Source organism: Pelobates fuscus, chromosome 9 (assembly GCF_036172605.1).
Source record: "Pelobates fuscus isolate aPelFus1 chromosome 9, aPelFus1.pri, whole genome shotgun sequence".
Lineage (NCBI taxonomy): Eukaryota > Metazoa > Chordata > Amphibia > Anura > Pelobatidae > Pelobates > Pelobates fuscus.
In genome coordinates this window covers 17,952,107-18,024,195 of record NC_086325.1, presented here as the reverse complement: position 1 = coordinate 18,024,195, position 72,089 = coordinate 17,952,107, and the positions used below count along the sequence as shown (strand labels likewise).

General features: G+C 42.6%; 2 protein-coding genes across 3 annotated transcripts in view; both read right to left on the bottom strand.

Annotated features, from left to right (window-relative positions):
* Positions 1–15,127: 15,127 nt before the first annotated feature.
* Positions 15,128–49,363, bottom strand: FLOT1 (flotillin 1). 2 transcript variants are annotated; one of them, XM_063431350.1, is made up of 13 exons: positions 49,346–49,363; positions 24,134–24,179; positions 22,250–22,325; positions 22,083–22,173; positions 21,781–21,924; positions 21,502–21,621; positions 21,316–21,411; positions 20,840–20,992; positions 20,551–20,732; positions 19,560–19,605; positions 19,063–19,200; positions 17,338–17,502; positions 15,128–15,971 (listed from the first exon to the last, which is right to left on the bottom strand). In XM_063431350.1, the coding sequence occupies exons 2-13, from the start codon at positions 24,177–24,179 to the stop codon at positions 15,939–15,941; spliced, it is 1,290 nt and encodes a 429-aa protein (XP_063287420.1). In that variant the 5' UTR covers positions 49,346–49,363; the 3' UTR covers positions 15,128–15,938. The 2 variants fall into 2 exon arrangements, with proteins under 2 accessions (XP_063287420.1, XP_063287419.1); XM_063431349.1 differs by lacking the exon at positions 49,346–49,363 and adding an exon at positions 31,382–31,559.
* A 2,315-nt stretch (positions 49,364–51,678) lies between these two features.
* The window catches only part of LOC134573474 (RING finger protein 39-like), a 24,357-nt gene continuing 3,946 nt past the window's right edge, over positions 51,679–72,089 (bottom strand). The window contains exon 2 of the mRNA XM_063433240.1: positions 51,679–51,854. Within this exon, the coding sequence (XP_063289310.1) occupies positions 51,843–51,854 (12 nt within the window). The 3' untranslated portion in view covers positions 51,679–51,842. The remainder of the gene's footprint in view (positions 51,855–72,089) is intronic.

Genomic DNA, 72,089 nt, shown 5'->3' with positions numbered 1-72,089 from the left:
AGATGGTGGTTCTATTATATAGAATGGAACGCAGAGATGGTGGTTCTCTTATATAGACCGGAGAGCAGAGATGGTGGTTCTATTATATAGAATGGAGAACAGAGATGGTGGTTCTATTATATGCAATGGAACGCAGAGATGGTGGTTCTATTATATAGAATGGAACGCAGAGATGGTGGTTCTATTATATAGAATGGAACGCAGAGATGGTGGTTCTATTATATAGAATGGAACGCAGTGATGGTGGTTCTATTATATAGAATGGAACGCAGAGATGGTGGTTCTATTATATAGAATGGAACGCAGAGATGGTGGTTCTCTTATATAGACTGGAGAGCAGAGATGGTGGTTCTATTATATAGAATGGAACGCAGAGATGGTGGTTCTATTATATAGAATGGAACGCAGTGATGGTGTTTTATTATATAGAATGGAGAGCAGAGATGGTGTTTTATTATATGGAATGGAACGCAGAGATGGTGGTTCTCTTATAGACTGGAACGCAGAGATGGTGGTTCTATTATATAGAATGGAACGCAGAGATGGTGGTTCTATTATATAGAATGGAACGCAGAGATGGTGGTTCTATTATATAGAATGGAACGCAGAGATGGTGGTTCTATTATATGGAATGGAATGCAGAGATGGTGGTTCTATTATATAGAATGGAACGCAGTGATGGTGGTTCTATTATATAGAATGGAACGCAGAGATGGTGGTTCTATTATATAGAATGGAACGCAGAGATGGTGGTTCTATTATATGGAATGGAATGCAGAGATGGTGGTTCTATTATATAGAATGGAACGCAGAGATGGTGGTTCTATTATATAGAATGGAGAACAGAGATGGTGGTTCTATTATATAGAATGGAGAGCAGAGATGGTGGTTCTATTATATAGAATGGAACGCAGAGATGGTGGTTCTCTTATATAGACCGGAGAGCAGAGATGGTGGTTCTATTATATAGAATGGAGAACAGAGATGGTGGTTCTATTATATGCAATGGAACGCAGAGATGGTGGTTCTATTATATAGAATGGAACGCAGAGATGGTGGTTCTATTATATAGAATGGAACGCAGAGATGGTGGTTCTATTATATAGAATGGAACGCAGTGATGGTGGTTCTATTATATAGAATGGAACGCAGTGATGGTGGTTCTATTATATAGAATGGAACGCAGAGATGGTGGTTCTCTTATATAGACTGGAGAGCAGAGATGGTGGTTCTATTATATAGAATGGAACGCAGTGATGGTGGTTCTATTATATAGAATGGAACGCAGTGATGGTGGTTCTATTATATAGAATGGAACGCAGTGATGGTGGTTCTATTATATAGAATGGAACGCAGAGATGGTGGTTCTATTATATAGAATGGAGAACAGAGATGGTGGTTCTCTTATATAGACTGGAGAGCAGAGATGGTGGTTCTATTATATAGAATGGAGAGCAGAGATGGTGGTTCTATTAAATAGAATGGAGAGCAGAGATGGTGGTTCTATTATATAGAATGGAGAACAGAGATGGTGGTTCTATTATATAGAATGGAACGCAGAGATGGTGGTTCTATTATATAGAATGGAACGCAGAGATGGTGGATCTATTATATAGAATGGAACGCAAGGATGGTGGTTCTATTATATAGAATGGAACGCAAGGATGGTGGTTCTATTATATAGAATGGAGAACAGAGATGGTGGTTCTATTATATAGAATGGAACGCAGAGATGGTGGTTCTATTATATAGAATGGAGAACAGAGATGGTGGTTCTATTATATAGAATGGAACGCAGAGATGGTGGTTCTATTATATAGAATGGAGAACAGAGATGGTGGTTCTATTATATAGAATGGAACGCAGAGATGGTGGTTCTATTATATAGAATGGAACGCAGAGATGGTGGATCTATTATATAGAATGGAACGCAAGGATGGTGGTTCTATTATATAGAATGGAACGCAAGGATGGTGGTTCTATTATATAGAATGGAGAACAGAGATGGTGGTTCTATTATATAGAATGGAACGCAGAGATGGTGGTTCTATTATATAGAATGGAACGCAGAGATGGTGGTTCTATTATATAGAATGGAACGCAGAGATGGTGGTTCTCTTATATAGAATGGAACGCAAGGATGGTGGTTCTATTATATAGAATGGAGAACAGAGATGGTGGTTCTATTATATAGAATGGAACGCAGAGATGGTGGTTCTATTATATAGAATGGAACGCAAGGATGGTGGTTCTATTATATAGAATGGAACGCAAGGATGGTGGTTCTATTATATAGAATGGAACGCAAGGATGGTGGTTCTATTATATAGAATGGAACGCAAGGATGGTGGTTCTATTATATAGAATGGAACGCAGAGATGGTGGTTCTATTATATAGAATGGAGAACAGAATGGAATGCAGAGAGTGGTTCTGTGCTGCAGAATTAAACACAGTTGTGGTTGTGGTTCTATCCTGCCTTTTTGCTGTATCTTTTCATATGTTATATTATATTTCTTGCTTCACTGTATGTCCTCACAGAGACAGTCCCCTTTTTATTCATAAAATTAGATGAGAGGACTGGCTCTCAGAAGCTTTTAGACTCAGAGCTGCCCTGATATCGTGCTGTAAATTGTGAAATGGAAAAAAACCTGTGGTTGCTACACATCATCTTTTACAAACACCAGTATTGGAGATTCCCAGAATATAATTAGAGTACCGATATTATCTGCAATAACTGGTCCAGGAAAAAGGCCTGTGTAGGGCTGCCAAGCCATCAGTGCCACACCTTGCTGGGGCTTTAGATCTTACTAGCGGAAGAGGGTTGCAGTAATTTTCTCCCTCCCTATTGCATTGTACAATCTACTGTACTGCATTCCATCGAACCTGTGACGTTACATAGAGACTTCAGATCTGGTCCATCACTGCTGAGAGCCCTAGAAGGATGGGGGATGGGGCATCAGAAAATCCCAAGAGGGAATGAGATGCACATTCTGCTCTGAATGTGCACAGAGCTCAATATCATTATACAGAGCTGTGTGTTCATCAGCCATCCCTGCATAGATGATTCCAGCTGTACTGCTGCCATTCCAGGGTGGGGCTCGGCAGATCAGCCACCCTCAATTGCATGGCCCATTTAATCTGCTTCTCCAGCACATGCCCCACCTGCTGCATTCGCAATGCAGGGGCCAGGCTGTCAGTTTAACCAGGAGATTGAGATTGAATGGGCACCATGCATAGTGAGCTACCGAGTGCATTCAATAGACATCCCTGATATTTTCCTTTATCTGTATCCATTCCAGACATTCTTCTAAATCTGTATCCATCCCTCACATTCTGGTAAAATCTGTATCCATCCCTCACATTCTGGTAAAATATGTATCCATCCCTCACATTCTGGTAAAATCTGTATCCATCCCTCACATTCTGGTAAAATCTGTATCCATTCCTCACATTTTAGAGTGGCCTTTTATTGTGGCCAGCCTAAGGCACACCTGTGCAATAATCATGCTGTCTAATCAGCATCTTGCTATGCCACACCTGTGAGGTGGATGGATTATCTCGGCAAAGGAGAAGTGCTCACTAACACAGATTTAGACAAATTTGTGGACAATATTTGAGAGAAATAAGCCTTTTGTGTACATAGGAAAAGTCTTAGATCTTTGAGTTCTGCTCATGAAAAATGGGAGCAAAAACAAAAGTGTTGCGTTTATAATTTTGTTCAGTGTAAATCCGTATCAATTCCAGACATTCTCCTAAATCTGTATCCGTGCCTCACATTTTGGTAAAATCTGTATCTATTCCAGACATTCTCCTAAATCTGTATCCATCCCAGATATTCTTCTAAATCTGTATCCATCCCAGATATTCTTCTAAATCTGTATCCATCCCAGATATTCTTCTAAATCTGTATCCATCCCAGACTTTCTCCTAAATCTGTATCCATCCCAGACTTTCTCCTAAATCTGTATCCATCCCAGACTTTCTCCTAAATCTGTATCCATCCCAGACTTTCTCTTAAATCTGTATCCGTTCCAGACATTCTCCTAAATCTGTATCCATCCCAGACATTCTCCTAAATCTGTATCCGTGCCTCACATTTTGGTAAAATCTGTATCTATTCCAGACATTCTCCTAAATCTGTATCCATCCCAGATATTCTCCTAAATCTGTATCCATCCCAGACATTCTCCTAAATCTGTATCCATCCCAGACTTTCTCCTAAATCTGTATCCATCCCAGACATTCTCCTAAATCTGTATCCATCCTAGACATTCTCCTAAATCTGTATCCATCCCAGACATTCTCCTAAATCTGTATCCATTCCAGACTTTTCCCTAAATCTGTATCCATCCTAGACATTCTCCTAAATCTGTATCCATTCCAGGCATTCTCCTACATCTGTATCCATCCTAGAGAATCCCAGACTTTCTCCTAAATCTGTATCCATCCTAGACATTCTCCTAAATCTGTATCCATCCCAGACATTATCCTACATCTGTATCCATCCCAGACATTCTCCTAAATCTGTATCCATCCTAGACATTCTCCTAAATCTGTATCCATCCCAGACATTATCCTAAATCTGTATCCATCTCAGACATGCTCCTAAATCTGTATCCATCCCAGACTTTCTCCTAAATCTGTATCCATCCCAGACATTATCCTAAATCTGTATCCATCCCAGACTTTCTCCTAAATCTGTATCCATCCCAGACATTCTCCTAAATCTGTATCCATCCCAGACTTTCTCCTAAATCTGTATCCATCCCAGACATTCTCCTAAATCTGTATCCATCCCAGACATTCTCCTAAATCTGTATCCATCCCAGACATTCTCCTAAATCTGTATCCATCCTAGACATTCTCCTAAATCTGTATCCATCCCAGACATTCTCCTAAATCTGTATCCATTCCAGACTTTTCCCTAAATCAGTATCCATCCTAGACATTCTCCTAAATCTGTATCCATCCCAGACATTCTCCTAAATCTGTATCCATCCCAGACATTCTCCTAAATCTGTATCCATCCTAGACATTCTCCTAAATCTGTATCCATCCCAGACTTTCTCCTAAATCTGTATCCATCCTAGACATTCTCCTAAATCTGTATCCATCCCAGACATTCTCCTAAATCTGTATCCATCCCAGACATTCTCCTAAATCTGTATCCATCCCAGACATTCTCCTACATCTGTATCCATCCTAGACATTCTCCTAAATCTGTATCCATCCCAGACATACTCCTAAATCTGTATCCATTCCAGACTTTTCCCTAAATCAGTATCCATCCTAGACATTCTCCTAAATCTGTATCCATCCCAGACATTCTCCTAAATCTGTATCCATCCCAGACATTCTCCTACATCTGTATCCATCCTAGAGAATCCCAGACTTTCTCCTAAATCTGTGACTATATATAAATATTTTGTGATCTGTCCGTTATGTCAATAGGCAGATGATGTTTTCAAACTCGTGACATCATCCATACAATTATTTTCTGTAATGAATGGGGAGAGAATAATGCACAGATAACCTCTCTGAAGATTGGGGCCCCTAATCTCAGACAGAACGGGGACAGCAAAATCAGAGGGAGTTACGCTCACAAGTGCCAGCTGCTGCCATTTTACCCAGGACTGTAACTACCACTAATCTCAGGCAACAGAGGGACATTTGCCTCATTGCTAACTTTACAGTAAAGCCACGTTCTTACCCCTACACTACACACTATTTATCTATTTATCTCTGATGCTGATTGTCACAATGAAAATCTGTTCCTTTTCAGCACAATGTTAGTACCATACAAAAACAAAATCAAATAGTAAATTTTAAATAAAATGGAAAATACTGGACAAGATTTTAAAGACAGCTGATGTTTACAGGGAATACCAAATTCCGCACCATTAAAAAGTGTTGATGAATGGGTGGCCATCCATATATATTATATTAGGTTATATTTTATTATATAAAATACAAGTTTTACTTTTTGCTCCCTACCAAACAGCCCTAAATGGGCCCTACTACCCATTTAAAGGCCTGCCCCTAAATTCTGCGTGTCTGATTTGTCAGTTGATGGTCACATGATGGGCCCTGAGCCTGCCTTGAGAGAGACATGCTACATTCTCATTGATTAAAAAGTGATGGGTGACAGGTGTGAGCCAATCAGAAAGGGTGAGAGTGTCAGACTGTGAAGAATGGGCTGTAGGGAAATGTAGTATCTGCAAGACAACGCCCTGCCTAATGCAGACTCGTGGTGACAGAGCACTACATAGTGACTCAATCGCATTTTCATGTGTACTGGGATTAAAACGTGGCTGTCTGGAGGATAGCCAGAGGATGTAGCGTAATATCCCAAAATCTCTACTGAATGACCACGCTGCTCTGTATAATAATACTGAGTATCTATACACTGATAATGAACACACCGCTCTGTATAATAATACTGAGTATCTATACACTGATAATGAACACACCGCTCTGTATAAATGATACTGAGTATCTATACACTGATAATGAACACACCGCTCTGTATAATGATACTGAGTATCTATACACTGATAATGAACACACCGCTCTGTATAATGATACTGAGTATCTATACACTGATAATGAACACACCGCTCTGTATAATGATACAGAGTATCTATACACTGATAATGAACACACCGCTCTGTATAATGATACTGAGTATCTATACACTGATAATGAACACACCGCTCTGTATAATGATTCAGAGTATCTATACACTGATAATGAACACACCGCTCTGTATAATGATCTGAGTATCTATACACTGATAATGAACACACCGCTCTGTATAATAATACTGAGTATCTATACACTGATAATAAACACACCGCTCTGTATAATAATACTGAGTATCTATACACTGATAATGAACACACCGCTCTGTATAATAATACTGAGTATCTATACACTGATAATGAACACGCCGCTCTGTATAATGATCCTGAGTATCTATACACTGATAATGAACACACCACTCTGTATAATAATACTGAGTATCTATACACTGATAATGAACACACCGCTCTGTATAATAATACTGAGTATCTATACGCTGATAATGAACACACCGCTCTGTATAATGATCCTGAGTATCTATACACTGATAATGAACACACCGCTCTGTATAATAATACTGAGTATCTATACACTGATAATGAACACGCCGCTCTGTATAATGATACTGAGTATCTATACACTGATAATGAACACACCACTCTGTATAATAATACTGAGTATCTATACACTGATAATGAACACAGCGCTCTGTATAATGATACTGAGTATCTATACACTGATAATGAACATACCGCTCTGTATATTAACACTGAGTATCTATACACTGATAATGAACACAGCGCTCTGTATAATAATACTGAGTATCTATACACTGATAATGAACATACCGCTCTGTATAATAATACTGAGTATCTATACACGCCACGTCTCGGCGTCTCTCCATCTCCCTCGGGCATTCCATGGCCCATCCTCATTTCAGTCACCACCTGTATACAAGGGTTGGAACTGCAATGGCCATCATGAAGATAGGGTACAAACGGTGGTGCTATATTAATTGTCAATGTAATAGTTCTCTTCTGAGACCTCCTGCACTCTGTGACAGTAAAGATAATCTAACAGAAGGGGAGAGAAGTGATAGACAGAAACTGCTTTCTGAGACTGTGTGACATAACTGAGGCATTTGTTACGAATTAGAGCAACGAAGCAGCCAAGATTACTGCACAAGGATAGGACCTCCAACTTCTGTGTATTCATGGGGCTGGGATTTGATTGCATACATTTGGCAACTGTCAATAGACGAGGCTGCTAGTCAAAGGTCTAAAAAAATACAGATGTTTCAAAAAATATGCTTCCCCCCATTTTTTTTATTAAATGAATCATTACCAATGCTTATTGTTTAATAAACAGAAATCTTGCTATTCCACGCTTCATATTACTATTGGATTTGGGTAGCTCTATAATAGTCAGTAGGAGACAGAGCCTGGACATTGGGAGCTTTCGTTTGATATGAATGCTAATTCTCCCAGATCCTGGATGACAGAGCTTTAGGAAAGTGTCATTAGGGAGTTTTACTGACTGCATGTTTGGTGGAAGCAAAGCTTCATAAGATTAGAAAGCTTTACATAGATAAACACAGGTCAAATCCCATTAACGTAAACCAATGTAACAATGTTGTGAAGATTTTCGGTGGGAGTCGTTATCACTGCCCCTCCTATGAACAGTGGAACTGGATGTCACCAGGGTGCTGCTTGTTATCCAAACAGTCAGACAGACCAACTGCAATTCATTATACCCCCCAAATGTCTTGAATTCAATGGGCAGTCTGAGCTTGAGGGCTTTGTCAAGACAGCAAAACACCTTGGAAAGGCCTCAGGGTTGTATCAGGTTGGTAGTCGCATGTCCCATTTCTGGGTCTGTCTGAGGCAAATCTGCAGAAAGGACAGTATACCTCCCAAGTCTCCCTATTTAGGATGGACAGTCCATATTTTGAGCCCACATGCCCCTGTCCCGCTTTTCTCTCCTAATGTCCCTTTGTTCTAGCAGCTCCATATTGTTGGTGTGTCTGAGTGTATCACCGAGCTTCTCAGCAATAATATTCCCAGTAATGTGTCTGAGTGTATAGCAGAGCTCCACAGCAATAATACTCCCAGTAATGTGTCTGAGTGTATAACAGAGCTCCACAGCAATAATACTCCCAGTAATGTGTCTGAGTGTATAACAGAGCTCCACAGCAATAATACTCCCAGTAATGTGTCTGAGTGTATAACAGAGCTCCACAGCAATAATACTCCCAGTAATGTGTCTGAGTGTATAACAGAGCCCCACAGCAATAATACTCCCAGTAATGTGTCTGAGTGTATAACAGAGCTCCACAGCAATAATACTCCCAGTAATGTGTCTGAGTGTATAACAGAGCTCCACAGCAATAATACTCCCAGTAATGTGTCTGAGTGTATAACAGAGCTCCACAGCTATAATACTCCCAGTAACGTGTCTGAGTGTATAACAGAACTCCACAGCAATAATACTCCCAGTAATGGGTCTTTAAACTACAATAAATGTGTTTAGTAGAAATCAGTCTGTAAATAAGATACATTGTTATTGTTTTAAATTTCATTTTAGTTGCATAAATTATTAGTAATACATATAGAATCTCAGAGATCTAGGACCCTTATAATTAAATCTCAGATATCTCAGACCCGCTTTGTCATTTTGGAAAGTTGAGATATGATGCCAATATCAAAAAGACAGAGACCTCAGCATGCGGCAATGTGTTCTAATGGTGATTTTATTCAGCCATCAAACAGAATGTGACAACGGTTTGACACTAGGTGTCTTTATCAAGCCAGGTAGGGAAGTAATCACACTCCACTTCTCTGGGTGAACGGCCCCCTTTCCACACAGGACAATCCATTTTATGTGTAATTAGTGATGTTATGGGGTGATTACTGAAGACATTTAAAGTGACAGATAAACAACCCTCCCCCCAAAAAATATTATCCGTTACCATGCCAAGATATATTTTGTTATATTTTTATATTGGTTTTATTATTTAATTGGTGGGGCCCTGCCCCTTATGGATGAGCCTCCACTAGTTGTTGCACGTGTTCCTTTCCGAATATAAAACATTAGTGAATATATAATGTAAATTGGTTCTGATCTGATGTGAAGGGATATGTTCAACAATGTTTAGCCATAATTAAAGGGACTCTATCGGCACCCAGCTTAGAACCTTGTTTTCGTGTTTACATTGCAGGATTAACCTGTGTCTATTGTCTGTCATACTGACAGCCACTAGAGGTGCTTCCACTTAAATAGGGCAATAAAGCTCCACTATTTCTATCAGAGAGACCATCTGATTGGCACAGTGTTTTAAAGCGCATGTGCATTAGCCTCCCAATGCATTACTATGTGAAAGTATTTCATTGGCTGAGATCATTGATCTCAAGGATCTCAGACAAAGAGGCGGAGTTTGTCAGACACGCCAGAGACCAGCGCTGGGAGGGAGTAAAATCACCATGGTAACCCAGGTAGCAGGGGAGGCGGACCATTTACCTAAGCGATGACTATGGCACTATAGCGTTAGATTAGAAATACGCATTTCTATTCCTTATGCTAATCTTTTAAGATTAGATGCTGTCTCAGTGATTGGCCTATCATTATTAGTAAATATGTCTAAATTTGCAAATTACCTGTTTGCCAGGAAAGGGTTAACCTTGCTGCTTGCGGCCCATACTATTCACACCAGAGAAACCTGGTCTAATGAATTCCAGGCATTCAGAAACCTGCTGGTCCTTAATTACATGTCATAATTAGCACATGCCTGAGGAAATGTCTGTCCTTGGCGTAACTCTACTGCTTGCTGGCATCATTATTCTCCCTTTGGCAAACTTAGAGTCCAGACGCAGCTGCATTACCTGGCTCAGTACGATTCCTTCCATGGTGCATTCCTATCAAAGCACCCATTACATATATGTTTGTAATTGAATGTCTTGTGCAGCTGGTCTGAATGGTCTTGGCAGTATTCTCAGAACTTAAAGGAACACTCCACACCCCTAATGCACTTTAGCTTTATGTATGAAGAATGTGTCCTCTTTTTTTAATTTCACAAAGAGTGCAGGTTTCAATTGAAATTGACACTTTTATAAATGAACCTTGTTATGCCCCCTGGCTGTCAATCAGACAACCGGTCCTGTTACTTCCTGGTTGGTTAGGTCACTGGGGATAAGCTCAAGAGGCAGCAATTGCGCAGAGCACATGCCTTGCAAAGTCTTCATATTGAGTTGCATTGGGAAGTCTGTGATTGGACAGTCACAGAAATCTGGGCGGGGTTAGGAGGGGAGGATTCAGACAAGAGATCTGAAGCTTTTTCAAGCGTTTTTTAGAATACCCCAATAAAAAAAATGTGTAATTAAATGCACGCATGCTTTCATTGGGGGTATATCTTCTAAACAATGATTTTTATGTTTTCATATTTGGGCAGGTGAGTGTCCCTTTAATGAGTAATGCTTGTTATTGGTTACTGGAGTGTCTAGTGTCACTTGCTTTTGGTCATAGAACTGTATTTGTACCTTCACCTACAAGGATGTGGGGCATGTTGCTATGGTATATTTTTGTTGGCTCAGTATATAATCTTTTTTCCCAACAAAATGGTTCTCTCTAGGAAAAATGGACGATCCCTAGCTATTGTACTCAAACTCCCATGATGGCTTGCCTGACTTAAAGTAACATTAAAGCGTTAGGAATACAAACCTGTACTGCTAGTGGTACAGTACTTCTGTCCATAATTATGTTCTGAAGGTATTAAACCTTCCTGCAAAACAGCAATATATTATCTTTTTTTTCTATTCCTTTTTTGGATTGTGCAGAGGGGTACAGGAATGCCTGCAATGCCATGACAGCAGAGGCAGGGGCATATATGCCAAAAAGAAGACATAGAAAATGTTAGCACAAATTGTTAGTATAAGAATAATCAGGAAAACAGGACATGTCTCAGCAATACTATGAAAGGTTGGAGAATATGTGATGAAAGATTGATGCTAAGAAACATGTTAAACTGTAACATGACTGTTGAAAAATAATTTAAGTAAGTTGGATCAATGGGAGAACGACAAAGCAGATTATGAGACCGGAGAGTACATGTGTTGGAAGCATCGGAGTGCCTGTGTGTTTCCCCGCGGTGAGTAGACTTAGCCGCCTTGTGGTAGTTCATACTATGTGTGGAGTTGTGGGCACCCTTAGGGGACCTCGATGCGAGTGGGAATTTGACTGTGGTGCGGCAGACTGATGCACCCTGCACTCGAGCTGCAGCCAGAAGTCAAGAAAAGCTTGTCCAGCCGGGTGAGTATATCCCTGGTATCAGCGCTGGGAGTTGGGAGCTATGCGGCCTCTGCCATATTAGGAGAGAGTTACTGTACAGTTTAGCAGGCCTCGAGTGTGCTTCGTGTCTGGGTGCTAGTAACAGGTTTCGCAACGGTAGGGGATACCCCCACCGGTCCAGCGGGAAACGGGACTTGAAGCCTATCCAGCCAGTGCATTTACACTGATGAGGACAGCCACAACTCCCGGTCAGAATCACATCAGACTGCAATATCTGTGGCGTGGAGCCTTACAGCCACCGACAGCTAGAGAGCTCCAGAAAGGTTTCCTTCCATTCCCAGCCACCAGAAGAATCAAGTCCACCGAGCATCACGATTAAAGGCTAAAAAGTAAGATGTGTGAGGAGCTCCCATTCATGCGTCTTATCAGTATGGCGGTCAAGCCCTGCCTTCCCTATCTTGAAGGGTTAAACAATGCAGGACACCTGCCACTAGATTACTGCATTGATATAAAGTGGTCTAGGTTACTTTAGTTATCCTTTAATGATGACAAATCACCCCAAGAATTCTCGAACAGCTGTGGATCATTTTGTTGTACACCATAATATAGCAGTGCCTGTGGTAATCACACTTGTAGAATTTGATGCTAAACTACTCATATGATAAATTTGCCGAAGCCTACATTAATTCACGGTTTATGATTTCATACTGTGTACCAGGTTTTTTTAGATTGATAATATATCCTTTTGAGCAGCCTAAAATATTCAGTTTAAGCTGATAAGTGGATTGACCCTATGCCTTGACAGAAAGCAATTAATACATTTTTAAAGAGACTAAGTAAAGCAGGTAAACAGTGTGGAGAAAAAGTTTAGAAAGAATACCATAAAAAAAAATAAAAAATCAAAAGTAACCAGAACAATAGGGTATTAGGTTTAGATGTGTTGGAAAATGTCGGAAGAGGAGAGCAAAGTAAGCCAGTTTGATGATCACTGATGATTAATATTTGCCAACAGCTGGGGGAAAAAATCTTCTCAATAATTCTTCCAGGGATTCAAGCTTTTAGCAGGCATAGAAAAAAAGAAATAAATCTTATTTAAAGACAATGAGGGTGATCGCAGAGCTGCCAGCACTGTTATGCCTAGTTTTCAAAGAATTCTTGCAATTTACTAAAAGGACCACTTAAGTCACCCAGTGAAGTGGCCTGGGTCCAGTGGCCTTGTAGGTTTAACCCGATTTACATTCCTGACCACAACTAATCATGTGACCAAATGCAGCTCATCGAATTCAATGTTCTTCTAATGAGAAGCATTTTGATGCTCTTGCCGCGTTCATTGTTCATGCGCATCATCTCCGATGCTTCACTACGGGGAGCATTTAAATGGATTATCGGCGAGAGAGCAAGATGACGTAGTGGGCTGCAGGGCTGAGGAAGTCTGGACGCTGAAGAAAATAGAAAAAAGGTAAGTAAAAAGATGCTTTTGTTTTTTCATTTGTTGCTGCTTTAGAGCCCTAACCATAATTTTTCCAGCAACTGAACAGATTTATCAAATTTTCTATCACTCCCACCAACAGAAATGTGTTCTGTTTCTTTTTTCCAATATTCTGAAATTTTCCTTGTCAGAAGACTGACAAATTTAGAGAAAGTGAATGGTATTTACCTTCAAGAAAACTGTCACTTTTAGGACTATGGCAGGATTTAACCATCACTTTTCAGAACTCCCCAATGTATTTTAATGGCACATGGCTGCAATCAGGAAAAGGTGTCAGGCATTGAAAAGTTTAAAAATGATTCCGTGTACATTTTTCCAGTGTCCATTATTTAGAACTATATTCTGCAGAAACCTCCAAAACACATTGTTTTAGTAAAAGTGCGGACCGCATTTTGTTTTGTTACTTGGTTTTTGTAGGACCAGTGTGCTGGGGGATGGCTCTAATAAGACCGTCAGAAGGGTTGTGTGCTTTAACATCGTGTGTGCATGTTGTTACTCCCATAGGTTTGTATGGGAAAACACGGATTGGCTGAATTTGTTCGGCCACTTTGTGTCTGCTCTGTCATGCAGCATTATGGGAGATTTCCAATGTTTTATACCAGACTACCTCCACCCTCCCCTTGGTATATCTCCCTCACAATGAGTTGCTCTCATTTCAATTCCACCAACATTTAATTTGATTTCCCCTTGTCAATCGGTTTACCCTCTAAACAATATTAAAATTCCCATTTAAACTCAGTTCATCTTTAAGCACTGGAATAGAAGAGGCTTTCTTAAAGGGAAACAATACCCAGATTCCCATCCCCCATAAAGCACTTGTCATATTGAGCTCTCCTAAGATCTTGTGTAAAGGACAATGGTACATCCACTCCCTGGGAGATTCTAGGCAGTATCCATAGTTACCGACCTGGATATCTTAGCTGCAACAAGAAAATATCTATTTATAAATTCTGGAGCACAGGTGTAGCCAATCAGCAGCCCTCCTGCTGCTAGACTACACTGCCCATCATCCTGAAATGAGCAAGGCTCTTTTATGGCTTTAGTTACCTTAATATCCGGCTCAAGCGAACCGTGATACTGATTGTAATGGGTAATATCAACAGATAGAACATAGATGGCGCATTAGTCATTGATCAACTGTTTCACTATGGTGCCTATTCACTAAGCTGCAACTTGGGGACAATGGCAAGGGAACTGTACATTTTCCTAAATTAGCTAACATTTCCTGAAATAACTAAGCTGAAAAATGTCAAAGTTGCTAAAATGTTTCTAGAGCTCAGTCTGAAGGGTCTCTTTAAAATCTTGTATGTTTGCTGGGTATCTGCATGTTGCAATGATGAAACAACCAACCATTCTCATCCTCTCAAGCTCCCAGTCACTACCCAAATCATGCCTATTATTTACTATATATATTTAAATATAGCAAAAACACATTCCATAGGGCTGTACGCACTTTATATCATATTACATCGTATTTTTATGTCCTCCAAAAAATATATCTTAGAACACTATATTAATGTGTGTACCCATGCCATACCCTCTCTACCTACTCTGCATATCTTCCATAGCAATGATTTAATGCCCTGCGGCTTGCAGATAGATATATTAATTTTTTGATATTGACTATAGCAACTTTCTGGAAACCCCTGGACTCGCCTTCAAAATGGACACACACAGAGACAGTGACAGTTGCATATACAAAAAACCCAACATAAAATACAAAACAGGGCACATGCCTATTTTCAAACTCCCACCTTTGAAATAAAGAACTATAATTAATTGTGGAACACATTTATTAACCATAACAATATCTCCAAGTATAAGGCATTCACTGGATTGAGCTACAGGCACAAGTTCACAGTTAATATTTTCTGATGAAAGGATATGTGGGAGAGACAGTGCATGATTCAACACGTAATCACAAACACAGAGAGATACATATGAAAACATTAAGCGGCCATCTTGGGACTGGCACACTTGCTCCTTCACTGCAAGCAGGGTCAAGAATAGCCATGTTGGGACTGAAACACACAGGGACCAAGCAGTTGAGCACTCCACTACCTTTTTTCTTGAGTTAATAAGAGGCTAAATCAAGGGTTTATATCATAGGAGATAGATAAACAACATTCATTTTGAAGGCCTGAGTGCTACAGAATAATATGGGACAGGAAGGCCTAGGGCCTGTGTAAATAATAAAAACAAAACATGTAGATAAAAGGCTGAAATTGGATAATGGTAGAAAAAGTCCATTATGGAATAACAGGCAATGTAACTGTCTCTAAAACATTAACTAAAAAGAAGAGTGAAAACGTGGCATTGGACCTTTGGTTGGCGGTGCAGTCACTTAAGAACACATATTGTAGTGCGTAGGTAGGACATTTTAAATTGCCCCACGTTCACTTGCAAAATAAAAAAAAAAGCCAATGGCCAAAGCATATATAAAATGGCTGACATACGTTCTTTCTTTCAGTGTAGGCCGAGTACAAAAGGCCAAAAATCTCATACAAGCAGCTGCCACCAACATGAATCCAAACAGTTCTGGAGAATACAGGTAGAAGAGGCAGCTGGGTAATTTTCCATCAGAAGTTACGACATGCGTCCTGGCTTCTTATATCCGGTCTAGAAAAGAAATCATTGGATTATAAACGGTCTTTCTTAGTGTTGTGCCATTAAATACCTTCTTCAGGCATTCAAGGTGCTAAAGACGCAGGCAGTTTTAATGGAACAAAAAAGAGCAGCAACGTTTCGACCTGGTAAGAGGTCTTTTCCAGGTCAAAAAAAGACCTCTTACCAGGTTGAAACGTTGCTGCTCTTTTTTGTTCCATTAAAACTGCCTGCGGCTTTCACTCTTTGAGTGCATGGAGAATTTCTGGTACTGCCTTAGCGTTGTGGGATTGCTGGTCCTGCTCCAGAGCACCGGGTGGCTGCTGGGATGGAGTACGGCTCCTACCATCACTTTTGCAATTCAATACCTTATCATTCATGGTGTGGATTCTGAGCTTCCTTGTTTGTACAAAATATAAATCCTTGTATATAATAAAAAGTTCAGCTTTCTTTCGGTGAGATCTCACACATTTTTTTTTTTTTTAATTCTTTATTTTTGCAGTGCATATGGTGTTAACATTCAGGCACGTGGTACCCCAAAGGCAATCCGCATGCATATTTCAAAACAAAGAGTGATAACATGGAAAGCATTAGGGTATGGTAGTACAATGCACTATTTTTATATTTATGAACAGGCTTAAATCACGCTATTTAGGCATATTATAGATTATTTTTGTTGAACATGCTAAACTAGGCAATTTTATGTATACGTTAGTAATCTATTAAACAGACGATTATATCTGCGTTAAACCCGAGATCTCACACATTTAAAGCAGCAAAACAGAATTTTTTTCCACAGAAAATGAACATTTTTGTTATATTTAGTCTATTTTAAAACTTTTTTTTATAGAGTTTATTTTAATTTAGATGATTGGTCAGACACACCATGCATACTAGTGAACTCCTGCAGTGCTGTAAATATTTACAGGCATGAGGGAACCAAGGACAGTCACTCCTCCTCCTCTTTAAACTACTATTTAATAGTCTCTAGAAAAAAACAACAGTTAGGGTTTACAAGGTTTTATAAGCTTGCAGACTGGAGTTTACAAGTTTGTACTTCCCGAGGCTTTAGTAAAATGCTGCTGGAAATCTGCTGGGAAAGCACAGCCGTCCCATGATGGCCTTATTTATGTAAATGGGGCAAACAGTTAAAATAATTAGTAAAAACCAGACAGCCGTTTTATGAACAGCAACAGAACATACTGCGTTCCACTGCTACCAAAGCTGCAGGAACAAAGCTGGGTCACTTCTTCACCACCATCAGAAAACTAGACACTGATGACAAACTTTGTGGTAATATTGTCATTATTATATGAACTGGGTGTAACTTTGTACAAACAAACCAAAATGAAAAATAACAACACAGTGATGATCAACTGACCTGGTTAATGCTGACACCGGTCAACCTCTCCACGGTGTCTGGAAGGCGATTGAGAATATCCAGAACTTCACCGGTAATCTTGGAGGCACCAACCTCGCTCCCACCACTTGAGATCAGCTTGATCTTCTTCACCTGTGTCATGGGCTTACTAATCTCATCAACAATCTGCAACATCGAGCAAAAAGTCACCAACAAACTAACAGAAATGAAAACTAACAGACTTCCAGTGGTAAAAGAGACCCTGAAGTTTCAGGAGAGGATGTGTGGCATCATGTGTAAAGAAATAAGAGAACCAGAAACCACAACAGAAATAGTAAAGGCACCTGTGATGTACAATGCGAATTAAAAAGGCAGTCTAACCACGAAAATCATTTAATCTTAATGATTCTCTGGCACAGATGCTGCCCCTGCAGCTTTTCAGACAAAAACAAAACTGTTTATGAGAAATGGCACTTGTAATATTTTTACATTTTCCAATAACTGAATCTGTCGTCAGCCGGCAAAGTACACGGACACTTACACCACATGCTGGGTGTACGTCCATTGCCGGTCTATGAAAAGCAGTGGAATCAATGCTCCTCATATAGAAAGAGTGAACAGGTAGATTGTAGCATCTCACCTGTCTGCACCATATGTTTGCAATACTTCCCTATGGAAAACATCTGACTGGACAAAAGTTGTGAATCTAGATGACTTCATGCCTGGCCTGCATGTTTTTGTTTTTGTTTTTTAAAGTGGAGGCCCCCGGTAATCTGAAGTCATATAGGAACAAATCTAATCCAAGAATAAAAATGATAAATATGTCACAGATTTACATGTGATAAAAAGAGCAGAATTCAGGCAAATGCAAATGATGAGTGTGTTAAATGTCGGGGGATGATGAGAAACCAGATGGTAAAATGGAAAAAAACCAGCAAGAATCATTGGGACAGAATTGTGGAGAACAGCAAAACAAAAACAAACAAACAAAGACAGGCAAGGGCAGTGTTAAATGTGGACAGACATGAGCAACGCGAATGAGAATTGCAGGGTTTTTATGTACGAGGTTAGTGTGGAGAACAGAAGTGGACTGGGAAACGTGGATACTCAATAGTATACCAAGAGACACAGAGTTATAGAGCAAGATGTTAAAGGGACACTATAGTCACTAAAACAACAATAGCTCAATGAAGCCGTTCTAGTGTATAGAACATGCCCCTGCAGCCTCACTGCTCAATTATTTGCCATTTAGGAGTTAAATCACTTTGTTTATGCAGCCTTAGCCACACCTCCCTGCGTGTGACTTACCTAAACACTTTCTGTAAAGTTATTGAATGTTTACACTTCCTTTATTGCAAATTCTGTTTAATTTAGAATTTAATATCTCCTGCTCTTCTAATAGCCTTCTAGACACTACATGAGCTTCCTGCATGCATTTATAGAGCAAGAGAAAAAAAACTTTTAAGGTAAGTTACATGTAATTAAAATGAAACCATGTTTCTCCCATGCAGGCTGTGTCAGTCACATCTAGGGTAGGTGTGGCTAGGGCTGCATTAACAGAAACAAAAGGATTTAACTCCTAAATAGCAGAGAATGGAACAGTGAGACTGACCAATACCATACCCGCTTCATTAAGCTAAACTTGTTTTGGTGATTCTTGTGTCCCTTTAAGAGACAGACGTGGATTGTCAAAAATATTTCCAAGGTCAAATTACACGGAATTAACAACCTCAGTCACCAGGTTACCTCAGGTAGTTTCTCCAGTAACATATCCACAATGGCTGCGTCCTGGTATTCCTGGAAAGCTTCGGCCTTTTTGGCCATCTGTTCAGCATCGGCACGAGCCTTGATCTCAACTGCATAGGCACGGGCTTCGCCCTTAACCTATAAGCACGAGAGATTGAAAACAGGTCAGGGAGCAAAAAACATTACAGTCAGAATGCCCATGCGATCCTGCACGCTTTGTTGCTGCTATTATCAAGTAAACTAAGATTATTTACATGGGCTTTCCAATAGAAGGATTCTCCATAGTAACAGATTAAAATGTTAGCAGCTCCACTGGATATATGGATAATAAGATACAGAGTGATGCTATTTCCCCCACAAGCAAAGCTTTAACATGGGGTTGACACAGCATTCACAGTTTGTGCATTGAATACTCAACAGGTCTGATACTAGCAACAACAGACACAATAGTCTGGAACATTACGTAAGGTGTGTGACCACAAACTCCCAGAGCTTACCTTGATCGATTCAGCTTCTGCCTCGGCCTCAGTGATCAGCCTCATTCTGAAGTGGAGATATAAGGGAGTTAGCAAGATGTAGCAGGGCCAACAAATTAATGTAAAAAAAAATGCCAACTGTGCATCTTGAGAATTATAGTCCATAATAACGTCAGGTTAGCTACTATTGTTCTACAGAGACACATTCATGAAAGAAACAAGCACATAAAACCATCTGTACTAGATTTCCCTATGAAGATTTGAAGATTATGTTTTAATATATACTTACAGCAAGAATGCCAAAATCAAAGGCTAGCACAGGCCAAATAAATAAGGTTTAAGTTTATATGGGCCGCAAAAAAACCCCAAAATTTTAATTTACATGGAAACGTAGGTAAATTCAGCATCCACCGGGAGCTCCCTCGCTGCCGCCAGCGTCCTCTCCCTGCGGCCGGGTAAATTTGAGCAGAGTAGGCACCTTCAATATGGAGAGAGCAGATGCCTACTCTGCCTTAACATGTCAAACTCGCGGCTCGCCGGGCCGTAAAGATATTCTTTGTGGGCCGCGAGTTTGACATGCTTGACTTACAGCATCTTCATTGCCTTAATCCAGGGCCATCCTTGCGGAGCCCATTGCCCTCCCCTTAGCTGCCTTCTATGTCTCAAGACCCCGTCTGTAGACTACCTTTCCCTTGGGAGGTGGACCTTTGTCCCATGTCTGGCAGTTGCAGCATGAGGTGTGTGTGCGCATTTGTCTAGTGCTTACACCCCTCTCTCTCTCTCTCACTACCGAGAGACGTGAAACACATCCGACATCACTTTCTGCTTGTTATTTATTTCTGCTGAAATAGTAAGAGAAATGTGTGTGAAAAATACTCCTGCCTTGCACTGCAGCCACCACACTTCTGGGGGAAAGATGAAAATCCCCATATTTGCAAAGGAATATGCAATTATGAAATTTTTAAGGGCAGTCCTTCAGACATTATTTCCTCCTTTATCCCAGACATCCCACCTTTCAGCTTCAGCAATTTTCTCCAGTCGGTAGCGTTCAGCATCAGCTGGCTTCTTAATCCGGGCTTCCAGCTCCTTCTCCTTGCGCTGGATTTCTTGATCCTGCAATTGGATTTGCTGTGTCCTCTCCACCACCTGGACCTGGACTTTCTGCTCCTCAATCTTCTGCTTGGTCTTGGCCACCTGGGAAATGGTACAGAGGCGTCACCAATGTTGGCTGCGTGAGGCAGAAGGGAGTGATGAATTGTGACTTTGCCATCACCGTCCAGCTGATGTGGTTATAACCGTACCTGCAGCTGATAAGCCAGGTCACTTTCTGCCTTCCTGGCATTCACCTCCAAATCATACGAAGCTTTCTTTAGTTCATAATCTCTCTGAGCTTTCGCCATCTCAATCTCATTGACGTACTGTGACGAGACCTTTGCCTGTTGAGCCTCTGCTTCCTGCAATGATCAGCATCATTGTAATAATAATAATCTTTGAATCACATTTTTTATTATTAAAATATTTGAGGTTTACTATTCATTTACCAAGTTCCTCAATAAGTTTTTTTTTTTTAATCCTCCTGTATCTTTCAATTTCGAAATCCCTACATGAATAATATTTTATAAAGAGGTGGTCTATAATGTAATCTAGGTTAGCTTCTCGGACACCTTATCCATATCCTTCAGTTTTACTCCACACCTCACCTTTTGGAACCCAGGCTATTCTAAGACATCCCTGTTTTATGTTCTATATCTCATCATGGTGGCATTCATTTCCCTACCTTGATGCCAGCATCTCTCTTGGCCACAGCCTCCCCAATCCTTGCATCCTTCTGTACCTGTGCCGTCCGTGCCTTACCCAGAGAGACCAGGTATCCCTGGAGGAGGCAAGTCATGAAGATATCAATGATTATTTTATCCAATTTAATCACTTAAGTGAAACACTCACACAATGTATTTTCATTTACCTGGTCATCGTGAATGTCTTTCAGGGTGTAACTGACAACACTAATTCCCATGTTAACTAGATCAGATGAGGCCACTTTGAAAACTTGCTCAGAAAACTTCTGTCGGTCCTTGTATATCTCCTGAACGGTGGAGCAAGTGGTGAGGAGAGAGGGTTGAGAAATAGGGAGGAAAAAATTTAGTTAAAAGATGGACATTTAGAAAATCAGCAATATAAAATCATGAAACTATTGGTCCCTAAGACTAGCTATAAGGAGTTTCCGCACTACTTTACGTCTTACCTCCACGGTCATATGAGCCATGATGGCACGCTGATGGCCCTCCAAGGTTTCCAGGGCAATATGAGCAACCTCGTTCTCACTTTTACCAAGGAACATTTGGCAAGCAGCTGCCAGCATCTCTTTATTCTGCCCCTGGATCTTCACCTATCGTCCGAAAGCGATACGAGAGGCATGGGTTATATCAAGGTAATGAGATTGAGAGCATAAAAATTAAAAAAAAATTTAAAAGCAGATAGTGCAAGAAGAATGAAAGTAAATAGAAGAGACACCGGTGAGTAATGGACACTCTCGTGGGGCCTCACCTGGGCGATACCAGTAACTGAAATTGGGACTCCATGACGGGTATACACCTTCTCACTCTTAACATTCAATGTCAGTGTGTTTAAGGAGATCCTATGAGATAGAAACTCGGTGTTCATATTTGTGTATACATCATAATTCAGACAGACACGTACAGATGTAATCTCACCTTTGTATCTTCTGTACACAAGGCAGAACAAAGACCCGACCTCCTGCGATCATTACTGGAGGGCTGCGGCAGAACCCTGGAGTGCGACATAGATATGTGACGTGAGCAGAAAGTGGAGAGCACTATACACCTGCTTGTAATGTGCCAGCCTTCAAAAACATATTACATATACGGTATTTCATATCAATAACCAGATTTTCTAAAATGTAAATAAACGTCTGCATCTCCTAACAGAATATTAATACACAACAAAATGTATCAACAGAATCAGCAGCTTATATACACTGCTTTATAATGCACACACACACTGGCTTGGTTTATACTGTACTGAGTCATTATGTTATGGTGTAATGCTATCACAGTATCACAACACTGTCAGACTGTACTGAATGTAAATAGCTTGCTGTAACACTGCACAGTGTAGGCATGTCTCAAGGTAGAAATCTGTACAAACTATATTGTGTCTAACAGTAAGGCTGACCCTGGCTGTGTACTTGAGGATGGTAAAAGCTGGCCCTGCCTGCTGGCTGTGTATTTGTGAGTGGGAGTAGTAGAAGCTGGCCCTGTCTGTTGGCTGTGTATTTGTGAGTGGGAGTAGTAGAAGCTGGCCCTGTCTGCTGGCTGTGAATTTGTAAGTGGGAGTAGTAGAAGCTGGCCCTGTCTGCTGGCTGTGTATCTGTGAGTGGGAGTAGTAAAAGCTGGCCCTGTCTGTTGGCTGTGTATCTGTGAGTGGGAGTAGTAAAAGCTGGCCCTGTCTGCTGGCTGTGTATTTGTGAGTGGGAGTAGTAGAAGCTGGCCCTGCCTGCTGGCTGTGTATTTGTGAGTGGGAGTAGTAGAAGCTGGCCCTGCCTGCTGGCTGTGTATTTGTGAGTGGGAGTAGTAGAAGCTGGCCCTGTCTGTTGGCTGTGAATTTGTAAGTGGGAGTAGTAGAAGCTGGCCCTGTCTGCTGGCTGTGTATCTGTGAGTGGGAGTAGTAAAAGCTGGCCCTGTCTGTTGGCTGTGTATCTGTGAGTGGGAGTAGTAAAAGCTGGCCCTGTCTGCTGGCTGTGTATTTGTGAGTGGGAGTAGTAGAAGCTGGCCCTGCCTGCTGGCTGTGTATTTGTGAGTGGGAGTAGTAGAAGCTGGCCCTGTCTGTTGGCTGTGTATTTGTGAGTGGGAGTAGTAGAAGCTGGCCCTGTCTGCTGGCTGTGAATTTGTAAGTGGGAGTAGTAGAAGCTGGCCCTGTCTGCTGGCTGTGTATCTGTGAGTGGGAGTAGTAAAAGCTGGCCCTGTCTGCTGGCTGTGTATTTATGAGTGGGAGTAGTAGAAGTTGGCCCTGCCTGCTGGCTGTGTATTTATGAGTGGGAGTAGTAGAAGCTGGCCCTGTCTGCTGGCTGTGTATTTGTGAGTGGGAGTAGTAGAAGCTAGCCTGCCTGCTGACTGTGTATTTGTGAGTGGGAGTAGTAGAAGCTGGCCCTGTCTGCTGGCTGTGTATTTGTGAGTGGGAGTAGTAGAAGCTGGCCCTGTCTGCTGGCTGTGTATTTGTGAGTGGGAGTAGTAGAAGTTGTCCCTGTCTGCTGGCTGTGTATTTGTGAGTGGGAGTAGTAGAAGCTGGCCCTGCCTGCTGGCTGTGTATTTGTGAGTGGGAGTAGTAGAAGCTGGCCCTGCCTGCTGGCTGTGTATTTGTGAGTGGGAGTAGTAGAAGCTGGCCCTGTCTGCTGGCTGTGTATTTGTGAGTGGGAGTAGTAGAAGCTGTCCCTGTCTGCTGGCTGTGTATTTGTGAGTGGGAGTAGTAGAAGTTGGCCCTGCCTGCTGGCTGTGTATTTGTGAGTGGGAGTAGTAGAAGCTGGCCCTGCCTGCTGGCTGTGTATTTGTGAGTGGGAGTAGTAGACACAAGTACTGTACCTGATACAACCATAGCTTCATTGGGCCCACAAGTATAGAATACCATCTAATAATAGACAAAAGAAAATGTTTAGTATTTGCACACAATTTTATCCCCTGTATAAATATATCTGAATAGTCTTCATACATGACAGGGAAAAAAAAGCATTTTTGATTATTGCGCTGATCATACAGTGTACATAATGCCAGATGTCAGGACTGAAATGTAATAACCCATTGTACAGCGCTGCAGAATTTGTTGGCGCTATATAAATTATAATAAAGTTATCTAGAAAATAGAAAAAAGGCAACAGATAATATAGCGGTGCGTGGGAAGAGCCACTGCCAGTAATCAGGCATTGGGTATTAGCTGATCTTTTTGTATGTGGGTCATTGTGATTTTGCAGCACACTAACCAACCACCATATCTCGCATGGCACCATAGGATGGAAGGAAACCGCAGGAACAGATTACCAATCTCCTCCATCTGTTACCCACTCAGTCCCCAGCACATGTAGCTGGCAAGGCCACTCAGACCTTTCCTGCTGTTTAGGAAGTTAACAGGACAGATATATAGTTTCTTTATATCTTGTAAAATATTTACCTTCAGTTCCCGGATACCATACACATTTTATAAGAATTACATTTTGGCTTGTTTCTTAAAGTACACTGCTGCGGAATATGTTGGCGCTATATAAATAATTGTAACTCCGTAGGATGATTAACATAACCCATGCCCTGTCCAATTTACTATGGGGTTCTGATAGAATTTTCAGTGTGTGAAAAATATAGTGATTAAGAGATTTTGTTAATCAGAGGCAAAGCATCTTTGTGAGTATCAATAAACAAGCTTATTATCTGATTTTATTTAACCAATCTGCTGGTCTTATCAATTCTCCCTCGGGGTATACATAAGTATAACTTACAGTATCTAACAAAAGTGAGTACACCCTTCAGATTTTTGTAAATATTTTATTATATCTTTTCATGTGACTGACAACACTGAAGAAATGACACTCTGCTACAATGTAAAGTAGTAAGTGTACCGCCTGTGTAACAGTGTGAATGTGCTGTCCCCTCAAAATTACTCAACACACAGCCATTAATGTCTAAACCGGTGGCAACAAAAGTGAGTATACCCCTAAATGGAAATGTCCACATTGGGCCCAATTAGCCATTTTTCCTCCCTGGTGTCATGTGACTCGTTAGTGTTACACGGTCTCAGGTGTGAATGGGGAGCAGGTGTGTTAAATTTGGTGTTATCGCTCTCACACTCTCTCATACTGGTCACTGGAAGCTCAACATGGCACCTCGTGGCAGAGATCTAAAAAAAAATAAAAAAATTGATGCTCTACATAAAGATGGCCTAGGGCCAAGACCCTGAAACTGAGGTGCAGCAGGGTGGGCAATACCATAAACCCTTTGTACAGGACAGGTTCCATTCAAAACAGGCCTCGCCATGGTCGACCAAAGAAGTTGAGTGCACATACTCAGCATCATATCTAGAGGTTGAATTGGTAAATATACTTATGAGCTCTGCCAGCATTGCTGCAGAGGTTGAAGGGGTGGGGGGTCAGCCTGTCAATGCTCAGACCATACGCCGCACACTGCATTAAATTGGTCTGCATGACTGTCATCCCAGAAGGAAGCCTCTTCTGCAGATGATGCACAAGAAAAGCCAGCAAACAGTTTGCTGAAGACAAGCAGACTAAGGACATGGATTACTGGAACCATGTCCTGTGGTCCGATGAGACCAAGATAAACTTATTTGGTTCCAAAGGTGGCAAGCATGTGGCGGCAACCAGGTGAGGAGTACAAAGACAAGTGTGTCGTGCATACAGTCAAGCATGGTGGTGGGAGTGTCATGTTCTGGGCCTGCATGAGTGCTGCCAGCACTGGAGAGCTCCAGTTCATTGAGGAAACCACGAATGCCAACATGTACTGTGACATACTGAAGCAGAGCATGGTCCCCCCCCCTTTGGAGACTGGGCCGCAGGGCAGTATTCCAACATGATAATGACCCAAAACACACCTCCAAGACCACTGCCTTGCTAAAGAAGCTGAAGGTAAAGGAGATGGAATGGCCAAGCATGTCTCCAGATCTAAACCCTATTGAGTATCTGTGAGGCATCCTCAAACGGAAGGTGGGGGAGTGCAAGGTCTCTAACATCGTCTAATGTCATCATGGAGGAGTGGAAGAGGACACCAGTGGCAACCTGTGAAGCTCTGGTGAACTCCATGTCCATGAGGGCTAAGGCAGTGCTGGAAAATAATGGTGGCCACACAAAATATTGACACTTTGGGCCCAATTTCGACATTTCCACTTAGACGTGGACTCACTTTGGTAGCCAACCGTTTAGACATTAAAGGGATACTCCAGCACCCAGACCACTTCTGCCCATTGGAGTGGTCTGGCTGCCAACTCCCACTACCCTTAACCCATGCAATATTTACCTTGCAGGGCTAAGTCCTCCTCGATTGGCTGTCTACTAGACAGCCACTAGAGGAGACTTCCGTGTTCATAGAACATGAAAAGTGGTTTAAAATGACGCTGGAGGTTCTCACGCTATGTGAGGACCTCCAGCGTCACCAAAATCCCCATAGGAAAGCATTGTATAATTCTTTCCTATGGGGAGGTCTAATGCGCATTAGGTCTCCCCGTCGACGGCTGCGCGGAGCCTGACCCAGCACCAAGGGACATTGGTGCTGGACTCTGCTAAGATACTGAATGTGGTTTTAACCCCTTCAGCAACTTGGGATGGGGGTGGGAGGTAGAGGGGTACTAAAGGGTCCTGCAGTGCAAGGAAAACGGATATGTTTTCCTGGCACTGGAGAATCCCTTTAATGGCTGTGTGTTGAGTTATTTTGAGGGGACAGCAAATTTACACTGTTATACAGGCTGTACACTGACTACTTTACATTGTCGTAGAGTTTTACTTCTTCGGTGTTGTCACATGAAAAGATAGAATAAAATATTTACAAAAATGTGAGGGATGTGCTCACTTTTGTGAGATACTGTATAACCTGTGTGAATTTTGACTCTGTACTAGATTCGCTTTTGTATTCATCTATGATGTAAAATCACTTGCGGTAGACCAAGGAGAAGGGATGAAAATGGCAGTGACCATGGACACAAAAATTAATGGACATATGTCAGCAAACTGAATCAAACATGCCTCCCCAGTGTCCTGTTTTAGGAGGGAGAGTTCAAAACCAAACCTACTGACTTCCAGAATATTTAGTGTATTAAGTAGCAGAGAATAGAGGGGTAGTAGGACAGAAAAAACACCAACAACCTGTCAGACTTAGTACTGAATGGTCAACAAGGTGAACTAATCCTAAATCAATGATTCCACACTTGGCAGATAATTATATTAAAATACAAGAGTTATACACTGATCAGCAACATCATCAAAATCACTGACAGGTGAAATGAGTAACATTAATCATATTGTTACAATGGCACCAGTCAAGGCATGGGATATATTAGCAGCATTTGAACAGTCAGTTCTTGCATTCATGTGTTGGAAGCAGGTAAAATAGGCAAGTGGAAAGACCTGAGTGGAAAGACGAGACAGGGGGGGGATATGATAGAAACATTTAAATACATAAAGGGAATCAACACAGTAAAGGAGGAGACTATATTTAAAAGAAGAAAAACTACCACAACAAGAGTACATAGTCTTACATTAGAGGGACAAAGGTTTAAAAATAATATCAGGAAGTATTACTTTACTGAGAGGGTAGTGGATGCATGGAAAAGCCTTCCAGCTGAAGTGGTAGAGGTTAACACAGTAAAGGAGTTTAAGCATGCGTGGGATAGGCATAAGGCTATCCTAACTATAAGATAAGGCCAGGGACTAATTAAAGTATTTAGAAAATTGGGCAGACTAGATGGGCCGAATGGTTCTTATCTGCCGTCACATTCTATGTGTACAAATACTGAGTATTGCAATACAATATGTAACAGTACAGAGTATTATGATCTGCCGTCACATTCTATGTTTCTATGAGTGATTTTGACAAGGACCAAATAGTGATGGCTAGATGGCTAAGACAGAGCATTTCTAATATGGCAAGTATTGTGGAGTGCTCCTGGTATGCAGTGATTAGTAACTGCATTGGTGCAAGGAAGGACAACTTGCAAACTGGCGTTAGTGTCATAGGTGCCCATGGGGAGCGAAGGCTAGCCGGTCAGGTCCAATCACACAGAATGGCTACTTGTAGATCAACTGTCTGAAAAAACGTAATGCTGACCATGATAGAAAGATATCAGAACACACAGTGCATCGCAGTTTGCTGCAGATGGGGCTGCATAGAAGCAGAGTGTTCAGAGTGCCCATGATGACCTCTGGCCACCTCCAAAAGCAGCTTAAATGGAGATACGAGAGTCATAGTTGGACCATGGAGCAATAGAGAAGGTTGCCTGGTCTGATGAATCCCGTTTTCTTTTAGTTCAGATGGAGGGCCGGGTGCGTGTGTGTCGTTTCCCTGGGGAAGAGATGGCAGCAGGATGCACTATGGGGAAAAGATGGCAGTGAGCTCTTTCAGCAGGATAATGCACCCTGCCACACTGCGAAAATAGTTGAAGAACATGACAAAGAGCTCAAGGTGTTGCCTTTGCCTCTAAATTCCCCAGATCTCATTCTGATTGAGTAACTTTGCAAGAACAACAAATCTGATCCATTGAGGCCCCACCTCGCAAATTGCAAGACTCCAAGGATCTGCTGAATGTCTTGGTGCCAGATACCACAGGACATGTTCGGAGATCTTGTGGAGCCCATGGCTCGACGCATCAGAGCGGTTTTGCAAACACAAGGGGGATCTACATTATATTAGGCAGGTGGCTTTAATGCTGAGCCTGATCAGTGTACAGGTGGTCTTCATTTTACGATGGCTCGCACTTACAACCAGCTCTCCAGCGTGGGGGTAAGTGCAAGCTATCGTGGGAATCAGAGGGATTCCCTGCTCCGCACCAGAGCAGGGAATCCCTTAACTCCTCACTTACTGAACAATTCTTTCTACGACTGGGCCATAGGAACGGAACCCGGTCGGTAAGTGAGGAGGACCTGAATATAAATTAGACATATTCATGGTGAGGGTCTCACCATTAATTAGAAAAGGGCAAAATTATAAATATATCAAGTGAGTGGATACCATTTGTATGCATTACAGTCCTTCTGGTATTTGCAATAGCAAACTGACATTGTGCACCTTTGCCTAGTCGGCTGTCTTTTTATTTATGAAAAACTGCAATAATTACAGTCGCAGGGTTAAGGGTAGTGGGAGTTGGCACCCAGACCACTCCAATGAGCAGAAGTGGTCTGGGTGCCTGGAGTGTCCCTTTAACTTTATCCCTTGTTTAACCATATTAAAGTATATAGTTGCTTGCAAGTTCCTCAAACCAAAAAGCACAACTTTGCACTTATCTACATCGATTCTCATCTGTCCTTTTCCTGCATCTAAATCCCTCTGTAGATTAGTATTATCCGGTTAAGACTGCATTAACTTACCAAACTTTGAGTGAGCTGTAAACACGGACACATGACTTCCACTACAAACTTTCAGATAATTATTAGAATACATTAAATAGAAATGACTGGCTCCGTTCTGCAATATATAGCTAAACGATAATCATATTACAGCATATTCACTAAACATCGAATGCTGGGGAACTGAGAACCAAATCGCATAATTCAGGCCATAATCGCAGAACCATAACCATATATGGCTTGGAGAATTTTTATGAAATCCACTATTTTGTCCTAAAATGTTACAATTCATTTTTTTTTTTTCATTACAACTTGCTGCCTGGCGATGAAACCCCTAAATTGTTACTAAATCCCCTTGTAGAGCAGGGCATCTAGGACCGGCTTCATTGCATTTCCAGGATCTAAGAACGTTAGCATTTTTATTATAATGTTGAGATTTAAAAAAAAAAAAAACAGTACAAATTCCTCATATGACCAAGCCCAGCCCGTAACATGATCACATTGCAGTTTGTTTGTTATTATGATGGCCTGTACTAAAATCAGTGCAGAATTGGATTTTCAGAAGTGCCTCCCATTAACCCTTGGTTTCCCACGAGACATACCGCTCGTTCCCCAGCACTAAAGGGTTTGTAATGCTATAAAAAGGCATAACCAGCACACGTTAACATATTACAGTGTGCCGCGGGCCAACGGCTTCAAATGCAATAGACTAATTGCGTAATGCATTTAGCCATTAGCAGTATTACACAATATGGGTCTTTTTCTTATTAAAACGAAAATGGTGTACCCTGATCAGAATACTGTAAGAGTTAATTATATAACGATCAAAATAATAAAATGAAATGTAGCAAAGCACAGACAAATCTATATTTATGGTTTTATAGATATATACACCCACCTACACCCTGTGCATATTTGATTGGTACACACCCAGATCTGTGCATATACAATGAGATATGAGATATGCAATAACAGTAAAGTGAAGGTCTTTGATTATGCACATTTTAAGTTGCATATAAAGCATACGGCCAGCCATGTGTCAAGGTAAAGAGGCAGCCATTAACCATAGCATGATCTGTGTGATTATACACTATACAGAGAGAGCTGTGTAATACAGAGATAGAATGACGACATACACTATACAGAGAGAGCTGTGTAATACAGCCATTACAGCATGCTCTGTGATTACTAGACACAGAGCTGTGTAATACAGAGATACACTGACACTATACCGAGAGAGCTGTGTAATACAGAGAGAGGTATAATGACACTATACAGAGAGCTGTGTAATACAGAGATACACTATACAGAGAGCTGTGTAATACAGAGATACACTATACAGAGAGCTGTGTAATACAGAGATACACTATACAGAGAGCTGTGTAATACAGAGATACACTATACAGAGAGCTGTGTAATACAGAGATACACTATACAGAGAGCTGTGTAATACAGAGATACACTATACAGAGAGCTGTGTAATACAGAGATACACTATACAGAGAGCTGTGTAATACAGAGATACACTATACAGAGAGCTGTGTAATACAGAGATACACTATACAGAGAGCTGTGTAATACAGAGATACACTATACAGAGAGCTGTGTAATACAGAGATACACTATACAGAGAGCTGTGTAATACAGAGATACACTATACAGAGAGCTGTGTAATACAGAGATACACTATACAGAGAGCTGTGTAATACAGAGATACAGTATACAGAGAGCTGTGTAATACAGAGAGAGGTATAATGAAGGTATATACACACTGCACCTTGCTGCCTGGCTCCTGCAGTGGCTGGCACTGTATATAATAGGTATTCGCTGTGTGATGGGTTACTCCTGGCTCTGTGTTTTCTTCCTCTCTGCAGCTCCACCCTGACCCCCTCTCACCCTGACTATGGGGGAGGCAGCAAACCATAGAGCTCTCACAGCGCCCCCTGCTGCCCGGGCTGACACCCTGCATGGCACAAAGTATTAGACACAATGTTATTATTATTATTATTATTATTATTATTATTAATATTATTATTATTATTTACATGCATTGGGGAAAACTTGTGCCAAAACAAGACTTGGTGTCCCCTGGAGTGCCAGTCACAGTAGTTTTTTTTTTTTTTTTTTTAATTCTTTATTTTGGTTGTGCAGATGCTCACAGGATATGAACAGACGCCACAATAGCGTGTTGCATGCATTACAGACATTAGACAGTGGCATAGAAATTCGCACATTTTTTAAAGTTAAGTTGAGTAAAATAGCAAGATCACATGCTTAACCAACATATGCACAGTGTGTGTAAAGTGTCGTCATCGCTTAATATTGGTAGTTTGCCCAATGAGGTTAAGTAACAAGCTTATCTTAGTGCCAAGTAAACTTTGTGTGCATAAGGTAATTACATAGGCTATTCAGTTAAATCTACTGGAGATCAGAATGTGAGCTAGCACAAGACCTATAACTAAAATGCATACATCTAGTTTTGTAACTCAGATAACTAGCTAGATAGATATGGAGGTACGAGTAATTAGCATCTTAGGTTGACATGCTAGTAAACTGTGACAGGTTAATAGTCCACTGGGTCATGCTGACAACGTCTCTACCTCCTCGCTAGTATGGAGAGGTGGCCTAAACAGTGAGTTGGAGAGCACAGCATAAAAGTATAAGGGAATCATCGAATGAAAATTGCAGATAGGAACCATATGAGGTATCTGTAGTGACTAGAGACCCGGTCAGCCAACCCCCGCAAGAGGTATACAACAGACCCACTCTGGTGCCTTTGCAAAAAATTGTTATGTCAAGTGTCATCGCTTCCTTATCTAACCATGTCTGCTGCCTTAACTATGGACAAGGTTGCTTTATCATAGTTATACTTTACATACAAATGACTGTGTGTGTGTAGAGGAGATGGTATAGGCTTAAATAGTAAGGGTAAATAACCGTTTAGCATTACAGTACGTGAGGCCAAATACTGCTCAACATGGCCCTCACGCTTCGCAGTGTCCAGTTCAGGTCATTCACCCTACTCCTGATGCTTTGAGTGTGTAGCTGGCGTGATGGCTCACTTGTTGCTTTGCTCTCAGTAATCCGGGGGTGCAGAGGAGTGCTTCTCCGGTAAGGAGGTCTGGTTCACTCGTTGGGTGCCTTATTGTCCCGGTCGTGGGTCTTACTTTTGGCTGTGGTTGCAGGCTGCTGTGGGTCTGCTGCAAGCGCTTTGGGGCTGTTGCCTTGTCTGGCGTTGCTGGTCGGGCCCGGTGCGTTATGTTTCTCCGGGGCTTTTGTTGCATTTTTGTTTGTAGGCGGTGTGGCCTGTGATGGGTGAAGGCGAGCATTGCCCTGTATCGGGTAGCTGTCCCCGGGTCATATTTGCCCCTAGTGTGTCTCCAGATAGCCGCCTTTGGTTTGGCCCCTCTCTGTTGCCTGCCCGCCTTGCGTCGGGAGTCCGGGGGAACTTCCATGCCCCTCTCTCTGGGCTCCCGTGGCTGGCCCTGCGGTATGCTGTCGGGCTCTGTAATCGGTTCCGGAGGCCTCATACGTGCTTCCAGTTTGGCCCAGAATGTGGTGAAAATTCTGTTGAGTCTGAGCTCTGTTTCTCTAGCGGCATCGCTGGGTATTGTGGTGAGTGAGGCCCCCGCCATTTTGTAGGCCTGAGGCGCGTCCTCTGGGCTTTGCGGTTGTTGTTCTGCTTGGGGACGGCTTGTCCGGCGGCTCGAGCTTGGGCGGCCCGGGATTACCCCCACCGGGCCATAGGGGGGGGAACGAGGTCTTCTGGTCAGGTTTCCATCAGCTTTTGGCGGCAGGAGAGCGGCCGTCTCTCCCGCGCTCGCCATGCTTGGAGGCCGTTCCAGGGCGCCGGGTGTACTGTCCGCAGAGCGTCGCTTGACAGATATCTGTGTGTGCATCCCGGTGTGCCCGTGCTCCAGGTGACCTTTGTTTTCAGTTTTGTCGCTTATTGTCTTAGTAATTTCGCTTAATTTGGTCCCTTCTGAGTCACAGTAGTTTTTAATTCTGTTTGTTTTCTGTATAGATGTTGTGGCTGCTTTGAGGGGCTGTGTATGTGAACTGTTTGTGGTATTCTATGTGTCATGTGTTATGTATGTATGTATGTATGTATGTGAGCTGTGTAGGGGAGTGGGAGGAGGGCTGTCTGTGTATGGGCTGTCTGTACCCTGATTGGGGCACAGGGATATTATACACTAACATTACAGGATCATTATTAACTAATACTGTAGGGTTATTATACACTAACATTACAGGATCATTATAAACTAATACTGTAGGGTTATTATACACTAACATTACAGGATCATTATAAACTAATACTGTAGGGTTACTATACACTAACATTACATGATTATTATAAACTAACATAACAGGGTTATTATACACTAACATTATAGGATTATTATAAACTAATACTGTAGGGTTATTATACACTAACATTACAGGATCATTATAAACTAATACTGTAGGGTTATTATACACTAACATTACAGGATTATTATAAACTAACATCACAGGGTTATTATACACTAACACGCCAGGTTATCATTCACTAACATCACAGGGTTATTATACACTAACACCACACAATTATTATACACTAACATCGCCAGGTTATCATTCACTAACATCACAGGGTTATTATACACTAACACTACATGGGTATCATACACGAACACCACACGATTATTATACACTAACATCGCCAGGTTATTATACAATAACATCACAGGGTTATTATACACTAACATCACAGGATTATTATACACTAACACCACAGGGTTATTATACACGAATACCACAGGATTATTATACACTAACATCGCCAGGTTATTATACTCTAACACTACATGGGTATTATACACTAACACCACAGGGTTATTATACGCTGAAACAGGAGGTAGGGAGGAAGGAATCTCAAGTACTAATTTGAAAATGGATAGTTACTGCACTGTTAATATGTTGGCAGGTAACTGGCTTGTAGGAATGAGAGAGTTTTAACATCTAACTCAACCAAGGTTATAAACTAACGTGTGAATTGTTGGGAACGCAAAGTGAATTTAAGATTATTTCAGTGGGTAGGACAAGCATGCGAAATTAATATTAAATTCACTTTGCATTTCCACTTTAGTGATTAACTTAGTTAAATTACAGTAATGAGGCAATCTGTTTATCAGCAGTTTGCTCTTTTACCTGGCTGGTCCCTGCCGGACTCCGAGGCTTGTATCCGGGTGGGTGGCACACAGTTTTGTTTCTGCAGAGCCAGTCTCTACTCATTAGCCGAGAATGTCAGCTGACCACTCTCAGGCAAAGAATGGCACACTGAGCATGACAATTTGCACAGAATTGACATTAGCCAGTTATGACACCCGATGACACTGCCAGAGCCACTGCCATGACCTACTCTTACACCAACAATAAATCCCAACAACATTATACCACTATGTAATTAAAGTTGAACACATAACCATTGCCACTAAGGGCATCCATTTTCACAGTTCCACAATTGTAGGGGTATACCGAGATACCCCTACACACCCAGGTTCTGAGCTACCAACGAGCCCAAACCTACCAAACCAGTCCAAAGGCCTACCTATTTTCCCTGAATGAAACATTTTACCCCCTATACCACTCCAACTTGTCTCTCCATCCCCCGCCGCCGTGACCAACGGGAGAAAATAAAGGGAGGGAGGGTGGGACAACAACAGGTAAGTGCAGCTTAATTAAATTATCCCCTTAACCTAAAATGGCCCCTTTATATATGGCCTGGTAACTCCACCCACAATGCTATTTTGTAACCAATCCCATACACCCACGTCACTATATGCCTGTCTCCTAGCAATGTTAAGACACACTCCCCTTAGCTACGCTGGTACATGGGTTAGCCCGAACACTCCAGGGGCCATGACCACTTCAAATCACTGAAGTGGTCATGGTGCATGGAATAACACTTTAAGGAAGACTCTGCTTAGAAACTAGGTTTGTAGGAACTGTAACGCTGCAGAGTTGAAATGAATAACAATCTAGATGGAACCCTACGGGGCCCTGTAGTTCCAGTTTTACTTGCCCGATTGCCGCCGTAGTAATTTTATTAATTGCTTTGTATTGTTGTTTGTCTTTATTGTTTTTAAGGAGAGACAGACCCATGTAGGTGTGCTGCCTCCCCTTCCTCTGACTTAGCGCTATTCCACCCCTAGTTTTTGTCTAATTTGAGGGACCTGCCTGACAATCCCATGCCGAAAGTCCAGAGAATTTAATTTGCCAGCACTGTATTTAACCCTGTAACTTTCTATGACACCCTGAAACCTGTACATGGGGGGTACTGTTTTACTCTGAAGACTTCGTTGAACACAAATATTAGTGATTCAAAACAGTTAAACATTTCACAGCGATAATATTGTCAGTGAAAGTGAAGTTTTTGGCATTTTTCACACACAAACGGCACTTTCACTGATGATATAATTGTTGTGATACGTTTTACGGTTTTGAAACACTAATATTTGTGTTCAGCAAAGTCTCCCGAGTATAACAGTACCCCCCATGTACAGGTTGTATAGTGTTTTTGAAAGTTACAGGGTCAAATATAAGGTCAATTTTTTTTACATAGAAAATTGACAGATTGGTTATGTTTCTTTTGAGAGCGTATGGTACGCAGGAATGAGAAGCACCCCCATGATGGCATACCAATTGCAAAAGAAGACAAAAACCAAGGTATTGCAAATGGGGTATGTCCAGTCTTTTTTAGTAGCCACTTAGTCACAAACACTGGCCAAAGTTAGCGTTCATAATAGTTTTTTGCATTTTTAACACACAAACAAATATAAATGCTAATTTTGGCGAGTGTTTGTGACTAAGTGGCTACTAAAAAAGACTGGACATACCCCATATTGAATACCCTGGGTTGTCTATTTATGACAGATAACAGTGTTATAATGTCACTATTGATACATTTTAAAAATATATATTTTGAAACAGCAATTTCCTACTTGTACTTATAGCCCTATAACTTGCAAAAAAAAGCAGTTTTTTTCATTAGCTTTTGTAGGTAAGTGAAATATTTTTCAAGTAAAATGTAAAAAAATTATTTTTAAATTTTTCACTTTTTTTTTTTACATTTATTTTTTTTAAGTAGATTATATGACATGATACAAATAATGGTATGTTAAGAAAGCCCTTCTTGTACTGAAAAAAACCCCAATATATAATTTGTATGGGAACCTTAAATGAGAGAAAGTAAAATTACAGCTAAACACAAACACCACAAAAGTGTTAAAACCGCTCTGGTCCTAACGTACAACATGGCCAAAACAGTCCGGTCCTGAAGGGGTTAAAAATGTTTATCCAAATGGGGGGGTTCTCAGATATCTTGGAGGTTCTGTTATTATGTGTCAATATTCTTCGAACTATGAACCTCAACTTCTGGCAATATAGCCATACTAGATTTCCTTGGATTTTATATACAGTAGAAAATTGGAAGGACACCATTCACATATCTGGAACAGTTCAGGGACGATTCGCCAAATAAACCATCGATATTGCCAAACACTTGTGTATTACCCTGTGTAACGTACTTTTTATATATCTAAACCCATGAATAAGTCCGATATGTGATGTTTGTATCGACATTGTTTGTATTAATGGTGTTCAACCTTATTGAAAATAAAGAAAAAAAAAAAAAAATGTTTATCCAAAACAAAAACTAAATTTAATCGAGGCCTATATTTTTAAGGAAAGTCAGTGAATGCAGTTTGTGTGTGAATGCAGACGTGTGTTAGTAAGGTGTGTGCAAATTTAGGGCTATAGTTTAATGGGCACCACTGTACTTCATGTCTCCCCACCTCCCGATTCTGCCCACCTACATGTCTTTCTCTCCACCCCTTCTCCTTACACCTCCTTACACTTAAAGGAACACTATAGGGTCAGGAACACAAACATTGATTCCTGACCCTATAGTGGGAAAACCACCATCTTGCCCACCTAAATATAGTAAAATCTTACCTTGATCTGCCTGCTTGGCTGACATAATCAGAAGTGGTTTTCTGAGCCAATCACAATGCTTTCCCATAGGAAAGCACTGGATTGGTTGAGCTTGTCAAGGAGGAAGATCATTGGCAGAGCCAACACAAGCAAAACACAGCCGTGGCCAATCAACAACTGCTCATAGAGAGGCATTGAGTCAATGCATCTCTATGAGGAAAGTTTAGTGTCTCCATACACTAAAAAAAAAACATCCAGATGGTAAAAAAAGGTTTTGTTTTTTTTCGCACATGCGCAGTGTTATTTCTTCGTGCTGTGGGGGATAATTCCACTGCAGCATGGAGTCTATTAAACAAACGAAACAAAACAAAAATTTAATGCATTCGGCATTTGCCCTTTCGTTTCGTATATTTCGTATGTAGGGCTTTCATTTACGTTTTAGTAAACGAATACGAAAAACCCTGAATTTTTGGACCAAATTATATTCATACGAAAACTAATGTACATGTCTAGTATTTATGAACCACAGAATAATAGTTGACTAATTTATGTCCGACACATGTATGAAAATAAAATACAATGCGTAACATGAAACAAAAGATGTTACTGATGTGAAATCCACACGGAGACCATTCAGCAGATCAAAACTGCGCTGTAGAGATACAAATCATAAGAATATAAAATGAAAAAACAAGCGAGAAGTAAGTATTCAGGCTATATAGCTTCCTCTGTAGAATAGCCTACCTATGCCCAGACTGGACAAGGCACAGGAAATCTTGCTAGCATCCCTGGTTGGCTAACAGCAACCATGACAGAGACCCAGCATCATACCACACTAGCTGCATGCCTGCCTGAGATCCGGCACATAATCATCACACTCCTGGCCATTGGCAATGTCTGAGTCATTTCCCCTGGAGAGTAAAGTCGGGCAATTTATAGCGCTCCTTGGGTGTGGGAAGTGCAAGAGGTATGACCTCCTGGTGGCTCTTAGGCTAGGTAGGTTTTGGATGGAGTTATAGGATATGGTTGATTGGTCCAGCTAAACAGTAAGTACCGGATGATTGCAGAGGTGCTGTTAGGATCGGGACAGGGATCCAACACGCAGAGTACAAACAGTAGCCAGATACGTATACCGCACCTTAGAATGGCCGGACTAACGTAAGTAGTACAGTATAGAATGGTCAAAGACAAGCCGAGGTCGAGGGTAACAGAAGACAGGTAAGCGAGAGACAAGCCGAATCAAGGGTAACAGAGATAAGCAGAGTAAGGTAAACAAGCCGGGTCAAAACCAAAAGGGATAATAGAATACACAAGCACTGAGTGACTAGAACAAGCTAGAACCACGACAGGGCAATGAGCTAATGAAAGAAGCTCTGTTAAATACCCTGTTCAGAGCAGTAACCACGCCTCCGAGGCGTCCTGATTGGTCCTGCAGCAATTGAGTGACAGGTCGTTCCGGAGGAGTGTCCTGATGACAACTTCCTGCCTAGATGCTGTAAAAGGCAGTCACTCCCTCGCGGCCGGCCTTGCATGACCGGATAGACCGTGGGGAAGGGAGCCATCAGGCCGTCTGGATGGAGGAACATCTTTCAAACATCCAACAGCCATCAATGTGATAAACCCCACAGTCCAAAGTAGGGGGTGGGCGGGAGGCCCAAGGACAAATTCCCCCTCTACGGCTATTGAGCATAAAGCGAGGGATTGTCCGTTTCCCCACCTAGACTGCAGTCAGCTTCGCAGGCTCCAATCTCGAATAAAACTCAGTCATTAAACTTCCATTTGATAACAGGTGACTTTAGTCAGTTTGCTTATATGTGGTTACTCAAATTGGTTGTTATACTGCAGTTATTTAACAATTATCATAATTCTCGCTTGAAAAGGTGCTAGCCAATATGGCTGTCAGGCCCCACCACCCATCTGTTCTTTTTCTTGAATCTTTGCTTTGCTTGGTCATTGGAGATGCTGGCAGGTACTAGAAGTAGTTTCAGAGTAGAAGTAGATTCAGACTAGAAATAGATTTGCACCAGAAGTAGATTCGGACTTATGGTATTTTCCTGCTAGAGGTTTTTCGGTTTAGAAGTAGATTAAGATCTTTATCTGGAAATCTATTCATAATTAGGGCTATAGATAGGACACGAGGTCACACATTTAGACTGGAAGAAAGGAGATTTCATCTAAGGCATAGAAAAGGTTTTTTTACAGTGAGAGCAATAAGGATATGGAATTCTCTGCCTGAAGAGGTGGTTTTATCAGAGTCCATACAAATGTTTAAACTGCAATTGGATAACTACTTGCAAATAAATAACATACAGGGATATGATTTCTAATTAGTGGGGTAATAGCTGCTTGATCCACGGAGACATCTGACTGCTATGCTGGGGTCAAGAAGGAATGTTTTCCTAGTTTTTTTGCCTTCTTTTGGATCAACAGCAAAAACATACGTGAGGAAGGCTGAACTTGATGGACGCAAGTCTCTTTTCAGCTATGTAACTATGTAACTACGTAACTATGTCATGGGCGTAGGAACCCAAAAAAATCTGGGGGGGATAGCATTTTTACTCGCCGGGTATATTCTTATTCCGTAAACTAGGAGTTGTTTATCCCATTGTACAGCGCTACGGAATTTGCAGTCGCTATATAAATGATTAAATAATAACAACATTAAAGGGTCACCACAGGGAAGGGGTTTTACTTACCCGGATACAGCGCCGGGATCCTCCTGATTAGAACCACCCCTACCCTTCCCATGAATATTAGAACCACCCCTACCCCTTCCATGCACAAAAGAACTCCACCTACCCCTTCCACGCACATTAACTCCCTACCCCTTCCATGCATATTAGTACCCCCCTAACCCCTTCCATGCATATTAGAACCCACTCTACCTCTTCCATTCATATTAGTACTCCCCTAACCCCTTCCAATAATTTTTCTACCTACCCCCTCCTCCCATCCATATTAGTAGCCCCCCTAAACCCTTCCAATTATTTTTCTACCTACCCCTCTCCCCTATCCTTATTAGTAGCCCCCCTAACCCTTTCCAATTATTTTTCTGCCATGTTAACTAACGCCAGTGCTGGAGTGCCTACATTAAAAGGCCTGCAGGGACAGGCTATAGACACCAGAACCACTACACTAAGCTGCAGTGCTTCTGGGGACTATAGTGTTTCTTTAATGTGAGGTAAATTAGAGATTAGTGCAACGAATAATATGCTAGATTGCCTACTTACAACCAGATGAGGATGATGATGGGCTCTAGCTGCAGTCTGGCTCCACTGGTCTGGTGTAGAACAGGCTCTCTGGAGGCTGTTTGTAACTGTGGTCACAAAAATCAATGTTCTGTGAGAACGGGAAGCAGCTCCATTTTTTGGGGGTCCTTTACACAGCTCAAGGTCTGGATCCCAGGGTCCACCTTCATGTTCCACCAATGAGTTTGTTCACAGGGGGTGGAGTGTGTAGGGGATGTCCTGATATGTGTGTAAGGAATGCATTGTGTGAATCTGTGTTTGTATGTGTAAGGGCTGCAAGGTGTGATTCTGTGTATGTACGGGATGCAGTGTGTGCGTCTGTAAGGGGTGCATTGAGTGTATGTACGGGGTGCATTGAGTGTGTAAGGTTGCATGATTGTGTGAGTGTGTGTGTGTGTGTGCACGGGGTGCATTGAGTGTGTGTAAGGATGAATTGTGTGTTTCTGTGTGTGTAAGGGTGGTATGATTGTGTGATTGTGTGTGTGTGTGTGTGTGTGGTGGATGTCAATCTCTCTCCCTCCCTTGTCACTCTTTCTCCCCCCCCCCTGCTTCTTTCTCCCCCCCTCCCTCCCTGCTTCTTTCTCCCCCCCCTCCCTGCTTCTTTCTCCCCCCCCCTCCCTCCCTGCTTCTTTCTCCCCCCCTCCCTCCCTGCTTCCTTCTCCCCCCCTCCCTCCCTGCTTCCTTCTCCCCCCCCTCCCTCCCTGCTTCCTTCTCCCCCCCTCCCTCCCTGCTTCCTTCTCCCCCCCTCCCTCCCTGCTTCCTTCTCCCCCCCTCCCTCCCTGCTTCCTTCTCCCCCCCTCCCTCCCTGCTTCTTTCTCCCCCACCCTCCCTCCCTGCTTCTTTCTCCCCCCCCTCCCTCCCTGCTTCTTTCTCCCCCCCCTCCCTCCCTGCTTCTTTCTCCCCCCCTCCCTCCCTGCTTCTTTCTCCCCCCCCTCCCTGCTTCTTTCTCCCCCCCTCCCTGCTTCTTTCTCCCCCCCTCCCTCCCTGCTTCTTTCTCCCCCCCTCCCTGCTTCTTTCTCCCCCCCTCCCTGCTTCTTTCTCCCCCCCTCCCTGCTTCTTTCTCCCCCCCTCCCTGCTTCTTTCTCCCCCCCTCCCTGCTTCTTTCTCCCCCCCCTCCCTGCTTCTTTCTCCCCCCCCTCCCTGCTTCTTTCTCCCCCCCCTCCCTGCTTCTTTCTCCCCCCCTGCTTCTTTCTCCCCCCCCCCTCCCTGCTTCTTTGCCCCCCTCCCTGCTTCTTTCTCCCCCCCTCCCTGCTTCTTCCCCCCCCCTCCCTGTTTCTTTATTTCCCCACCCTCCCTCCCTGTTTCTTTATTTCCCCTCCCTCCCTGTTTCTTTATTCCCCCCCCTTCCCCCCCCTGTTTCTTTATTTCCCCTTCCTCCCTCCCTCCCTGTTTCTTTATTTCCCCTCCCTCCCTGTTTCTTTATTCCCCCCCTCCCTCCCTGTTTCTTTATTCCCCCCCCTCCCCGTTTCTTTATTCCCCCCCCCTCCCCTCCCTGTTTCTTTATTTCCCCTTCCTCCCTCCCTCCCTGTTTCTTTATTTCCCCTCCCTCCCTGTTTCTTTATTCCCCCCCCCTCCCTCTTCCCCCCTTCCTGTTTCTTTCTCTCCCTCCCTCCCCTACCTATGATGTAGCGTGGCCGAGCGCTGTATAGTCCGCCGGTACAGGGAGCTTTTGTTTCCTGTACCCGGCGGACTAACAGGAAGTGCACACTCAGTGTGCACTTCCTGTTAGTCCGGCCGGGTACAGGAGACAGATGCTCCCTGTACCGGCGGACTATACAGCGCTCGGCTACGCTACAGTGAAGGAGTGACAGGAGGGAGCGCTGAGCGCTTCCCTCCTGTCAGCTCCTCTCTTCATGCTGCGCCCGGGCGGTGCGCTCTCATGGACGCACCAGCCCGGGCAAAGCTGCAGCCGCCTGAGGCTCTCTGCAGAGCGCTCGGGCGGCTGCAGCATCAGGGGGGGGGCGGCGGAGCTGGGGGGGATTTCCCCATACCTGTCCCCCCCGCATGATTTGCTGGGGGGGATGCGTCCCCCCCATCCCCCCCGGTTCCTACGCCCATGAACTATGTAACTATGTAACTATGTGACTATGTAACTATGTAACTATGTGACTATGTAACTATGTAACTATGTAACTATGTAAGACTAGAAGTAGATTCAGACTAATAGTATTTCCTGCTAGAGGTTGTTTTGGACTAACAATGGATAAGATTAAGAGTAGTTTCCGAGTGATCGAGTTTTCAGACTAGAAGTAGGTTTGAAAATAGTTTCAGACCATCCTGCAAAAAGCATTAATTCCAGCTGGGGTGTTCCCAGTCAGTCACATTAAAAGCAGTGTAAACCAGAATTCGGGGCACTCCATACCACGGGTCCCTAAACTATAATTGGATGACAAATCACTATTGTGGGCCAGTAACAATCACTGGTGTACAGCTGTGGCCGGGCCTCTGGCTGCCCGGCCCGTGTCCATTACTGAAGTGTCCGAGTAGTCAGTATGCTCTAGAACAGGCATAGGCAACCATCGGCACTGCAGATGTTTTGGACTACACCTCCCCTGATGCTTTGCCAGCATTATAGGTGTAAGAGCATTATGGGGGATGTAGTCCAAAACATCTGCAGTGCCAAAGATTGCCTATCGCTACTCTATAAAATACATTTATAAATAAAGGGGATATTAACTTGCTAAATAAAGACTACTTTGAAGAGACAATAGCCTTCTAAATGTGCTTCCATTGGATCTTTCAGTCCCCAAGGGTAAGATTAAATATGGAGCACACTGTGTAAACCTTCATACCAGCGTGCCATGTGTGATATAGTGTTAAAGGAAATGTTCTGTATGTTTGTGTTGTCTCTAAACATTGACAATGACTTATCCCAGCTTAATGATCTGTAGTTTAAATCATTTTTATTAAATAATAATCCAAGTGGTTCAGTCATTCGTTCACACACAATACCTGTTCATCTGCATTTTTTACATTTTTGGTTACATGCCCTCTGGGGAATTTTAAACCCGAAAAACAGCTCCAGGAGAATAAATAACTTCATTATATGATGATCTCTGCTTACTATGCATTTCCATTGTAAACACTATTAATCACTGAGGATCTCACCCAGAGGTGACCGCACTCTGTATTAGTGTTATAGAGAGGGAATGGACATATACAGTGTAATACTGAGGATCTCACCCAGAGGGGCTGCACTCTGCATCAGCATTATAGAGAGGGAACGGACAGATACAGTGTAATACTGAGGATCTCACCCAGAGGGGGCTGCACTCTGTATCGGTGTTATAGAGAGGAAATGGACAGATACAGTGTAATTCTGAGGATCACACCTAGATGTGACTGCACTCTGTATCGGTGTTATAGAGAGGAAACAGACAGATACAGTGTAATACTAAGGATCTCACCTATAGGTGACTGCACTCTATCGATGTTATAGAGAGGAAATGGACAGATACAGTGTAATACTGAGGATCTCACCTATAGGTGACTGCACTGTGTATCGGTGTTATAGAGAGGAAATGGGTAGATACAGTGTAATACTGAGGATTTCACCCAGAGGGGGCCACAATATGCATCAGAGTTATAGAGAGGGAATGGACAGATACAGCGTAATACTGAGGTGGTCACACTCTTTCACAATGTTTAAAATTTGCTCCTGGTAGTAATAAGGATAGATTGAATGTATTCATGGATGTTCAAAGATTTTAAAGAAAGTTAGCTACCAAAATACATTTTCTCAAGAGGTATATTAAGAATAATAATGTGTCCGCCCTGTTTCATTGATCCATAATCCACACTTACTTTCAACTTAGAAACAGGTTTCATTCCGTTTAAGATAGGGGGGAAATATCTACAAGTTTTCTTTTACGAGAATATTAACAAGTTTATTATAAAAAAAAATTTGCAATAAAATCCAGTGGAAGAGAACTTACATATGTGCAACAGTGGATATATCTGTATTGTACACTGTCATAGACCAACATAAATGTAGATTGGCAATTCAAAGAGTTCTTCATGGAGATGACCAGTTGGTGGACCACCAAACAGATTTTATTTTAGACTGTATCTCTTTCATCTTATCCCACAATAATTTTTTGTGTACCTACAATTATGTGGAACCTATATGGGCACACATAGTTATGAGAACCTGTTTGTGGCAGATTGGGAAGATCGGCACATGTGGGTGCAGCATGACTGGCAGATGAACATAATGCTCTGGAGAAGATATATTGATGATCTCATTATTATTTCAGATGGCCCAATGGAAAGTTTATCTGATTTTCTAATTTATATAAATTACAGTAAGTTCGGGCTTAAAATTACAACGATACCAAGTAATTCTATAAATTTTTACATATTACTCTTTTTGTACACGATGACAGGGTTTTAAACAATACTTTTATAAAGTTTCTTTTATATTTTACATGATTTTATGTGAGTTTGTATTGTGTTGAATACTATGTGTACATTGTTATCTGCATATAAATGTTATGGAGGCAATATCGGGTTGCCATGGAGATGAACGCTTCGTACTGGTTATTTGGTTCTGCCCATATTTTCATTGCGCATGCACGGCTTTTTAGTCGCCCCGTGAGGTGACCCTTGGCGGCCATGATTTTGGTTTCGTTTACAGCTTTTAACACTCTCGTGGTGAACGACAGGAAGTGTCAGACTGAATTGTGCAACCCTCCTTGAGAAAGCCTTCAAGGGCGAAACCACTTGGAGTAAGAGCAACTTTCGAATTTGTCCTGTATTCATTCATACACTATACGGCATTGAATCGGAAGATAATCTGTTCAGCAGCCTTCCTGCTGTATATGAACATTGTGTCCAGATTGGGTACTCTGGTGTAGATGAGATGGGAAAGGAGTCTTTAATGCCTGAATAATACTGTTTGTCCAGCACTCTGTGTGTATAAGTGCAATCAGTGTGTTTGCTGTACAGTTTGCATGTTTTTATATATTATCTTTAAGCCTATTAAAGTTTTTTTAACACAGTATTTCCATTTGAACTGTTCTTCACTGGGGAGATTCAATACCCCATACATGATTGGCATGTGTTTTAAGTGAGACTTATCACCATATCCATATACTCACCATCTTTTTGAACCATATCTCACCCAGAAGGGCCGCTTTCTGTATAGGTGTCATGGAGATGGAGTGGAAAGATACAGTGTAATTCTGAGGATCTCACCCCGAGGAGGCCGCACTCTGTATTAGTGTTATAGAGAGGGAATGGACAGATAGAATGTAATACTGAGGATCTCACACAGAGGGGGCTGCACTCTGTATAAGTGTTTATAGAGAGGGAATGGACAGATACAGTGTAATACTGAGGACCTCACCCAGAGGGGGGCGCACTCTGTATCAGTGTTATAGAGAGGGAATGGACAGATAGAATGTAATACTGGGGGGGCGGGGCCGGACCGCCGAGCTGGACGGTCGCATGCAACAGAGGCTCCTGCTGCACAGCTCGAAATACGCTGAAAAAACTAGATTTTCTTCGAAAAACTGACCGGGCACCGCACTGCCCAAAGCAGAGGATCTGCTGGTGCCAGGGTGAGGCTGGCCTCCCCGGCTACAGTCCCCTGGAGGAGGAAACTTTGTCCCGACTGAGGCTTCTCCGGCGGTGAGCGGGGCGGACAGCCGCCGCACCGCTATCCTGCCACACAGCGCCCAGACTGGGGCTTGAGCGGACCCGGCCCTGTCCCCCCCCTATGGACCGGGGGGGTGATCCCGGTCCTCGCCCGGGGGCATGGCAGCTGAGGCACCAAGGCGCCGCCGGCACACTCGAGGGCCTCACAGTACCAAGCAAGATGGCGGCTGCCACGTGCGCCGAAATAAGCAGATGGGTGCACATGGCAGTGGAGCACTGAACACACAGCATCACGACCTGATTCAGGTCAGAGAGGCCAGAGGAGTTGAAGGCTCCACTACACCGATGCCCTTCAATCGATCTCCTACAAGTGACAGCAACCTGCCACGAGATAAGCGGGCGACAAGGGAGGCCTACCAGACCCACAGCGGCGGAAGCACCAGTATGCAGTATGCACCACGCTCACAACTCTGCCGCCAAGCGAAGAGGGCCGCACAAGCAGGTGACGGACTCAACATTGCTCCTGGAGAACACCCTCACCTCGGTCCCCAAAAGAGGCTAACGTAAGAATCACATCTGGAGAGGCATTGCTGGCAGCTAAACCTAAATGGAAGCTTGCACCAACTCAAGCCGACAAGCTGGAGCAGACAGTGACCGACCATCCATGCAGCGCCGGACCCACCAAGACGGTAGTACCTGAAACATATAAGGACTTACGAACTATTGATCTATCTGGGTGACAGTATGCTATACAGGTTGCTCGATGTCTGGCCTGAACACACATAAGCTTGTACACTGAGTTGCAGACCACAGCTTATATCTCACCCATTGTAACACATAACTAAGCTAGCATAAAGGGCACACTAAAAACACAGGGTTTGCCAATCCACTTTCACTCATGCCTAGCTAACTAAGGGAAATTTGCAATCCACAGTGTAAACTGTGTGTGTGCCCACTATAATGGGTACCCTGCCCTCCCGGGCAAGCAATATGGGAGTAATCCCAGATAAGCGACGCCATCACACAAAATAGCACATGCCCTGGCTACCTCTTACAGCACTACACTAATACTTGAGATGAATAGGGCAATAGTGACGCTCACTAGATACTGGGAAACTACTGTTAATCCTTATCACATGTCCACATTACCCAGCGGATCTTTACATTGATCCTTAAGACACACTAGCAATGTTTAACAGCTTGAACTAAACATGCGTAACTTATTGTAAGAGACAACAGCTAGACGTAGCCCGTATTGCTCACTTTACATGTGTTTTTCTGTTTTTATATTTTACAAGCGTGATTGTTATGTGGACAAACCGAAACTTACTGGCTTATATTCCTATACACCTTGTATGCTAAGCCTACGTTTTAATTTCCCTTGGCGTAGCGTTTATTTTTTATTTTATTTTTCTATTATTTTTTATAACATGCTCTGACTTATATCGGTGTATTAGACTGTAAGCGGCATATATCTGTACATGTCTCAACTAATGGGCCTTATCTTTTTTTTATTTCTTTTATTATTTCTTCCTATAAGAGAGGATATGCAATAGAAATGTTCACTATAATCTACTTTTACGAAGCGAAGATGTAACTCATTATAGTTAATACGACAAACCCACGTATGACTAGCCTGCTTTATTAATATAAAAATGTGTATTTCCATCTAAATGCTATATAACGGTTACCAAGTCTGTATGTACAAAATGCTGGATTTTGCCGTTGTGGCATTGCTGACAAGCGGTTGTTATTCATGCACAATAAAAATAAAGAATTTAAAAAAAAAAAAAAAAAAGAATGTAATACTGAGGATCTCACACAGAGGGGGCTGCACTCTGTATAAGTGTTTATAGAGAGGGAATGGACAGATAAAGTGTAATACTGAGGACCTCACCCAGAGGGGGCCGCACTCTGTATCAGTATTATAGAGAGGGAATGGACAGATACAGTGTAATACTGAGGATCTCACCCAGAGGGGGCTGCACTCTGTATAAGTGTTTATAGAGAGGGAATGGACAGATACAGTGTAATACTGAGGACCTCACCCAGAGGGGGCCGCACTCTGTATCAGTATTATAGAGAGGGAATGGACAGATACAGTGTAATACTGAGGATCTCACCCAGAGGGGGCTGCACTCTGTATAAGTGTTTATAGAGAGGGAATGGACAGATACAGTGTAATACTGAGGACCTCACCCAGAGGGGGCTGCACTCTGTATCAGTGTTATAGAGAGGGAATGGACAAATAGAATGTAATACTAAGGATCTCATCCAGAGGGGGCCGCACTCTGTATTAGTGTTATAGAGAGGGAGTGGACAGATATAGTGTAATACTGAGGATCTCACCCAGAGGGGGCCGCACTCTGTATTAGTGTTATAGAGAGGGAGTGGACAGATACAGTGTAATACTGAGGATCTCACACAGAGGGGGCTGCACTCTGTATAAGTGTTTATAGAGAGGGAATGGACAGATACAGTGTAATACTAAGGATCTCACCACACCACACTTTGTATGAGGAAATGGAATGGAACCAGGTCCTGCTTTCTCTTCATCAAAATCCTTATGGTGTCAGTGAAAAATTACCAATAAGCATGTGATACTAGAGTATAAGTGTATAATAAACGCGAGGAGTTAGTGTAATATAACCCAGTGGTGTTAGTGTATAATAATCCTGTTGTGTTATTGTATGATAACCATATGGTGTTGGTAAATAATAATACAGTGTTGTATTGTATAATAACCATAAGGGGTTAGTGTATAATATATCTGTGGTGTTAGTGTATAATACATCTGTGGTGTTAGTTTATAATAACCAGTTGGTGTTAGTGTATAATAACCAGTTGATATTAGTGTATAATAACCCTATAGTGTTACTGAATAGGTTACTGTAAACCGAGCTGATAGCAGATTTTACCTATGCCTTTTTTCTTCTCACAGCCAGTTGGCCTCAATCAATAACAGACATGCCTGTACAAATAATCCAGCCTTAGGATGACCTCCCCAGGGTACAGTGAAGAGCACAAGTGTTTCGACTCATAGCAGAGTCACGTTCATAAAATGAAAACTTCCAGATACAGAATTAACTGCTATTACAGAAACATCTATGAATGGCACAGCAGCCGGGCAGAGCCCCAGAACATGTTCATTAAGAGTTTGGCAGAGTCAGACAATGACTGGAGCAAGGCTTTAGAAGAACTATAGAGATTCCACGTTATGATAGATTCCGTTAGCCTACAGGCTTGTGATAGGAAATTATGACAGCTGTCCTTAGGGTGGGATAAAATTTACTATGGGAGGAGGGTAGGCAGCTGTTGGAGAGGAAGGAAAGGTGGCTGTTAATGTTGTTACAATGTAATACACACCACAATGAGGACACAGCTCTTACCAACGAAGGAGGAGGAACCAACTCAATGACATTAGTTGCAACATTGTTAATGAACAACCCAACTGCCTGCTGCTGACAAGTTAAAAAAACTCCCATCCTTCTAGCTATCCATCCATTCATCATCCAACCGTCTATCTGTCCATCCATCCATCTATCTGTCCATCCATCCATTCATCAGTCTATTTATCTATCTATCTATTCATCATCCAACCATCTATCTGTCCATCCATCCATCAATCCATCTATCTGTCCATCCATCCATTCATCAGTCTATCTATCTATCTATCTATCTATCTATTCATCATCCAACCATCTATCTGTCCATCCATCCATCCACCTATCCATCAGTCCATCTATCTCTCCATCCATCCATTCATAGTTACTTACATAGGTACATAGCTGAAAAGAGACTTGCGTCCATCAAGTTCAGCCTTCCTCACATTTGTTTTTTGCTGTTGATCCAAAAGAAGTAAAAAAAAAACCCAGTTTGAAGCACAATTTTGCAACAAGCTAGGAAAGAAATTCCTTCTTGACCCCAGAATGGCAATCAGATTTATCCTTGGATCAAGCAGTTATTACCCTACATTGAAAGATTATATCCTTGAATATTCTGTTTTTGCAAGTATGCATCTAGTAGCTGTTTGAACATCTGTATGGACTCTGATAAAACCACTTCTTCAGGCAGAGAATTCCACATCCTGATTGTTCTTACAGTAAAAAAACCTTTCCTTTGCCTTAGACGAAATCTTCTTTCTTCCAGTCTAAACGCATGGCCTTGTGTCCTATGTAAAGTCCGGTTTGTGAATAGATTTCCACACAATGGTTTGTATTGGCCCCGAATATATTTGTATAATGATATCATATCCCCTCTCAGGCAACATTTTTCTAAACTAAATAGGTTTAAATTTCTTAACCTTTCTTCATAGCTGATATGTTCCATTCATCAGTCTATCTATCTATCTATTCATCATCCAACCGTCTATCTGTCCATCCATCCATCTATCCATCAGTCCATCTATCTGTCCATCCATTCATCAGTCTATCTATCTATCTATCCATCAGTCCATCTATCTGTCCATCCATCCATCCATCCATCTATCCATCAGTCCATCTATCTGTCCATCCATACATTCATCAGTCTATCTATCTATCTATTAATCATCCAACCGTCTATCTGTCCATCCATCCATCCATCAGTCCATCTATCTGTCCATCCATCCATTCAGTCTATCTATCTATTCATCATCCAACCGTCTATCTGCCCATCCATCCATCTATCTGTCCATCCATCCATTCATCAGTCTATCTATCTATCTATTCATCATCCAACCGTCTATCTGTCCATCCATCCATCAGTCCATCTATCTGTCCATCCATCCATTCAGTCTATCTATCTATCTATTCATCATCCAACCGTCTATCTGTCCATCCATCCATCTATTCGTCCATCTATCTGTCCATCCATCCATTCATCAGTCTATCTGTCTATCTATTCATCATCCAACCATCTATCTGTCCATCCATTAGTTCTATCTATCTATCTATCTATCCATCCATTCATGAGTCCATTTATCTGTCTGTCCATCTATCTATCCATTTGTCGGCTTGTATGTCTGTCTATAGTGCTATAATTAGTATTTCTGTATGAAACAACCAATAAATAAACATAAACTTGTATTTTTAAAGATGTCTAAATGTATGAAAAATAAATGCAGAATTAATTAACATCGAGATCCCTTTAGTATCACAGTGTTGATACTCAGTATCCTTATACAATCTGGTTACTATGAATGCATGTATTATTAAATAGATACTTTAATATAAAAATACACTTTATGTATATATATTAAAACAAATGGAAAAATACAGAGCGTATATAAATATTCAGAGACATAAATATTAGGAATGAGGATCTGTCGCTGGCAATGGACACTCTCCCGAAAGCCAGCCATTCATCCATCCTCCCACAAAGGTGATGGTCTGCAGGCCTCTCAGAGTAGGGATATTCTGCAGTCTTCTCTTATTGTTATTGTAAACCCTACAATAAAAAATAAAAAAAAGACTTGTTAGCGTATATTCAGGACTGGCATTATATCCCAGTGAGACCAATTTCCCCAGATATGAAAATAAATCGATATATATGTTTTACAGAATGCGCTTTTAGTAGATGAAGTGTGAATTACGAATGCATTATAGGAAAACTTTCTTTCTGATATCTCTGAGTGAGAGACAAGATTACTTTACTGAGAGGGTAGTGGATGCATGGAATAGCCTTCCAGCTGAAGTGGTAGAGGTTAACACAGTAAAGGAGTTTAAGCATGCGTGGGATAGGCATAAGGCTATCCTAGCTATAAGATAAGGCCAGGGACTAATGAAAGTATTTAGAAAATTGGGCAGACTAGATGGTCTGAATGGTTATCTGCCTTCACATTCTATGTTTCTATGTTTAGTAATTAAGGCCCCCATTTACTATCGCTGGTTAAGCTTTTCAAATAATTTTATATTTTTGGAAAAAAAGTTTTACAATAATTTTAATAATAAATAAAAACCTCAAAATATGTTTCAAAATACTAAATAATTTTAAAAGTTTATCCAAAAATAAATACATAATTTCATAAGCTTAACCAAAAAATATTAAATGGAGGCTCGAGTTGTCTCTACATTTGCTAAATGTGTGTTTGTTTCTGTTTTTATAAAGAAGCAATTGCAAATATATTTCTTTATATTTTGATGTTTTGGCAAATATGGTTAATATCGGCATAAAACGGTACAATTAGTGTTGGATAATCCTCATCATTTTTTATTTGTTTAGAGGAGCTGAAAGGTTGAGGAATAACATTTCAGGATTTTTTCTTATTTTTTTTCATTCACTTAGTAATTGGTACAAGATCATAAATAATCCGCACATTTAATATTGATTTAAAAGAGGTATAGTCTGAAATATTAACGGTTTTAACTATACTTGCACCACTTTTGGGCTTGCAATTGTAGCCTAAGCATAGTTGACACTACAGAATTCAGTAGTTATGGGTCTAAGACTATCCCTGGAGAGTCAGTTTAAAGATCTGGGAATTCGTCAATGTCAAGATCAAAATGGCGGAAATGGAAAAAAATCTCTAGGACAGCTAAGCTTTCGGTCTGGCTACTTTGTCTTCAAATTGGAAATTCACTGTGAATTCTCAGTCAAGATTTAACTATGGCTAAATTGGATTTTTTTTCACATCAGCAACCTTGAGATAAATGTTACAATTCCGTGTTCAATTCACTACAATTCACGGCGTAGAGATTAGACCTAACTGTAGCCCTGTTAATGGCAGATCATGCATTCGCGCTGTTTATACACTGTTGATTAGAGTACTGGTAAGATAGTACTATATCATAGTAAATCCTTCCCTCGTATTTAGTCTCAGCCATCTCTGCTGGGATGCTGCTACATGTATCTACAACTGTTTCTGATAGCAATGTTTCCTGTTGTTGTCTCTCCAGCCCCAGGCTGTGCTATATTGTGTTCATTGGTAAAGGATTTAGTTAGAACAGCCCTTGTTCTGAGCAACTTGTACCCAACTCGTTTTTCCACCATTTTACCTCATCTGCTCAAGGATAACAGTGGACATTTATTGCATATTAGATAACAATGCATCCCGACTTCAGCTGCTGGGTTGCATTTCCTTTTGGCTGTGAGAGAACTCTGGGAATTTTAGTCCAACAACATGTGTTGAAACTCTTTACCCACCAAAACCAGCGTTTCTTAGAAGAACCAGAGGAACTGTCTTTATTTTGAAGTATTTTCCTCATACTCAAGTTGTGCCTGTGAAAGCCTGCAGCTCCTTGGAATATATTTATTATTAATGCAAAATTATTTCCTTGAAGGGAAACAACCGTCTTTGTTTTTTTTGTTTTTTTTATAATTTAAAATATTTAGAATATTTGCATTTTATTGCTTCTGTGTGTTATAGTGTATATAAATAAATATCCCTTCAATGCGAGCAGCCATCTTTAACTCCTCTTTGGTTGGAAGCCCTTATAGTATCTGATCACAGACCCCACAGGTCACAGAGACCTTTTGTGTGCTCAGGAATGCTGATGTGACGCGCAAGCTCGTGGTATCACAAAATCGCACTCTGAGACAATTTATACCATTCAAAGTATTCATGGACTTTTGTTGAGTAAGCGGTATTTCTTTCTTTTTATTTTAGAAGTTCCTTGTATTCTCAGTTTTGTATTACATATGAGTATGTTCAGAAAAATACAGAAGTAATTGCAGAGAGCAAATTCGTACAACCAGCTTTACATTAATTCCAAGTGAAACATGTTCCCTGTCTGAAGGATAACTTCTGGTAACATAATGAAGTTGGGCGGGTAGGTCTTGAAGTCTTGATGGTTGATCTTACTCAGTAGGCCCGCTGTTGAATGTTCCACTGTTCATGAAGCTCTCTAGTAGTAACAAACTATGGCCACTAGGGTGTGGAATGCGTAGTAACAAGTGTCACATTGTTAGTTAACACCATAATCTAATATAACTGAGGAATACACAAGCCCTTTGGACTCAACCTGAGTCTGTTGCCACTACCAGTGTAGGTACCCACGAGGGAGTAGGGCATAGTTTGCCGGGTAGGTGACTTGGTGTGAGACAGGTCAGAATACCTGTACATTTGCATGAGACAATATTGTGTCCAATTTTACTGTGACGTGGAGTTATCTGACGTAAATTTCAAGCAAGGTTCCCAGGTGGAGGTATAGATAGGGTACCTATCAGTGAAGGAAGCAGTAGTGTCTTCCATTACCCTTATCGATTCCACTCTTTGTATGCATTCCAAGGGCGACGGTGGTAAGATTTTTTTTTCCATTTAACTGGAACGAGAAGATTTGCAGCTGTCCATAAGTGGTTGAGTAGCATCTTTTGTGGTACGGGGATGGGATCTGGATACAGCAGGAATAATAATGTTTCTGGGGAATGGGCAATCTGGACTCCTGTAACGGCGTTTATCATCAACACCACCCATTTCCAGTATGTCTGAATTACTGAGCACTGCCACCAGACCTGTGCAGATGAGTAAGCTGTATTTCCAACCAAACAGGACTTTAAATGGCCGCCCTTATGGAGGACGTGTAATCCTTTAGATGCACTAAATATTTTCTTATATCTTCGCTTTACAAAATGATACAAACAGAGGCTGAAACGCATATAATTTTGTATCTGAAATGCTAATAATAAAAATTATGACAGTTTTCCTTTAACGCATGGCTCAGCAGCTCATTACATTAATTGTTTAATGACTTCATTTAGAGAAAGCGTAAAATAAGAGGATTGAGACTTACTGGAAACACTGAGCTAATTAGTGAACTCATAACGTCTCGTCAAGACTGGCATAATACCATTCTAATTACTGTATAAAACTGGCACGCTACAGAATAGGAACAATTAGCGAAGCCCTGAGATATACATTCCTACAAACAATGCGTGATGCGGACACTATACCTAACAGCGCCAACTCTGACCTGTCATGGATCCTTCCTGGTTTGATTTCCTTATTTCTCACCTTCTCACTATCACCAATGTCTGCCATTTCATATTCTGATAACTTTAAACTTGATCCTGCTCCTATCACAGAAATGTTTTCTACACATCCCATGGACTCAGTATGCAAAAGGCATACTGGCTGCCTGTGCAGGTATCCGCCATGATGTCATGTGATGTCACTGAATGCGCCCCAGAAACATGCCTCCTAATAATCCCGATTTTGGCACGACAATCCCAATTTCCTGGTCCTGTCCCACCTTCCAGAATTAGTACCACTTTTAGGGACACCATGACACCAAACAATCATAGCGCTAGTGCGTCATTAGACGCACTTACACTACGTTCAGGGCGCCAGGTTTCTGGAGAGAGAACTAAAACAGTGCTTGCCGCAGGGTCTGCCCTCAGCAGGCTGGTTAAAATGATTGACACGCAGCCTGGCGTGTTTTCCCACAGGCTCTCACCCTTGTAATTGCATCACTGGTGCCCTTTCCCCCCTCCCAACGGCTTCCCAATTTCCTGCCGAAGTCAGGAGGTGTGCAGAAACCAGAAATACATACAGATCACGAGATACGTGTTTACACAAGCTGCATTTTAATAATGACAAGAAGGGGGCAAGGCCTGACCGCCGGCGGGATCAGACGCGTTCTGTCTGAGCTCCTGCTCCGGGGGCCGGAAAACCGGTGATAACCACAAGCAAAAACTCACCCAGCACAACGAAACGGCGACCAAACTGATCCCTATCTGCAGAGGTACATGGGGACACCCGCCAGCAACGACCCGACAAGGGCCTGGGGCGCATGGGAGCTTGAGCCGGGCCGAAATGGCCGCTCTCTCGGGTCTCCGGCCGGCGCCTGGCTCCCCCCCCACTCTGGACCGGGGGGGTCATCCCGGTCTGCACGGGCAACCAGAGGTGCAGCAAGCAGGGCCTGCAAACAACTACCCTGCCGCGGACCATAGGGCAGTGCTCCTCAAGATGGCCGCAGCACGCCAGCCATGTGCGCGACCTACCCGCATGATTAAGCGGATCGCGGGAGAGACCTTCCAACACCACAGCCTGCCCCAGGGATATGTCGGCTGACTAACCACCAAAGGTACAAGCTACAGTTGATAAGCACAGATAAAGGGGGCATCAAAAGAGCAGGACCCTACAGGCTAAGCCCTACAATGCAAAGCCATGGCGACCACCGAACCCCCGGCGCTGCTAGTCCAGCAAAGACTGACCTGGGGAACCGAACAAGCTTACCACTCACCCAGCACACAGCCAGGAATAGCCCACCTCAGCAGTCTGGACCTGAGACACAGCAGCTACTGCCGCACACTACCAAGACAGCGGAGGGGGGCACCACTGCACCACCTGGGAAAGAGAAGAGCTTACCAAGCGCCAGAGTGGGATGACATCCCAGGATCCCTATGGAGAGAGCCTTATCTTTTGTCTGGACTTTCTAACAACACTAGCATATTGATTGCCACACGATTCAGTAAGATATACTTATCCCCCCCATAGGCAAAAATGCTAGTACATGCTATGCTGTCCCTCTTGGTCACTCCTCTAATTTTCACTCTCTGACTTGCCCATCTTGATGACTAAACAAGCGAGAACCCAAGCAGTTTAAACAGTGGCATAAGTAGAAACGCATACCCCTCTTAGACAAGCAATGCCGAAATCGTATCGCACTTCTAAGCATAAATAAACCTGTCATATGTATGTTTAGACTAATGTGAAACACTAATGTTCCACAGTCTGACCTTTTCATGTTATTAAAAATGTTCTGTTTATCTGCCACGTATTGTAAAGCTATGAAAACGCCTTCAGCTGCTGTCGTGGCGCTGCACGCTTGTTGTTAATGCATGCACAAATAAAAATAAAGAATTAAAAATTTGTTTCAAAAAATAAAATAAAATAATGACAAGAAGTGTCCCAGGGATTCCTATATTTAATTTTCCCTAAAGGTTAGACAGGTTCACAGCAGCTGAGCAATCCGAAGCTGATAATTTATGTGTCTCTCTATAATAACCTCCCCCCCCCCCCCCCCCCGTGACTTTTATTTATCATTTATAAACCTTCACACCCCATCTGGGGGCCATTGTACACAATTTCTCCAGCCACCTTTTATGTCCTACCCCTTACAGTGTGCACAATCAAACCCCTGCTCTCTAACAAATAGTGAATATTATTAGAGTTTATAAAGAGCCAACAAGTTCGGCAGCGCTGTACAATAGGTGGACTAACACACAAGTTTTAGCAACAAGACAAGCTGGGCGTACAGGAACAGAAGGTGCTGAAGGCATTGTTCAAACAAGCTGACATCCTAGGGTGACATTACAGAGTAACGGTCATACAATGCGGTTATAACAGAACAGGCCTGCGGGGTAGCATTGATTTTATGATTACCCTGCAGGACACATTTTAGATAACTGCCATATGGTCACTATTAATAAAACATTAGGCCTCGTGTATAGATCACTTAGCTCTCCGCTGTAACGTACTGTCAGAAACAGGCAAAACAGCCACAAACTACCTTAACATTGGCTGCAAAGCATTATGGAAACACAATAAAATAGCCTCTGGGATCAAACTCCCACTACTCTTGGGCGGCAGCAGTGGCTATAGTATTTATCAGCCTAAATACATGAAACAAAACAGAAAAGTTGCCTGCTCACTTTTTCACTTTTTTGAATGAATGCTTTCCATAGCTGGATGTTCTCATGCAGAGCGTAAGGATGTGCAGCGTCAGATACCGGATCAAAGGTCTGTTTGGATCCAGGAAGCTCCCCAAGTGACTATCTGGGAGACAGCCCCCGGAGGCAGACTTAGAGCTGTAATGTAAACATTGCCGTTTCTATGGAAATACAATGTTTAACATTGCAGCACTAGGTTTAAAAGGGACACTGCACACAGACCACTTCAATGAGCTGCAGTGGTCTGGGTGCCTACAGTGTCCCTTTAAGAAAAAATGTAAATAACAAAATTTTAAAAAATCTATAAAATAATAATGAGAGTGTGCTCAAGAATTGGGACTTCAAAAATATCTCTACGTTTGTTAACTATAATTTTATAATTTCGTATTTGGGGCAACCAAATCTTCTAGATTATATTTCATTTGAATTTTGTTGAAGGATAGTAATGATTGTTTGAAAAGACATTGTCCAAATTGGCTATAGAGAGAGAGATCTCTAGAAGTCAACATCAACATCAGGGTGCTCATATTTCAGAATGGATGTTGGCATGGCCGAGACCACCAGGCATTTCCCTTTACCTCCTTAACACATCCCAGGCTTTTAATGTTGTTTTAGTGGTGGGGAGCATTCCCCTGATCCTGGGGCGTAGCTTATGGGCAGCCACAATATTTATGCTTGCAAATTTTCATTGGGGACATATCTACTTAAATTGTTACTTTTATATATATTTTTGTACTTGGACAGTTATGTATCTCTTTATTTTACAAATTCTGTCTCTATGCTGGTTGTGTTGTATTTGGTGTGTATAAAGGATTTTAAAAAGATTCCCAGTGGATGTGTCTTACCAACATAATTACACATGGTCATTAGGACTGCATGTTGAACTGGGGCTCTGGAGCCCTATCAGCAATACTATGACAGCAATTAAAGGGTACCTATCATGCCCAAAAGTACCTTTGGTCTTTTAAACAGCGTAAAAGTTTCTTTACCTTGTGCTAGCAGATTGGCCGGGAAATGTATAGATTGGGAGAAAGACCTATTTTACAATGGGTCTTTCTCCCGTCTGTCAGTCAATTATATGGCATAGATTATATGCCAAAGGATTCACGGACAAGGGAGAGCAGAAAAGACCCTCCGTTAATTAAGTGTTAGTACCTTTTTGCATGACCTTGTATAGACTTGATCAGTACACAGTGAACTATGGCCACTTGACAATCTAGCTGTACAGTGCAGCGTAAAATAGTGAGTCAGTCACCTTAGATGAAATTGAGATTTGTTTTCCAAACCAGCTACGTTGTCCTGAACGTTTGAATCTGATTCTCTGGTTAGTGAAAATATCCTGTGGTTTTGTTAATAAGCAGAAGTGGGAAAAAAAACACTCTGCTTAATAAGACAAACTCGAAACTGCATGTAAAATCCGCACTACATCCGTGTGGACTTAAAAACGCACAGAGAACAAATGCAGGATTTATTAGCCCCTTCAGTGTGAGCTTTGTGAGGAAAAAAAAAAAACTCACTGCACACCATTTATTTGAGATAGGGGATGCACAGCTAGCCTATAAATATATAACATAACAATTTTTGTATGTAGATTGCTTTTCAGAGAAAAAATCCAATTGTTATATAAATTTACATAATTATTATTTTTCACTAATTCTTTCATCTTTTATAAAAGATATTTGGTAAATGAAAACCTTTAGACAGTATACAGTGTTTCATGTTGCAATATGTCACACGTGGTCTGAAAAGTTAGTATAAAAGTAAAATCGCTATTTCTCTCACATACAGTAGGTGTGACGTAAATAGATAAATAAAAGTGGTCAAATATTCTGCTTGTAGGTGGGGAGTGTAGACAGGAATAAAGAACAGGGGACCTTGGGAGGTATTTACATGTAATTTGACTTGGCATTTTCTCAAATCTGGCTGTACTGGCCTAAATTTAGAAATTCACTCAATTTGAATTCCCAGCAATGTTTACCTTAGTTAAAAGCCCTATTCAAGGGTATGGTCTTCACTTGGTGCACTATTTTGGACTTAGTTTGTTCCAGTACAGTTTGCTGAGTGTGTAGATTTGTTATCTATACTCCCGCCAGCGAGAATTCCTATCATTTAGAATCAGATTGGCGGCAGCTGCTCGGTTCCTTCCTGCTGTCAATACACACAGCTTGCTATATACCCCAGATAATAACACAACCAGCACAGCATGCTGTGTACACACAGTAAGAGTGGTGTGAGAGACCTAGGGGTTTATTCACGAAACTCTGATTTGAGATCCAAACGGCAAACCTCAGGCAAATATAGTCGAGCTGTGACTATAGTGGATATGAGAATTTTTCAAGAGCGGCTATTTTTGCCTAAATGTTGCCATTTGGATTTTAATTCAATACAATACAAAGTTTAGTGAAAAAAGCCTAAAGACTGCCCAGCTGCAGCCATTGCAAAGAAGCCTTCTGCTGGCTGGCGGGGGTGTAATAAATAAATACTGTGCGTTTCTACGTGGAAGAACAAACAGCCGCCATATTTTTAAGAATTCCCTGTTCTCCATTTTTTTAATCGAGGAAGTGTTTTTTTTGTACCTTTTTACGTGACTTTTGTACAGAGTTTACCGTTTAGTCACTCAACAGTGAATGTTGATGAACTGAAAAATCTAACCGCAATGTGCTGAGTAAAATAATGAGTCTGTGACTGTAGATAAAGTGGATAATTTTTCTAAATCAGCTATTTTGTCCTGAATTTTGCAACTTAGTTCACGTGACAGTGAAAAAAAATCTCTTGTTTTGTCACTAAGCAGAAGTGAGAAGAACAAAGTTTGCTGGGTCAGTGGAAGCCAGCGAGCGCTGCCCGCCCGCTATGGAATGTACTGGCGCACATCGTACTGGCTGGCTCTCAGCAGAACCATTTACCATGGGTTTAATTTACTGAACTGGGGAATGTGGAGAATTGGCAACGGATTTAGAAACGTTGGAAGAAATTCAAGTTCAGCTCCAACTCAGCTATTTTCCTGCTTTACTATTTGGCGTAAAATCTGTGTTTCCTTTGTCGATTCTGTACAGTTCCTGGTTAGTCAATAAAACCCAATAGGAGTTGATGGGGTTTCAGTGAAATTCTGAGATTGTCACCTTGATATTGCAAAAAAATAAATGGAAATCCTAATGTCTAGAACGCTGCTGAGTGCCACGCATACATGTAGGGTTGCAGGGTCCGCCTTGATTTTGTATGTGCATGAAAAATGCTTCCCAGAATCCATGCACAGTAGGATGGGGATCAGCTGATCATGGCGCCCTGTTTGTGGCTGTTACCTGGTTTCTCCCAGGCTCGCAGTGTATTCTGTGCAATTACATACAGCACTTTTCATGTGCCACCCAACAGCTGAAACTGACAAATATTTGGCAAATAGTGAATTAAAGAGACATTATCCAAAAATCAGATGAATGCACAGAATTTCCACTCCAGCATTTTACCCAGCGATATAATCATTATTTGTCCAATACTCACTACATAATACTATCGGATTAATTCACTAAATTGGGGAATGTGGGGCAAGAACACGAAAATTAGACATTTTAGACAAAGCGGAATTAGCTGATTTGGATATTGTCAGCAGTTTATTCCTAGTCTCTGACAATTACCAGTTTAGTGAGTAATTAATGTGTGGTACTCTGCAGTGGCGGATCCAGGGGGGGGGGGCAACGGGGCAATTGCCCCCCCCGAGAATACCGATGGTCTCCCTCTCCCTCCCCTGCCAGCCCTGCAATGTGCGTGCGGACCGGAGGAGAGATCACAGATCTCCCTCCCCGGTCCGCAGGCACTGTGCTGGTGGCCGGCGGGGGAGGGAGGGAGTGAGTCAGAGGGAGGACCCGGAGGTCAGGCTGCAGCTCCTCCGGGTCCTCCTCTCGCGAAATTTGGAGCGTTGCCGCGGTTACCACGGCAACGCTCCAAATCTCGCGAGAGTGAACTCTAGCCCGGGAGTGTGGGCTAGAGTTCACGCTCACCACTGGGACCACCAATGAATCGCCCACCGGACCACCAGGGAAATGTCCCCCCTCCCCCCAGTAAAGGTAAGAAGGGAGGGGGGGACATAGAATATTTATTTAAATAAAAAATGTATATATATATTTAAAAAAAAGCCCCCATACCCTTATATCACACACACACACACACACACTGCCCCCATACACCCATACTGCCCCTCATACACCCATACTGCCCCCATACACCCATACTGCCCCCATACACCCATACTGCCCCTCATACACCCATACTGCCCCTCATACACCCATACTGCCCCCATACACCCATACTGCCCCCCATACACACACACACTGCCCCCCATACACACACTGCCCCCATACTGTCCCCCATACACACACACACTGCCCCCATACACACACTGCCCCCATACTGTCCCCCATACACACACACACACACACTGCCCCCATACACACACACACTGCCCCCATACTTCCCCCATACACCCATACTGCCCCCCATACACCCATACAGTCCCCCATACACCCATACTGCCCCTCATACACACACACACACTGCCCCCCATACACACACTGCCCCCATACTGCCCCCCATACACACACACACTGCCCCCCATACACACACACACTGCCCCCCATACACCCATACTGCCCCCCATACACCCATACTGCCCCCCATACACCCATACTGCCCCCCATACACACACACACTGCCCCCCATACACCCATACTGCCCCCCATACACACACACACTGCCCCCATACACACACACACTGCCCCCCATACACCCATACTGCCCCCCATACACCCATACTGCCCCCATACACCCATACTGCCCCCCATACACACACACACTGCCCCCCATACACACACACACTGCCCCCCATACACCCATACTGCCCCCATACACCCATACTGCCCCTCATACACCCACACTGCCCTCCATACACCCACACTGCCCCCCATACACCCACACTGCCCCCATACACCCATACTGCCCCCATACACCCACACTGCCCCCCATACACTGCCCCCCATACACACGCACTGCCCCCATACACACGCACTGCCCCCATACACCCATACTGCCCCCCATACACCCATACTGCCCCCCATACACCCATACTGCCCCCCATACACACACTGCCCCACACACACACACTGCCCCCATACACACACACTGACCCCCATACACACACACTGACCCCCATACACACACACTGACCCCCATACACACACACTGACCCCCATACTGCCCCCATACACACACTGACCCCCATAGACCCGTACTGCCCCCCATACTGCCCCCAGTGGTGTATCCTGGTTTTGTGCTGCCCTAGGCAGGACAAAACTCAGGCACCCCCCCCCCCCGCGCCACCCCCACCCAACCTTTACCCCGTCCCGCATTCTAAATACACACACACACATTCACTGACAGATACGCATACACTCGCTAACAGACACACTCACACTCAGTAACAGACACACTCACACTCAGTAACAGACACGCACTAACAGACACACACTCACTAACATACACACACAGTCACAGGCAAACACACTAACAGACACACACACACACACTCACTAACAGACACACACACACACACACACACTCACTAACAGACACACACACACACACACACACTAACAGACACACACACACACACACACTCACTAACAGACACACACACACACACTCACTAACAGACACACACACACACACACACACTAACAGACACACACACACACACACACACACTAACAGACACACACACACACACACACTCACTAACAGACACACACACACACACTCACTAACAGACACACACACACACACTCACACTCACTAACAGACACAAACTCACACTCACTAACAGACACTCACACTCACTCACTCACATTAACACTTTTTTTTATTTATTTTTTACTTCAACCCCCCCCAGCCTCCTTACCTTTGGGAATGCTGGGGGGGGGGGGGCATCTTTTTTCCCTGGTGGTCCAGTGGCTGCTGGGCGGTCGGGCGGTGCTCTTGGGCGGCTGGCGAGGGAGCACTTCATCTGAGCTGTCTGCTCAGCTCCCTCGCGCGCCGCACAGTGAGGCTGGGAGGCGGAGCCGGAATATGACGTCATATTCCGGCTCCCAGCCTCACTCTGCGGCGCGCGAGGGAGCTGAGCAGACAGCTCAGATGAAGTGCTCCCTCGCCAGCCGCCCAAGAGCGCCGCCCGACCGCCCAGCAGCAGCCCGGCATGTCTGTTAGCCGCAAGGCTAACAAGACATTTGTCTTGGGCACTTGGGGGGCGGCTTTTTTTGCCGCCCCCTAGAAAATGCCGCCCAAGGCAAATGCCTTGTTTGCCTCGCGGCTAATACGCCCCTGACTGCCCCCTCATACACACACACTGCCCCCCATACTGCCCCCCATACACACTGCCCCCATACACTGCCACCCCATATACACACATTGCCCACACTCACACATACACTGCAATACTCACACACACACACTGCAACTGTTACACATACATACTGACCCCACACATACACTGCATCCCTGACATACACTGCCGCTCTCACACACGCTCACACACTGTCCCCCTCACACACACACTGCACCACTCACACACACTACTGCTCCTATGCACTACTACAGCCCCATTTCACAGCAGACTTCAGGTAAGTTGTCAAACTGTTCTTAAACGGTTTGACTACTTACTCTGGGAGGGGGTCCCGGCACTATAGACACCATAACCACTACACTGAGCTGTAGTGGTTATTGTGTCTGGATTATTTCTTTAAATAATCTACAAGTGCCCCTCCCGAGATCAGGCTCTGGATCCGCCACTGGTACTCTGGTTATTACTCTGTTATAAAAAAAACATTATCAGAATACTCAGTAGTGTTACTCATGGTGTCATAATACTCAGTACTACAATGTATTAGAATACTCAAGTACTCAATATTATTACTGTATCATAATACTCTGTACTGTTACATATTGTATTGCAATACTCAGTATTTGTACACATAGAATGTGACGGCAGATAAGAACCATTCGGCCCATCTAGTCTGCCCAATTTTCTTAGTCTCTGGCCTTATCTTATAGTTAGGATAGCCTTATGCCTATCCCACACATGCTTAAACTCCTTTACTGGAAGGCTATTCCATGCATCCACTACCCTCTCAGTAAAGTAATACTTCCTGATATTATTTTTAAACCTTTGTCCCTCTAATTTAAGACTATGTCCTCTTGTTGTGGTAGTTTTTCTTCTTTTAAATATAGTCTCCTCCTTTACTGTGTTGATTCCCTTTATGTATTTAAATGTTTCTATCATATCCCCCCTGTCTCGTCTTTCCTCCATGCTATACATGTTAAGATCCTTTAACCTTTCCTGGTAAGTTTTATCATGCAATCCATGAACCAGTTTAGTAGCCCTTCTCTGAACCCTCTCTAAAGTATCAATATCCTTCTGAAGATACGGTCTCCAGTACTGTGTACAGTACTCCAAGTGAGGTCTCACCAGTGTTCTGCACAATGGCATGAGCACTTCCCTTTTTCTACTGCTAATACCTCTCCCTATACAACCAAGCATTCTGCTAGCATTTCCTGCTGCTCTATTACATTGTCTGCCTACCTTTAAGTCATCAGAAATAATCACCCCTAAATCCCTTTCCTCAGATGTTGAGGTTAGGACTCTATCAAATATTCTGTACTCTGCCCTTGGGTTTTTATGTCTGTGACAAACTGCCATTTGCCACTGGGCATTGGAGAGGACTTATGGCTAGCCTCCTGCCCTGCGACTATGGCCCTGGAAGGTATTGCCCTTTGAGACTTGTATTTGGGCACAATGGATGTTTGTATGCTGTTCCTGGCCCTTTAAATACTTGGGAGCAGTGTTCCAACTTTTAAACTGGCACTTCGAATGCAGTCGAAGTGCCGAAGCCGTCGAAGTGGCCGCCATTACAGTCGAACACGTGGCGGCGGCCATTTTAATCCAGTCGAACACGGTGAGCTATACCTTCCCCTACCCTTCGACACTGCGGCTGGAGACTAAGTCCCGTTCGAAGATTCGAACACACGTTCGAACTGGACTTTTTCATTTCTGGGTGTAAAACAGACCTCTGGTAGACAATATAACACCACGGAAACAACCCCGGTTTCACTTCGACACTTTGACAAAAGTCGAAGTGAGTTCGACGATTCGAACGCCGCCTTCGGATGGGACTTTGTAACTTTTCAGGGCAGAAATAGACCGACCTCACAGCCTGAATCTGTGGAACAGTTTTGGGCATGAAAATGTGCTTGCGGTCGGTCATAAAGGACTTCCAGCTAACTCTTTAACCCCTGAATGGAATTCGCTGAATTTTGGATATGTTTGTAAGTAAAGTATGCTGATTATTAATATGTGTTTTTTTATGAAGATTGAATGTATAGTTTTGGAGTTATAGAAAAGTATGAAAATGTATGTTTAAACTGTATGTTATAATTGGGTTACCTCTCAGGCTAAGGGGAGGGAATCTGTGGGAGGTAACCATTGTGTGATTGGGTAATGTTTAATTGGATGTGGGCGTCTCCCTTGCAGGGGAGAATTGCATAAATGCAGAGTGTGTGTAATTAAACTTCAGAGACTTCTTCTTGACCCTCAATACGTAGCCTTGTCTCGTTATTGGAGGGAACAGCTATATCACACTGGGGATTGCTATGCACTGCATATTCCCTTGAGCTTTAATCACTTGTTCTTGTTCCTGTTATGCTCTCCTTGGAGGAGAGGTCTTTCCCACACGGTCCTGAATGCTGGAGGTTCATTCAGGGTGGAAGGAAGACGGCGCGGCTCTAGTTAAGCTACGGCGGTTGTGGAGTCTGCGGTGGTTGTGGTGTCGTCTGCAGTGCGTGGAGTCCTCAGGAAGCGCTAGGAGCATCCGTCAACGGGAGGTAATCCGTTACAACGTCCAAGATGCATTATCTTGCACTTATCCACATTAAATGTCAGTTGCCACAACTCTGACCATTTTTCTAGTTTACCTAAATCATTAGCCATTTGGCTTATCCCTCCTCGAACATCAACCCTGTTAAATATCTTAGTATCATCAGCAAAAATACATACCTTACCATCAAGACCTTCTGCAATATCACTAATAAAAATATTAAAGAGAATGAGTACAGACCAGGCCCGGACTGGCCATCGGGCAAACCGGGCAAATGCCCGGTGGGCCGTGATGGCCACGGGCCGGGGAGATCCAGCCGGTCTATGCAGGGCCGGCGCTATCCGAGCGCCGGCCCCGCTGTGTTGCATTAAGGGCCGGTGGGGAGATCAAAGATCTCCCTCACCGGCCCACATGCAATCAAACGCGGCCGCCGGCGGGGGAGAGAGGGAGGGAGCCAGCCTGCCTGGAGGAGGACCCGGCGGAGCTCTAACTTGCAGCTCCGCCGGGTTTCTCTCGCGAGATCCGGTCCGTTGCCATGGCAACCGGCCCGGTCTCGCGAGAGTGAACTCTAGCCCCAAAGGGCTAGAGTTCACTTACCACGAGGACCACCAGGGATGGATGTCAGCAGCCCCCCCTCCCCTCCAGGCTATAGGTAAGAAATTAAGAGGGGGGGGGGGTATAATGTCTATTTAAAAAAAAAAAAATGTATTATTAAAAAAAAACACATTAATATTGGCATTTACCTGCCTCCCCTTACTACTGGAGGGGTTAAAATATATGTTTATTATTATCATTGTATGAGGGTGATGTGTGTTAGGGTATTATTTAGGGTACACCACCCTCATACAGCATCCTAACACACATCACCCTCATACATCACCCTAACACACATCACCATCATACATCACCATCATACATCACCCTAACACACACCACCCTCATACAGCATCCTAACACACACCACCCTCATACAGCATCCTAACACACATCACCCTCATACATCACCCTAACACACATCACCCTCATACATCACCCTAACACACACCACCCTCATACAGCATCCTAGCACACATCACCCTCATACAGCATCCTAGCACACATCACCCTCATACATCACCCTAACACACATCACGCTCATACAGCATCCTAACACACATCACGCTCATACAGCATCCTAACACACATCACCCTCATACATCACCCTAACACACTTCACCCTCATACAGCACCCTAACACACATCACCCTCATACAGCACCCTAACACACACACAGCGCCCTCACAAATCACGCTAACACACACAGCACGCTAACACACACAGCGCCCTAACACACTCAGCGCCCTAACACACTCAGCGCCCTAACACACTCAGCGCCCTAACACACATCACCCTCATACATCACCCTAACACACATCACCATCATACAGCATCCTAACACACATCACCCTCATACATCACCCTAACACACATCACCCTCATACATCACCCTAACACACATCACCATCATACATCACCCTAACACACACCACCCTCATACAGCATCCTAACACACACCACCCTCATACAGCATCCTAACACACATCACCCTCATACATCACCCTAACACACACCACCCTCATACAGCATCCTAACACACACCACCCTCATACAGCATCCTAACACACATCACTCTCATACATCACCCTAACACACATCACCCTCATACAGCATCCTAACACACATCACATCACCCTAACACACTTCACCCTCATACAGCACCCTAACACACATCACCCTCATACAGCACCCTAACACACATCACCCTCATACAGCACCCTAACACACACACAGCGCCCTCACAAATCACGCTAACACACACAGCGCCCTAACACACACAGCGCCCTAACACACACAGCGCCCTAACACACACAGCGCCCTAACACACACAGCGCCCTAACACACTCAGCGCCCTAACACACTCAGCGCCCTAACACACTCAGCGCCCTAACACACTCAGCGCCCTAACACACTCAGCGCCCTAACACACTCAGCGCCCTAACACACTCAGCACCCTAACACACACACACCACCCTAACACAGCGCTCCAACACACAGCACCCTCACTCACACACACAGAACCTTCACACAGCACCCTAAAACAGACACACACACATCACCCTCGCACAGCACCCTAACACACACACACACATCACCCTCACACAGCATCCTAGCACACACACACACACTGCACACCTCACACACACAGCAGCCCCCAAACACGCTGCACCACTCACACACACACACAATACTACACACCAAACATATATGTATATATACTACAGAACCCCTCACACACATACTGCACCCCTAAACACATTAAATTCCAGCCAAACAATAGATTCCTACCCAACTCTGGATATCTACAGATATACACACACACTAAATCTCTATATACACTCTGAATCCTCTATACACGCACACACACACTCACTAGATCTCCTATACACACTCCTGAGTCCTTCAAACACACACTAGATCCCCTACACACAGACGCTGCACCACCTACACACACACTCTGGATCCCCTATGCACACACTAGATTCCATGTAAGCAAACACATAGCGTCTCCATGAATGGGATACAGTGAGTATCCCAATTATGGAAACCCCTGAGACAAGTTTCAAGCAAACAATGGAAGCATGTTATTAAATTTGCTTGCACTGTGCAGAACAAATACAGGGCCTTTTTCTCATGCCCTGGAAGAGCATTGAACCAACATGCTCACTTTGAGATGGGGCGTGCTTGTCATTGGGGATGACAAAACACACCCTATCTGGCCCCGCCCCCTTTTCAGTGGGCCGCTGTGAACAAAAAATGCCCGGGCTGAATTTTTTTCCCAGTCCGGCCCTGGTACAGACCCCTGAGGTACCCCACTGGTGACAAGCCCAAGCTTCGAATATACTCAATTGACTACAACCCTCTGTTGCCTGTAACTCAGCCACTGCCTCACCCATTCAACAATATTGGAATCCAAACTTAAAGATTGCAGTTTATTGATAAGCCTTCTATGTGCAACAGTGTCAAAAGCCTTACTGAAATCTAGGTAAGCAATGTCTACTGCACCACCCTGATCTATAATTTTAGTTACCCAATCAAAAAAATCAGTAAGATTAGTTTGGCATGATCTCCCTGAAGTAAACCCATGTTGTCTCTGATCTTGAAATCCATGTGATTTTAGATGTTCAACAATCCTATCCTTTAACATGGTTTCCATCACTTTCCCCACAACTGAAGTAAGGCTTACTGGCCTATAGTTGCCCGACTCCTCCCTATTACCTTTCTTGTGAATGGGCACAACATTCACTAATTTCCAATCTTCTGGGACTACTCCTGTTATCAATGATTGGTTAAATAAATCTGTTAATGGCTTTGCTAGTACACCACTAAGCTCTTTTAATAGCTTTGGGTGTGTTCCATCAGGTCCCATTGACTTATTTGTCTTTACTTTTGACAGTTGAAATAGAACCTCTTCCTCTGTAAACTCACGTGTAATACATGACTCATTTATCCTTTTTCTTAAATTAGGTCCCTTTCCTTCCTTTTCATCTGTAAATACCAAACAAAAATATTCATTGAGACAGTCAGCTAGACCTTTATCCTCTTCTACATACCTTCCTTCTTTTGTTTTTAATCTAACTAATCCTTGTTTTACTTTTCTTTTCTCATTTATGTATCTAAAAAAATTTTGTCCCCTGTTCTGTTACTGTATCAGAATACTCAGTATTGTTACTGTATCAGAATAATCAGCACACTATTACACACTGTAACCGAATACTTAGTATTGTTACACAGTATTTCAGAATAATTAGAACTGTTACACTCTGTATCAGAATACACCGTACTGTTACTGTATCAGAATATTCAGCACTATGACACACTGTTTGATAATACTCAGTACTGTTACTGAATCAGAATAATCAGCACTATTACACACTGTATAGGGATACTCAGTACTGCTACTGTATCAGAATAATCAGCACTATTACACACAATGTATCAGAATACTCAGTACTGTTACTGTATCAGAATACTCAGTACTGTTACTGTATTAGAATAATCAGTACTGTTACTGTATCAGAATACTGAGTGCTGTTACTGTATCAGAATAATCAGTACTGTTAGTGTATTAAAAACTCAGCACTGTTACTGTATCAGAATACTCAGTACTGTTACTGTATCAGAATACTCAGTACTGTTACTGTATCAGAATACTCAGTACTGTTACTGTATCAGAATAATCAGTACTGTTAGTGTATTAAAAACTCAGCACTGTTACTGTATCAGAATAATCAGTACTGTTAGTGTATTAAAAACTCAGCACTGTTACTGTATCAGAATACTCAGTACTGTTACTGTATTAGAATAATCAGTACTATAACACAATGTATCAGAATACTCAGTATTGTTACTGTATCAGAATAATCAGCACTATTACACACTGTATCCGAATACTTAGTATTGTTACACAGTATTTCAGAATAATTAGAACTGTTACACTCTGTATCAGAATACACCGTACTGTTACTGTATCAGAATATTCAGCACTATGACACACTGTTTGATAATACTCAGTACTGTTACTGAATCAGAATAATCAGCACTATTACACACTGTATAGGGATACTCAGTACTGCTACTGTATCAGAATAATCAGCACTATTACACACAATGTATCAGAATACTCAGTACTGTTACTGTATCAGAATACTCAGTACTGTTACTGTATTAGAATAATCAGTACTGTTAAAGTATCAGAATACTGAGTGCTGTTACTGTATCAGAATAATCAGTACTGTTAGTGTATTAAAAACTCAGCACTGTTACTGTATCAGAATACTCAGTACTGTTACTGTATCAGAATACTCAGTACTGTTACTGTATCAGAATAATCAGTACTGTTAGTGTATTAAAAACTCAGCACTGTTACTGTATCAGAATAATCAGCACTATTACACACAATGTATCAGAATACTCAGTACTGTTACTGTATCAGAATACTCAGTACTGTTACTGTATTAGAATAATCAGTACTGTTACTGTATCAGAATACTGAGTGCTGTTACTGTATCAGAATAATCAGTACTGTTAGTGTATTAAAAACTCAGCACTGCTACTGTATCAG

What these genes read in the sequence shown, in the direction of transcription:
- FLOT1 (XM_063431349.1), bottom strand. Translation starts at nt 31,528, where the DNA reads ATGGTTTGCTGCCTCCCCCATAGTCAGGGTGAGAGGGGGTCAGGGTGG. An exon ending in AAAATTGCTGAAGCTGAAAG is followed by an intron (nt 19,606 to 20,550) that starts GTGGGATGTCTG and finishes TCTCCACTTCAG; the next exon opens with AATGAGGCTGATCACTGAGG. An exon ending in CCGGTGTCAGCATTAACCAG is followed by an intron (nt 15,972 to 17,337) that starts GTCAGTTGATCA and finishes TTTCTTTTCTAG; the next exon opens with ACCGGATATAAGAAGCCAGG.